The sequence below is a fragment of the Lagopus muta genome, chromosome 1 (genome assembly GCF_023343835.1).
Source record: "Lagopus muta isolate bLagMut1 chromosome 1, bLagMut1 primary, whole genome shotgun sequence".
NCBI lineage: Eukaryota > Metazoa > Chordata > Aves > Galliformes > Phasianidae > Lagopus > Lagopus muta.
This window is the reverse complement of record NC_064433.1, coordinates 34639175-34703044: the sequence shown is the minus strand read 5'-3', so window position 1 is coordinate 34703044 and position 63870 is coordinate 34639175. Positions and strand designations below refer to the sequence as shown.

Genomic DNA, 63870 nt, shown 5'->3' with positions numbered 1-63870 from the left:
ATGATTACTGACCAAAGAAGGAACTGTAAATTCCACTTTGATTTCACTCTGTATCCAAGATTCCAGGAGCACGCCCTTCCTGCTCTACCCTTCCACGTTACAGTAGCCAAAACAATTGCACAAATTAATTACAAACCACGCTGTTCTTCAAATGAAAGAATCCACCTCACACCACAGTCTCAAAGAAAATAAATTCTGGTGGCAGTGAACTTTCTTAAAACAATGAAACTGTGGAGCATGTTATGCAGAACTAGCATTTCTTGAGGCCAAAGTGAACACAGCAGAATTATGAAGACATTCCTTTCTCCATTCACAAGTCTCTCCCTAAAGAACAACTCATTGAAAACAGGAACCCACCCTTTGCCTGATGACTCAAGATCACAAAAAAATAAATGGTTTTGGAGGATATTTAAGGAAAGACAAAGCACCCACACTTCTGATTTTTCAAGTCCAGATATTGCAACACTGAGAACACAATACTGCAAAACATTTTTGCTTGTACTTCCAGACTGAGGAGAACATAAAGTTTGACAAACAAGCATTATTTCAGAGTTTTACTGTAAAGAACAGAGCATTAAAATTAAGCTTAAAGAATCTTCAAATTGTTCATAAGCCTTTCAAAGGAAAGACTAAAGTGCTTGATACTCAGAAATAAGCTTTTCTAAAGCTACCTTAGGGGACTACATACAACTACGTTTTATGATGTATTTGAGTAACTTTTTATTTGCCTTCATTCTTCTCCGCATACACAGGCAAAATAGAACAGCTATAAAGTGAAGTATAACTTAATGCTGCTGGAATAGCAGATACAAAGCTTTCTGTCTGTGCTGATGTTTGGCTGCATCTGCATATTACAATTTAAAAAATAGGAACTTTAGACACCTGTATGCAGACTGCTTTCACATTCCAAGACCAGAAATAAGTTTCTGTTGTTTCTAAGTCTAAGACAAGGCCTATCTAGTACCAGTTTGTTATTGTGGGAAGATTTCTCCCCTTTAAGCTTCCTAGGAGACTTCAGGAAATATTCATCAAGTTTGATCCACCCAAAATTTTAATTTTATAAAAGAAAATCCTCATCTTTAGTGTTTACCCATGAGGAAACAGCAACTCTAATTACAACAGTACAGGCGAAAAACACAGCTTTAATCAAAATTCCAACAATATTCTGTTCCCACCTCCTCTTTCTAGCATTGCAGTATCAGTACACATTATGAAACAAACTTAACATCTATCTCTACAACACTTTTCCAGAAGTTATGTTTTTCTTATGCAGAAGAGCAGTAGTAGTTTGAGTTTACAGTGCGTTCATTTGGGCTTCTGAAAACATCTTACAGTCTCAAAATATTCCTGTAACTTAGGCGAGTAGACATTCATTTCACAGAATAATTTGAGAATGAAGAAGGGCATAAGCAACAAGTTAGAAGAAATAAATGTAGACTGAAAAGTCCTAATAGGAAGAGTGCAATTTCATTAAGTATTTCAGGACATAAACATTACTTTTTCCCATAGAAAGCTCAGACATTTAAATACTGACATACACCAATTCCAGACAGGTAGGAAATAAAGCAGTCAACCTTTGTGCGCACTGTAAGCATAAGCTAACTTTACAGGCAGTAATACACATGTATTAATACTGAATTTGGAAAATTACTGCATTAGTTTTCTCAAATGAATTATGCAGGCTTTTATCCAAAGCTTTAAGAGAAGTGTTCTGTCCCTACACAAGTAGTTCATCTATGAACTTTTTAAGTGTGGTACAGAAAACAGTTATCCTGAAGTAAAAGTTCTCAAAAAAAACTTCAGCAGACAGGATTCTTTTCTAGAATTAAATGCTTACATAGTTCCAATTCCTGGGAGGAACTGGATGTTCACTTCCCCAGCAAGAACAGCTTTGTATACTGTAATTACTTAAGTAGGAAGAAAATAATTTCATGCTTTTTCCCCTTATGCTTCATGTCCATCACCTTGCATCACTTTGCCAGGCATCTTTCCTTTAACAAGCGGGACACCATTTCCTTTAAGGCTTTCAAGGAGAACAATAATGGTTTTTAGTTGCCACCTGGGTTAACATTCATTGATTTTGCAAGTCTAGCCTGAGTTCTAAGTGTTGATGAAAGTGTATTTTGCTTCTTCAGCAGTCTTTGAATGGAAAAGCGTAGAGTTTCTATAAATTTTTAGCTTCCCTGTGGCTTGATCAAAACAGACTACTCCTAATGCTGAGGCATTGTATGTTTACTACTCCACAGCGCAACCAAGAATGTTTCAGAACAGAGCTTTCAGTACAAAGCCTGACATTCCTTATAATCAGTACTTTTTGGTTGGACACTGAGACCAAGCAAAGGTCTCCTCTGATGTTATCAAAGAATTTTCTCTCCTTCTCACCTACTGCCACCTGTACAGCTGCCCAGAAGAGAAACACATTAAAAAACCGAGATAATGACAACTGGGACATAAAAGCATTACAAGAACTGAACAAGCAGATGTTGAACGTGAAAGAAGTGAAAGGAGGAAAAATACCTTCCTCCTTGACAAGCTAATCAGTATCAAGCTTATAAGAAAACAAACAAACAACAAAAAACACTAAAGCACCCACTGCTCAAACCTAACCTGCCCTGGGGACCAATCAGAAGGCAGAGTGCCACAATACATTTATGGGGATCAGCCACACGTTCTGGTAAAGGGGAAGAAATTTCAGTCTTAATTCCAACTCTGCACAGTGAAAGACTATACTACCTCATTAAAAAATGGCAGTGACTGACAAAAATACCAGCAGGATGGATCGTATGGCCTCTTTAATTCACTGTGGGTAGTGAAGTAGCTAAGGCTGGGAAATTTTGAGATAAAACTGAATTGATTTGATTTTGCAGGAAAGAATTAGAACAAGCTCTGATAATTCCGTGCCAGAGGAAAAAAGAAAAGAGGTACCAAGTATTTGGGCGTGACAGTTTTCAAAAGCACAGCCAAGATCAGGAGATCATCCATAGTCCATGCATTCCACTTTACATCTGTTAATACTGTTGGACTGTGAAGTCTGCAAAACTACACTTAATACTTCAAGAATGCTCTTCTGCAGATCTCCCTGAAATCAAACAAATATGGTTTAATCGTCCAGAAAAATCATGTTTTCTCCCAAGATATATATTCTTTCCTTTAATTCTAACAAAAGATTCTTCCTAGAAAGAAGGAAAAGAACAGGCAACATATCCTTAGTTTCCCAAAAAAGTCACTGCTGGTCTACTTTTGAAAACACACTTTTCGGTAAGGGAGCTAGTCTTACATTGGCATTTCAAATATCCCACGTCCAAAGCAGTAAATGAAGTTTCACTCAGAAATTCTTCCGCCCTAGTACATGTGATGCTATTACAAGAAGTATCTGTGGCATGTATTTGTCCAAAGACAAAGCGATAAGTGTTCCTTCTCATCATATGATGTATGAGTCTGCACTGTGCAAGAGGTCTAGAATCGATATTTACTAGCTCTACCAAAACACAAAACATTCAAGTAGTATATAACTGTAATGCAAGCCCTTGCATGGCAATCCAAATTTATTGAACTACTGATGCTAAGTCATACAAAATTGCACCACTTTAATTAAGGCTTTTAGTTTACATTTGGCCACCTCAAAGCAGTTGTAACATTAGGTTGGTCAATTTAAATACTGTGGCTCCCTGTTGGATATACACACAATCTTTACACCCAAACGTTAATGCATACAAAGCAACAAGGCATTGTTAAATAAATCAGCAAAAAGTTAATTACTGCAACTTAGGCCCTGTGACCAATTACACATGATTAAAATTACTTCCCACATTCACATCCACAGTACTCTTCCACCATTTAACATCTCAACCAAAACGTTACACATGTAAAACAATCACTAACAGGCAAAAGTACTAAACCTGTATATTTGGTATTGCAAATACACTTATGCATGAGCAAGCAAGGGAATTCACAGTGAGAATCTACAGCTGCAGAAGCCCGAAAATGATTTACAAAAAATTGTTAAATCATTAAAAAATCGTTTTAAAATATACACTTCTTGTTGTAGACCCCCACTGTACACACAACTATAAACATTGTTCCCTATGTAAACAAGGAAAAGGAAACATACAATAAAAGGTTGAAAAGTCTGGACATTTCCTTCCCAACAGATATTAAAGGCCATGTCTTTAGTCAGACGTTATACTGAAAGGACTCTTAAAGACTAGATCACTGTCTCCACAGGTTTTTCCTAAAATTAAAAAACTATATAGCTGTTGTGTTAATCAAAGCGCTTTTGTACAATACGATGATGATGATCCTGTATTTCTTTAAAAAAGTTACAATAAGCTACAAATACCGATGAAGCAAAGTTATCTGGAGTAGTCTATATAGGAGCTCTTTGGACTTTCTTTTATTATGCTAAAATAGTGGTGCTTTTAGGATTTACATTATTGTACTCTCCAATAGAAAGTGGGGATTGTTGAAGTATACAGTACACAGTTTTCATACATGTACAACATTGGTGGATGAACAATGTCTCTTATCAGTAATACTGGATGTAGGCTCTGGTTTTACCAGTTGCATACACTTAGAATATTTATAAGTAAAAATCTCTCGTGACACTGGAAAGTGATTAGAATGTGCAAACTGATGTAGTAGCTTTCATCCATTTCTTAAAGGGTACCACCACAGGAAAGTCCATTTAAGATGTTGGTAGGTTTAATAAAGTTGGAATGCTGGCACTGTTGAATTGGGCAACAGTTCTTCAGACCTGTAACAGCAAAATGACAAGTTAAACCATGACAAATAGTTATTACTCTCTAGTTAAGAAAAACTGAAGCAGGAACTAGCAAAGTTATTAGTGAATATGCTCAGAAAATAACCTGATTGCTTTTCCTCTACTAATATAACCTCTACTGTACATGCACAATAACAACAAATCAGCAAGTAAAACTGAGTTGGGATACACATGGTAATCCAAAATGAACTGTGGAAGCAATGTTTGATGGGCAGTACTAATTTCTTACACTAGGACAATTCCAATGGCTGTGAAATTGCACTCACACATTTGGAGAATCAAAGCTCTTAGTTTGAAAGCCCTGTTAAGGAAAGGCAGCAATAATATCTGTTACTCTCAGCTAATGCCTCTGGAATCCTCCTGGTTTGCCAGTCAAGAAAGACCTCTGCCCGAACTAGGGCTTGGAGAGGGAGAGGAGGAAACAAACTATTCAAGAGCAAGTTGTAGGAAAAAAAAAATAAATATCACAACTAACTCTTGAAAAAGCTTACTGAAGAGGCAGGCTGAAACTTGCATGAGCCTTCAACAGCATTCTTAAAACACAGCTTTAGTTGGGCAGAACATCAGCAAATTGTCAAAAAAAAGGGATATTAATTTAATAACAGTAGCTCCAGGTCAAATATTTGGAGTGTTACAATGATCCCTTCACCACCCTTTTCCCAATGCAACCACTAACCATATCACAGCCTATAATACATCCATGTAGTCCAAAGAAAACAAGGAATTTTCCTGCAACACCATGCAAATATGAGGATGAGTTTAAAGTGGGTAGTTTGTATACTAAAAACATCAATATTTTAGTGTGCATTCCTGATAATTGAGCTCTTGCAATATATTTTATCAGCCTCCAAAAAACAAAAGTTCTGTTTCCAAAAGCTAAGTGTTGGAAGTATCAGGACAAGTGTCATTAATGGGAGTTTCATCAACACCTTAAAGCTTGAAAAAACTTTTTTGTATCAGTATGAATAGTGCATCTTGCACAAATTCTGTAGTTAACACCATAAAAGCTTCAAGATATCACGAATTTTTTAATGCAGTTCTGCACGATAGAAGCTACAAGTGTACTTGTTTGCTTGCTTCGTTTTTTCAAGTCAAAACACACAAAACGGAACATTTTAAAAAGGTTTACCTGGCTCAGAGCTACAGTACAGCTATGTATTAAAGTAGCTGACATGATGACTTTTTGCGTGCTTTTCCAGGCACTGGAGTTTTTCTGTTAATTTGTCGCACAAGGTCATAAAAGATCTGTGAATATAAACACCCGTTGGTTACTGGAATTAAGAAGATTCCCTCACAACCTTAACTCTTCAATCTTATTTACTCAGATACTCAAAGATCTCTGCTAACATTTAATTATCATGAAGCTGGAAAGCTGGAAAGCTAAGCTGCACACTTAACGTATGTCTACTTTTGCTGAAGATATTTGATCTGTGGGTCAAATTTACCTGAAAATAACAATATGCCACCACGATCAACTAGCACACACTATTACTTCCAATTAATTCAGCAGCCTCTACAGAACTACAACACTACATTTCCTAGACAGGTAAAGCATAAGACTCACACTTTGAGTCTCCTTAGAATTCTAATTAGACTACAGCTTTGTGGAAAAGCTGATTTAAGACAAATCTAAGCACTGCAGTTAAATAGCAGCTGTTTTGTTCATAATTGACATTGTGCCAATTATTTCTGCATCTCGCACATCAAATCCTCACACTAAAGCTCTCCAAGCAGTTTTTTAGGGCACTGTTTGCAAAGGAGCAAACTATCCAGCAAGGGCTTTTAGTATTTGATGGAAATAAGCTCCAGTTTATTAAACACAGAACTTTACTATAGAGTTCAGCAAATACATTTTTAAGAACAACTGTGTAGTTTCCAGAAAATCCTAATTTAATATTCATTACTCATTTTAAAGTCAGCTGTGCATAAAATCACCACACTCATTTGATTACAAGTCTTGCACAGAGGGCCTTTCAACTTGACTGACACTGTCAATATTTTCCAGCAGACACAATGAACTGCAGGGTTTATAATAAAATTCAAGCCGTTCCAGAAAGTTAAATATTAAACACAGTCTTTTTCTAAATGCTTTTGGCATCAGATTCTTTATGCTGATACACCCCCACTGAATAAGAAAGCATATACTATGGCATGTCCTAAAAATGCATAAATGCATGTGCTTGATCAGATGCCTAGATCCTGCTAAATAAATAGCAAGATACAAGAGATGGTTTTTTTGCGTGTTTTATTCTATTTTTTGCAGAGCATCTATTTATTTTTTCCTCTCCAATCAGCTACTTCTGAAAACGTAAAGTTTTAATTAAAAGTGAACTGTACCCTTGATATAAATTAATCATAGATTCTTAAAATAACAGAGTATACTTTTGTCCATTACAATCAAAGTTATTTTTGATTTTTTCCTGACATATGGTAGCTTTTAGTTAACAAAATGTTGTCTCTTTCTTATCTGCCACCGTTCCATCACACAGGTATCATGCCTTACCTCATTAACATTTATCTTTGATTTTGCAGAAGACTCTAAGAATGCACAATTATTCCATTGCCTTGCTAGGTTCTGACCTTGTTCCTTTCCCACAACTCTTTCATCTTCCAAGTCACACTTATTGCCAACCAGAATCATAGGCACCTAAAAAACAATTCAGTATCAGCACAGAAATCATTAACAATGTGGAAAAGCACAATGTAAGATACCTGACTGCCAGCATAACTGAGTTCTGGTGTAACTGAAACTTAAGCTTACACTTCTGTGAAGCTTCAAAGTGACTGCATTTTCTCTTGTCTGCCATTTTGCATGGAGTTGCAAATGGTTGGATTCATACAAACCACTAATTAAGTAAATTTTACATGTACTAAGTGCTCTAATGGGATTTTACTTTCACATGCATAGACATCAACTGTTAAAATTAAAGGCATCAAAAAGTCTACTGATGACTCAGCTACAAGACTTCAACATGTTCAAAAATCCTTGGCATGTATTTGAAGATTGAGAGGAACTTTAAGCAATACAATTCCATACGATACGACCAAGGAAGGCTTATGCTAACCAGAATGAATGTAGCTCAGAAATTAAGGTTTTGAATATCCTGAGAATTATTTTGATTTTAGTTCAACTCTGTACAACATTAATACTAAAATAAAAAGGCAGTTTTTAGGTTTTGGAAAGAAGAGGTGTGAGAAAGTTAAATTCTGCCTTCTCAAGATACGCTTGTGATAATGGGTAGTAAATCACTTTGAGATAAAATACACTGAATATAGGCAAGACCTGGAGATGCACAGGCTTAATAAATTGCAAAGTGCTTTCTAAGAGTCACAGTAAGCTTCAGTGAAATTAAAAAATATGTTATGTCTGCCAAGAGCTGAAGCATACATAGATATTTGAAGGAAGGGATCATAGATTCCACCAGCCGCTTAAATAAGATCTTATTCCCCTCCTCTGCCTAGTGCCTCAGCATGCAAGGTATTTCTGATAAAAATAGTTTTATAACATTTGAAATGTTTATAATGGCTTTAGAATGTTTGAAATTTGAAATACCTTTCCTTTTATTAATGGAAAAAGTAGTCCCTTTCTACCAAGGTTTAGATTTTTTAATCAGTTATAGATTTGTTTTAGCTTCACTTCATGTTAATAATGCTAAGGGCTGCATGCTGAAACTGTGTGGAAACAGTATGACCAAACCTGCTCACAAGAATGTACAAAATGTAAGGCTACAGAACACACAAGTTTGAAGCTTTCAATACAGTCTTCTGGAAAAATTTAATTTTGTTTTCAAAATACCACAAGCAGTGAGAAACACTGTAGGCTTTTTTAAACTTTGTTGTGTAGTAATGGAAGTAAAAATACAGTTGCTTTAGACATGTTGCTGCAGTTCTAGAGAATAAAGTTATGTATAGTTTCAAGTTAAGCATTTGAAAGGTAGAAATTAAACAATTCTCTTTATGGAGTGCATGACAAGTTATGTGTTGCCTGCTCTGCCTCAAGAGTTGCATTTCTTTACTACGCATCTGCTGGTTGATTTGTTTCTTATCTAAAGCATGAAACCTATCTGACCAAAGTGTAAACACTACAACATTGCAATGAGAACTGCAGAAGACTTTAGCATTTAGAGAGATGCTTACATCATCAGTGTCTTTGACTCGAAGAATCTGTTCTCTTAGATCCTGTAAATCATTAAACGTCGACTGTGCTGTGATGGAATATACTAATGCAAAACCTTGTCCGTTTTTCATGTATAGGTCTCTCATTGCTGTAAACTGTTCCTGTAATTAAAAAAAAAGGTACAGAGCTTGCATTAAATTTGCACTTTCTTTATACAAACTGCCACATACTTCAGGTTACAAATGTTTTACAAGTACGATGCTCTCCCCTTTTTAAACTAGTATTTTACTGTTTTATTGTATGCACTAAAGTAAGTTAAGCCACTTCTAAACAAATCCCAAGCCTGGAACATTATATAGGCTGTTTGTACAATATCTAGATACTGCCAAAGGCTATAGCACTGACAAAAAAAAGTCATCACAGAAACTGAAATAATTTGAAAAGAGAGAACAAGTACATTGTAGATTACAGATGTTGCATTCCTCCTGGATCCTTTCTATTTCAGCTCTTTCCTGTCTCCTGTTTGTTCTTCGAAATACATTGCAAAGTAACTGCATCCCCAGTCAATCTCAATTTTATATTCCAGACACTTCCTACTTTCATTTTCAAGGAGACTGAATAGAGGATAGAGATGCTCAATAGACTTGTCGCATTTTCTAGACTTCGGTGAAAACAGTGCACAACACAGCAGCAGCATCAGGACTTGTCCTCGATTGAGAGCTCTCACTGGTATGACTGGAACAGCATTTGCCTTACTCACCTTGGTGACTTAGCTATCTTGTGATTCATCAGTCACTCATCAAGTCCAGGAGCTAGTTTATCAATTGAAAGTACATGATCACAAACTACAACTGTATTCCAATCCAACTATTCCAGGTCATGCAGCTCTTCCTAGTGGAGCGTAATTAAGTGTAATAGGATTTATGAGGCTAAATAATGGAAACATTTCAAAGTTCTGTCTGTTTGCATGTCTTCAGCTTTAAAATCCAGTAATATATATATATATTTTTTTTGGAGGAGTGGGACTTAATTTTATATGCAACTCCTCCAAACTTCTGGTTTCTTTTATAAGTCCACCCCTTTCATGGTTGGATGCCTGGAACACGTTAATCAAGACCTTACTATATCTCCACTTTTGTGATTAGAGGCAAGCACTAATGCAAAACAGTGACATTGTTTTCAAAATGACACAAGATATTTAGGTAATAAATCTGCAGCTGAAGTGGTGATGTCAGTTTTAGGCTTATAGGGGATACCAAATATCCACATGCTAAATACACACTGAGTTTTTGCATATTTGTACCCAAGAAGCCTATATTTTCATATACAAGCTTTTCTTCTACATCTGTACCAAATACTACACGAGAAATGAAAAGCAAAACCTATTACAAGGGAGTATCCACTCAATCTTTCTGTAGTTTTACACAACCATACTCTGCTTTGCAGTCTAAATAAACGATTATGGGGTCTGATTGCTATTAGAGTTCAAAAAACACATACTATACTCCAAGGGACGTTCACTGGAATCAATGAGAAAAATGACTGGTTTCAGTGTGTTTTGGAACAACACAGGAAAAAAATGTGAGTAGCACGCAAAGGGTAAGCATAAACCCTATGCTTTGAGTCTCCATAAGCTGACTAAAGAGACACTATTCCTACCCTTATGTTAGGATTCCGTCTCAGGCACAACAGAGAAATGAGAGAAGAAGAAAGTACGTATTTTTACAGCAACAGAAATCAAAACCAAGTAACCACACTGGGCATAAATTTGTCTCCGGGCACTGTAAATTTAAAACAGCAGCAGAATCACTTTTAAAAGCGTTCAGACTGATATTTCTCCTATTACAGAACATTAGATCACAGGAAACTTGCAATTTGTTTTCTGTTGCAACTCTCTAGCGTTAAGAACAAAACTTCTGTTGAAGAACAACTTACATCCACATTGACCGCGGTTACTCTTTTGCAAACGAGGAAGGAAACCTGTCATCATTTACACTAAACTCCTTATAGTTTTTGAAAGCTTTAACACTGTACACAACTTGGGAGAACTGGTTTTACTTACTGTTCCTGCAGTATCTAAGATTTCAAGCATACACTGTTGCGCATCTACTTCAACTTGCTGTCAAGAGAAATAGAATTGGTTAGAATGCTTCCTCTTGCAACTCTTCTCTTTAAAACTACTACAATTGTGTGACTTTATAAACAGATTCATAATGCATAAAGCAACAGTGGCTTAAGTTTATATGGATATACACTCCGAAACCAGCAGGAAACGGCCTTCTAAAGAGCCCCAGTGACATTTTCAAAAGCAGCTTCAGCAGCCAAGTACCACTCTGCAAAGTGATTAAGATTTTCTGATTATTAAAAAGGAAGGTTGCTGAATTTGCAATATCAGCAACTAGCATAACTGATTCCTATTTGTTCCAAATATCACTCACAGACTGAAAGAACAGGTGAATGTTTCAAATCTGAATTAGCACACTAATGCTCATTCAACTGCGATTGAAATCACTAAGAGAATAAGAGGTAGACAGCATAGAATACACAAAGCAAGCCACTAAGTATACTTTCACAAAATTAAGCCTTTAGAGACACTAATTAAGAAACTGAACCAACTTTAAAAAAAAACTGCATAAGTGTAAAAAGGCAGATCAATTTCTACATCCTTCTCAGAGTTCCTCTGTCAGTCTCAAATAAAAAAAAAATACAAACAAAAGGGGCTGTGAGGGCAGCAGGACATAAAAGTGCCCTCAAACTGTTTCAGGCTGGTTGCCCACATTTTTTTTCTTTGCATCTGCGCACAAAATTCCGGGTTAACTTTAAGCTTTTCTTTTGTAAGTAGATTAGAACTTCAGGGAGGAAAAAGTTATTTCCACTCATCTCACACTTCCCTCATGTTCCCCAGGGATGGAAAATTTCTTCCACAGTCACTATTTCAGCACAGACTGCTGACAAAGAAAGTCAGCTAATTAAGCACCATCTATTCTCTTCACGAAGAAATATTTGGGGAGTAGATCAAGACTGACTTTTAAGACTTCATGCTCACTTATTCTATTCATGCTCTCTTCATTTCTGCTCAGACAAACTTAAAAATACTTCAAGCCACATCCTCTCAACTTCAAATACTTTAAATTTCACATTAGCAATACAGAATTGTAACTGCACAATAAATGTATTTTAAAACTACCCATGAAGCAGGTTAGAACACTAACTGGAGTGAGGAAAATAACATCAGGAAGTGTCATCCGCACTTAAGCAAGACTTCACCTAACTGATTTGAAAAGACAGACAGACATATTCCTCTGTTTTGGGACCAAAACTGAAATGAATATTGTAAGATCACCACTAAAAAAAAAAAAAAAAAAAATCATTGTCAAAACACAAATTTTCTTGAAATAACTTCTCCAGCCTCCATGGAAACAGCCTGTAGACAAATTCATCCAGAAAACATCACAAATTTAATGTGACATGAAGACTGTGAATATATAACAAAGGAAACATTTCACTTTAATACAGCTTGTGCATATTTTCAGAGTCACTTGTTGCAAGCCTTTGCTGGGTCAGACTCAATGAACATTATGATTCCACAATTCCTGCTCATCTAACATAAAAAAAAGTTACATTTTTGGGTTTTTATTTTGCTAGCACTGTCTCTTTAATAAGACTTCTGTATGCTGAAAAAGCTCTGAGCATATGGGCTTTCAGACAGAGCTAGATTTCTGTGAGGTCAAAGAAAACAAGTGTGAAATTATTGTTTTGCTAATTCCTCTTCTGTTCAGAACAAACTCCAATAACTCCACACTGCAAAGGCTGCTAATGCAGTCTCTGTTCCACTATCAATACTGCCCTAGAGCTGAAACAGGAGGCTCTGCTCAGTCCATCCCTACCCATGGTTTGTGCATCTTGCCTTCCTTGCGTAACACCAATATTTCTGTGGCCCCCCATGGGTGAGCTACATCAGAGAATCAACACATTTGGAAAGTAATTCAGCTAAAAAATGAACAACATTAAGAAACTGACACTGATCTGCTTCATTAAACAGTTAACCATTTTGTCAGTAATCCAGATGTGAACTGTCTTAGCTGAGAATATTAATCATGGTCTCAGTGAAAAACGAGCAATGTGGAGAATTCAAGACGATGCACGCAAAGTCAGACCTTTCAGCCTGTCATGCTGAGGATGAGAAGAGAAACTAACAGATCACTGTTTGTTTATTTATGATACGTTTGTGTCAACTTATTAATAAAACAACAACCCATTTAATGGAACCATATCAAGCAGATCAGTGAAACTGTTAGGAATGTAGTACATTGCTGCTTGCATTCTGAAGGTGAGTCTGAATTTGGGTTTAGTACATTTTCTTAGTAGCAAAGAAGTTTGAAAACTCTGGAATCCAGGTCAAAGTCTACTTGCAGATCCTAACTCAGAATGTAGTTGTGCATACATATCCATGTAAACCCATATAGGTAAATAATTAAAAAAATGAAAGTGGTAGCATATTAGTAAGCATGAAATTATATATTTACGTATAAAATATATTTTTTTTAGTGCTTCAGTGTTCCTAATTCCAATAATAAAATTACCACTTTTTCCTGACTAGCTAGTAGGTATTATGCTTAAACATTAAAATACTAGCCTTGCATTACTCCTTTTAGGCACACTTTTTAAAAGCATCTTTACACTTCAAACTTTAGTTAGCAGATAGTATGTGACATTATCAAGCACACCCTTTTTAAAGTAAAAGCTCTAATGCTTCACAACATCTACAGCAGCCTGAAGCACTAAAGTTTCTTAAGCATAAGAGTTTTTACACTTACCTTTCTGTAGGAGTCTTCTATCGTAGGATCGTATTTTTCAACAAATATTCCTTGAACAAACTGTACAGTCTGCAACACAAAAGTTCTTCTAAGATCCTTCTTGTACAATGCAAAGTGCATACAAGAAGTTAAAAACTACCATTCTATGTGTATACTCAGTTATTCATTGCATTTTGGAAAGCAAACTAAGCAACAGACAAGTATAAATTAAGTGAAATGACAGGAAGTTAGAGGTATTTTCTTATGTGATTAAATATTGTCAGGTAAAGTAATACTACACCTTCTTCTAGCCACTGTCACTCAGAGCATAAGCATTGATTAAAGGTTTGTCTAACTATTGGAATCATTATTAGTTGAAGAGGATACTGTACAGCTGAATGGCTTCTACATTTGTATTCAGAACTACTGCATCTTTCATTGCTCACCTGCAAGCACAGGAACTACTCAAAAAACAAATGCCAGTATTTACTAGCTTTAAATAGACGAAGATATTCTTGTATACCTAGCATGTAGGACAATTATAGCCTGAGTGGAACTTTAAGACCGGCCAATTCAGAACAGACATGTTCAAATCCAGAAATGCTACGGTAAAATAAGAACTGTGAAGTGAAGGGAAAAGTGTGTTGAGGGACATGGTTTAGTAGGAGCTATTGGGAATAGGTGAACGGTTGGACTGGATGATCTTTTAGGTCTTTTCCAACCTTAGTGATTCTATGATTCTATGATTCTAAGTTATTTCACAATCTAAAATGATTTGTCAAGTAGGTCTTCCTTTAGGAACTCCTCTGTACAAGAGTAATTCCTTCGCACTTAAAACTACAAATGTTTAGATCTTACTTTCTGATAATGTACATAATTTGTACACAGTTAAGCGGAAAGATGTGAAGTTCTCAGGTGGGCTGAGAAGATCTCATTCTGTGAACCTCTTTAGTGCTAGTGTAGGTTGATATGACTGTAACTTCTCTGTATTAATTTAACTGAAATGCACAAGCTCTCTGGTGTACAGTCATCTACCTGCTATAGCTGTTCACTTATTTGCTAGCAAAGGTGTTGAAAACACGTTAGACAAATGGATAGAAGTATCTGCACTTAAAATAAATTAGTGCTTTAGAGACTACCGTGGAATATTACCCCAAAGAACTTTGTACAGACAGAAGTTAGCAAAGCCAGGCACACGCAAGCCAGTTCACCCTGCTGGCCTCCCAAAAGAGCTTCATTTCCCACAGACCTATGGCCAGTCTGGTAGTGAAGCCAGAGACCTCCATACTGCAGCAGCTACGCATTTCACTGCGTAGGATATGCAAAGGTCTGACCAAGCACGAACAACCAAACTCATCCAGAAATAACAGCGTGCAAACTGCACCAATGGAGGTGAATATACCAAGAAAGCACTGGCAAGCACACTGCAAAGAGTGTACTTATTGTAACCAGGAACCCTCAGCAGCCGTTACTTATGTTTATTTGTGCTTACTCACATGAAAGTAATAGGGGTTAATAGAGTCAGAGAAAGATGAAGATCTGGAAATATGCTTTAACTGCCTCACAATACTTACCAGAGCAGACTTTCCAACACCTCCAGAACCAAGAACCACCAGCTTGTATTCACGCATGGTGCAAGAGAGAAATTGCCCTCAATACCTAAAACACAGAACAAATTATTTACCAGCTTTGTTCATCAGGACTGCTACTTTAGCATTACTACAGACATTGTTCTCTCAAATGTGTAAGACACAAGCAGTTAAATACCAATATAAGCTATTAGATACCATTATAAGCAGGATGTCGTTCAGTTATTGTACAATAACGAAACTACGGACACTTAAGGACAATAATCCTCTATACTACTTTCCTTGCACTACACCAAAGAGTATCTCTAAGTTTTTCTTTTTAACAGGACTTTTAGATGTAGAAGTTTTCATCCTTTATTCGCAGAAAGGAAGAATTAGGTGTAGAAATTAATTTGCTCCTATTGACAGTTAAATGAATTCTGTCACAACACCCCAGTCAGTGATAAGTGTTCATCACACAAGCACACACAAGGTCTTCTAGAGGAACCAAGCCACAGGACCTCTCTGCAATAGTCACAACAAGCACTGAAGTATTTCACAGGGTTCTCAGGATCTTTCTTTCACTCACAAAAGTTTTCTGCACTATGCACCTTGCAGCAACAGACCTGAATCATTATATCCCAGATTCACTCAGATGCCTGAGGAGACTGCAGTTTTACAAACACATTCACAGCATTGAATTTACCAGGTGAACTGCTGCTGCTATTGCTCTATTACTGCAGAGAACGTTCATTACCTATGGTATCGACACAGACCTTCTAAAAACATTTCTTAAATTTCAGAGCTATTACACTATTACATATCCCTTCCTCATCCAACCCCCCAAATTTATGTCATGCTGCACAAGTTCTTATAATTTCATACGCACACACGTGTAAGTGATTTTACTCATATAAGCTGACATGCACAAAACAACATCTCCACTTTCCTCTGAAGAACTGCAGTAGACCACTGACATCATCAGTGCTGGCTCAAATGCTGGAAGGGAAATTTCTATCAGGAACAGCATCTTTTTATTCCTCATAAACCACAATACAAATCTCAGGCAAAGTTTCTATTGGTTCACTCAAAGTTTGTTCTATATCCAGAACGCACAATCATGACACTGCAATTCACTTCACTATGTTTGATAAAAAGGCTTCATGATTTTTAAATATACAGCAGTCATCGTCAAACCACCAACTCTTAATGAAGCTGCAATAAAATGCTGCAAACCTTCAGCTAAATAGCACATTCTCTATCACATTAGAGTTCTGTCATAAAAGGAAAATTGAGTAAACCCTGTTATAGCAGAGCTAACAGTTACCATTAGTAAGAAATAATTATCCAAGAGGAGGTAAGTGTGAATTTTCTCATTCTGAAACATTTAAAAGCTAAATTATTTGCAGAGAGACTTGTGTAAGAAAATTAAGCCTATCTCTTCCCAGGAAGCAGGCATTTTTCAGCAAAGAACAGCAGGGTCCCAAAAGTTAGTTTGAAAAAATACAAAAACCAAATCAAACACACAAAAAACAACAAAAACATCTACATGAAAACCACGTGCTTAAATCTGAGAACTGATTAATGTTCTGCTAGATACCTAAAGCAGTTACCATGGCTGTGGTTTAAAACTATCTCGAGGCAATCGAAACACCCTTTGAGACCATTCCTCTCCAGCAGGCCAGGAGTTCCACGCTGGCTGTGTGCCTGCCTATGGCTGTCCGCTGTGTCTGCTTACTCACCTTCACTGAGAACTAACCTGCAGAACCAACACAGATGCTGGGGCCTGGCTTTGGGTCTCACTGCTCAATTGAAGATCCCTCTGACAGCCCTGCAAGCAGCTGAGTTAAGAAAACTGCTCCCACTGCCTCAGGAAGAAGCTCTCTGCTCCTTCCCTGCACACACTCCAGCACTCAACAGGCTGAGTTACCTGCCTTCATACTTCCACCCTGCCATGGAAGAAAAGTTGAGGGGCGGAAGCAAGGCAGGACAGACTGCTCAACAGCAACACTCTCATACCTAACAGAACAACTTCTCATTCTACCCTTTGAAAGCACTCTTCCTATACCAAACTATTCACACCATGTTTATAATCTATTTTGCACCCTTGGAGATGTTCCATAAGACCTACCAAGCCATACGTACCAAGTCTCACTGCAAACACCAGGAACAGGCTGCCCAAGGAGGTTGTGGATGCCCCATCCCCAGAGGCATTCAAGACCAGGCTGGATGTGGCTCTGGGCAGCCTGGTCTGGTGATTGGCAACCCTGTGCATAGCAGGGGGTGTGTAACTGGATAATCATTATGGTCCTTTTCAACCCAGGCCATCCTATGATTCTATAAAAGGCATCATCTCTAATTAATGAAAAGCACCTTTCAAACTCCTGACAAATTAAGTCTGCAATTACTTTACCTGTCACTGCCTTAAAACAAACATTCATTTATGCCTTTATTTTTGGAAAGGTGTCACTGGAATGACATAAGACACAGTGAGTGTAGGGGAAATCCCAGCACTGTAATCTGAGTGAACTGCAGCAATTTCGCTGTCTTGCAAAGAATGGTTTGAGCAGAATTTCTCAGTATTCAGTCTGAAGTTAGCAACTAAAAGTAGAAACGTCAGTAACAAAGGCTGACAGTAATTCAGAAGTAATAGAACTTAAGCAGCACATACCAAATATCTGTTTTACTGACTGGTTTGAGTCATTGGTGACTTCCAGCAGAGTTTAACGCAAGCCAGGGCTTCTTCTGGCAGCCAGGTTTGGAAGCTCAGTCCTATGTATCCAGCTGCTTTACAAGACCCAGGAGCTGGTTTCACTACTTTTAGTGCGGTACGTAATTGAAGCACATATATGCGATCACAGCTTGGTCAGCCAATCCTCTTCATCCACAAAATACCTAAGCAAAAAGCTTTAACATCTCTGTACATGTGTCAACGTCTGCAGCATGCTCAACAAACGTTTCTCTGACCTTTTCTCCAAATTCAAGCAACGAGCAACCAAAGTGCTAACTTCCCCTTCCCCATGACAACCTGCCTGCCACTTGCACAACTACTCCTTGACTACCAAAAGCACACAGTAATGCTTCAGTTATATGCACCCACAGCCCCTGGACAGCACAGAGGTAGCTGCACATTCCTGCACTGCTTTACTGTCAGTCCAGCCATAACTTCTTGGAGCAAAACACAATACAACCTACTCCCCAGTACACTTTAAGATTAACACGGACATCTCTGGAGCACCGCATGAAGCAGAAGCAGCATCATCTGCTTCCACTTAGCTGTACCACCTCACAGGCTCTGAAGAGCAGCCCTGATGTCACTTCACCTTTCTATTAACTGCTAATAAAAGAAGAGCTTTCATAACAAAAGAAGTTTTTTTCTGGCTACAGAGCTTTGCCTCCTCAGCTAACAAAGTACCAGATTACAGAGCAAGAAGCTGTTGGTCTGCCAGTGGTCTTCAGTGCAAGAAAATCTTAGCACTTCATTTTCCAGTGGTCAGCTTGCTGTTGGCTACAAGCATGCTCAGCCACCTGAACTAGGACACCAGTGCTGCCTGAACTTGATTTTCCAGTGATTCCTGACCAGTCTGCCCTGACTGTACTCGAGCTCAAACTCATCCTTCTGTACCTTGTGTTGTACTAACTGCTTGCATTTGAGACCTCGTTCCTACTTTTACGTTCTTTTTCAGACTGAATCAACACTTTCTTCCAGAATTAATACTATGTTCAGCTCCATCTAGTGCTGACATGGTTTCTTATTGACTCATTTATCACATGTGATGGGAGTAGAGGAAGAAGATGGAAGATGAAGTATGAAAGAGGAGATTTAAGCCATAAAATACCCAATCATTCAGTTACCCTGATGGCATTTGAAATAACATAAGCCATTAAGCCTCACGTAAGACACTTAACGTAAGATGTTCCGCTGTTAAAAGCTATGCACACTACAAAACCTGAAACAGAAACTCAATCTCCTGGTGGACTGATAGCCATCTATGCCTGATTTTTTTTCTCCTCTAGCTTCTCTGAAACATATATGAACCATAAACAGCTTCTCCTTATGGAGTCTTTCCCTTGCATTTCCCGTGTTTTGTTCTTCCTCCTCCCACCACAAGGGGGGGTGGGGAGGGGGAGGAAGTTACTGGTGAAGAGCATGTAAATTAAGAAGCCACCTGCATTATCAAGACAGGAGCTGAGAGTAACTCTTCAAGAATAGTTGCCAGATTACACTAACCTGACATTTTGATAATACTCCTTCATTCTAAAGCTATCAGTCCTGAGAAACGGATGTACTCAGGAAGGTGCCAATAGAAAAGAAGATGGTATAATAGTTACTGAGCCATAGGTAAGCAAAAACAAGATTGGACAGAGGATCATAAGAAGCACCCATAGAATTACCCAGCAACCAGATACAAATCATTACAAACTTATTCAAACTAAATAAACCAAATAAGTTATTTGAATCCCTACCTTCCCACTTCTCTTAAGGAGAGTATTTTAATGGAAATTTACATTGCTTTGAAGGCTGGCTACCCTTAAAGCCTTTGAGAAACAGGAGCAATGCCAACTTCCCTCGCTTTTTTCTTCTTCTAACTTAGGCAGGACAGTGCTGTCAACTGTGGTCTCTATGTAGGCACTAAAGAACAGGAAGCATGCAAAAAAAAATAAAGGCCTATTTCCCAACCCTAACTGCAAAAAGCACTGGCTTTGAACAACTGAGTACTTATATGCACAGCCACTCACATAACTGAATTCTGCAGATGTCTGGTGTAAGTTTTAGCTAGAAAGGAAAACTAGGAAATCTGCTCTTTTTCAAGAAATAAGATTTTCACATGAACTGTACCCTAACACCATACTGAATCCAGGAAGAAAGCAAGCAGAACAATCAACTGAAACAGAAACATTTTAAAGGGTTCACATGTTTTAAGGATCCTCAGCATCACATAAGGAACTCACAATCAGCTTTCTACCCTGATCAGATAAAGTGGGAAAAAGTGGCTCTTGGACATTTTCTCAGACACGTCTCCAAACAAAAGCAAATCAAAGCGATGGCCTTTAAGATGGTCAAGGAATAAAAAAAATGCTATTCTAGTGGTGAATGAAGAAGTTGTACGCTTACTGTTTGTAAAGCCTTCCTAGAAAGCAACCACACAATAAAGAACTTCAAGAATTTAGGCAAGATTAAATACCATTTGGGGCATCTGAAAGGAATTTGGCTTGATACAATAGTCACAAAAGCAGGTTTGATTTTTTGGGGGGCAAGCAAGGTTACAGGGGTAGAACTTAGTTTGCTGGTCGCCCTTCATATTTGCTTTTAGGATTTGTTACATGTCTGAGGAATGGAAAAGCTAATCATTTAATCTCCCCAAGTGATATTAAGCCAAATGAAGTTGTAACTGGAGCTCAGCTCCAGGCCAAAAAAGGATCTAAATGCAGTCACTCCTTGAAGATGTCTCTGAGACAGACTTATATGAACTAGTTGTTCAAGTATGGAATTAAGCAAATAGCCCTTCACAAGAACATTATCATTCTGAGAGCTTCATAGACACCATAACTCTCATAATGTTCAGACCCTGACATTCTGGTTGCATTGTGAAGCTGCAGTATATTCAGTAAAATTTTCATGATGCCTTTGCATATTTATCTCTTTGAAAGCAGTATTTTGAATGACCTTGTGAATAGTACTCTTGAACTCCTCTTAATTGTTTCCATGAGAAAAAAGTTTCAAACATTAAAATGGCAGATCAAGAAAATTAACTTTACCTACCTGCAGTCAGCCATGGAGAAATTCACCAAGGAGAAAAGAGATCCTACATCTCAGAGAGGGGATATTGGTTCTGGAACAGTACAGGTCAGTGGTCAGACATCTGGAGGAACAGCTCTAGCTCATTCAGAAGATCAGGTCACTGACTAAGATCAGAGGATTCCATCTTCCAAGAGAAAATGCTTCTCACCTCTGGCACTGGCTAAACCTAAACCTAATTGCCTACTATTCAGATTCCACAAAATTTTGAGTCTTTGCCTGGTTTGGAACCCCTTCTCCAGGGAAAGAGCTGGTTAGAAAGAATGTGTGCTGTTCTTAACATTCCCCAAATACTTACGTGTAAGAGAAATACAGAATTCTTAGCCCTCAACTCCAAGCCAAGGAAAGATTTCTCAGAATTATTTTAGTGCATAAGCAACACCCTGACAACAGAATCCAAAATGGAAGCCAATTCATTTCCACTACTTTTAGATGTCTTAGGAATTCAAGCAATTTAATTTATTGCTTGAGAGGGTAAGTGATACCTCTAACAATAGTTAAATTAAAATACTCCAGAATTGGCTGTTACACTCATTTAAAGAAAACAGTACTCTGAAATCAATTCTAAAGACAAGATACAGCAATAAAAAAAAGTTGATAAGCTCTAATTAAACATGTTGATACCCATGACTCTGGGAAGTAGAGCTATTCTATTATTGACATGGACTCTTTGGAAGCAAGTGAGTTCAGTAAACAGTCCTAAAAATCTTTATTTCCAGTTTGTGATGGCTTCTTGTCTCAACAACAACAAAAAGTATTTCACAGAAAGAAAAGGATTGGTCAGCTAGCTCTTTTGGGCTTTAAGGCAGCAATTTTCCTCGGACAAAAATATTTCTTCAATTATCTTCAAATATTTTAACTGATGCCAGAGAATCTTGAGAGGAGTTTCAAGAAGCTGCCTGCATCCAGTAATGTGAAGTCATTCTAACTACTTAAGAAGAAAGCATGGGAACAAGTTACTACAGCATGAACAGGGCATGGAGATTTAAGTTATTCCCCAAACAACTCATGGGGATGCTTATCCTACAGAGACAGCTTAACCAAGTCTCCCTCCCATCACTGATGGCAACTACCTTGATCAATACAGAACACATGGGCAGCTTCCATAAAGAAGCTAGCATGCTAACATCTGAATAGTCCTCCTCAGCCCCCAAAGTCAGAAGTTAGCTCCTAGCTAGATCTTTGAACACAAACTTGATGCATGCTCTAAGGATGCAAACTGATGGCTGGAGACAAAGACTGAGCAACTTGCAGTGTTTTCATACAAAGAGTAAAAAGCAAGCCTGTTGCTGTTGTTTTCAAGATGAGCGAAGCAACATACAGTAAGTAATTACACTATGTTCCAACACTGAGTTCAACTAGCAGCTTTGTACAAAAATTCAAGTACGTCAATTAAATTTTGAGCCCCTTTTAAAAGTTATATTAAGTCTATTTAAGACTTAGTTAGAATTTGCAACATCAGATTTACTCTTATTTTGGTAACTATTCGCTGCGATGTGCTTTCCTCCAATTTCAGTAGCAGTCACCATCCCCCACAGAAGCTGTTTGTGCATGTTCTACCAGTCTGACTTCCAGCTACACTGATGATCTCAGAATTCCTAAAAAAAGATGAATTGCAAATGTTTTCGATGCTAAGAAAAATCCAGGCAGACAGTAAGGAAAAAGAATACTCTGATTTTTAAAAATATTACAAGCATTAAATTCAGAGAATGCATGATTATCACATTATAACACTCTGCTAGACACAAGCGAAGTATTCAACTACACAGCAAGTTTCGAGAACTCAAGACAGCAATTCACAGCTGTAAATTGTCTCTACTGTCACTACAGAGAAGAATGAGTGTTTGGCTCTAAAACTTGATTAATGGATTACTTAATCACAGCATACCTGATGCACCTCCCACTGCATCCTCCTGATTAACAGCAGATAGAAGCGTTTCTTTCTCCTTGTAACTGTCATATCTGTTACAGGAAATTTTACCTTTTGTTACAAAAGCTGATAGAAATAGCAGGACTGCAAGTATGGTGTACAGGCTTTTTCAGTTTTTAGACTTCCCTCGTTTAAAGAAGTGCCTCTGCAGTTAGAAAGTTACTTCAAAAAACAAAACAAAACAAAAAAACAACAAAACAAGCCTGTCAGTTAGCTTAAGAGACTTAGCATTGGAAAAAGGCAGCTTCACTTCTGTCCCAGAAACAGACCTGTCCTCCAATTCCACATGGTGCTCATGTTACACGAGGAGATGCCAGCTCTACTCTGTGACACTGGCTGCTGAACCTTTAAGGCCTTCTTACCTTTACATAAGGAAATGCACAGTCCAGCTGCAATTCCAGTACTTCCTGAATCTTTGCTCCCACTGCTGATTTTTCTTTATAATCTACATATAAAGTATACACTGGGCAAAGTCTGAACTAGCATTCTCATATGCCAAGGTATGACTACTTGCACTATCTTCAATATTAGACATTTGGTTTAATCTCATTTGTTCTGGGACCCCCAATACAGAAAGGACATGGAGTTGTTGGAGCAGGTCCAGAGGAGGGCCACAAAGATGATCAGAGGGCTGGAGCACCTCCCCTACAAGGACAGGCTGAGAGCTGAGGCTGTTCAGACTGTAGAGGAAAAGGCTCCAGGGAGACCTTACAATGGCCTTCCAGTACCTGAAGGGGGCCTACAGGAAAGCTGGGGAGGGGCTTTTTATAAGGGCATGTAGCAACAGGACAAGAGGAAATGACTTTACACTGGAAGAGAGTAGGTTTAGACATTGGGAAGAAATTCTTTACCGTGAGGATGGTGAGACACTGGAACAGGTTTCCCAGTGAGGTTATGGATGCCCCCTCCCAGGAAGCATTCAAGGCCAGGCTGGATGTGGCTGTGACCTACCTGGTCTAGAGGGAGGTGTCCCTGCCTGCAGCAGGGAGTTGGAACTAGAGGATCTTAAAGGTCCCTTCCAACCCAAACCATTCTATGATTCCATACACAGATCTTCTTCTTCATTACATCATTTTGTTACTAGCCTCTTAAGACTGGCTGCTATAGTTCCTTTACATTCAAATCTTCAATAACCACCTGAAAATGTCATAATCCCTTGATAAGCTAACAATGTCGTAAGATCCTGGAAAACTAATATATTTCAAAATACAATTTATGACCAGTTGCATGATTTACAGTGTCTGTCTCTACTGCATGATTTACAGTCACTCTATTACAAACCAGGTTAGTAGCCCAAGATATCTTTCAATTCTTGTACATCATTTTAATTATGGTTAAAAGTTTTAGCAATTGAAAGGACACTAATCCTATGTCAATTGAGAATATTAGGTACTAGCAATCATTATCAGGAACAAAATTAGTTCTTCTATGATAAATGAACCATATCAAAAAAGTCTCTAGTAATTGTAACTCATGTCCATTTAGAACTTCCCATCAGTGCGTCCTTAATAGAAGTACGGTATTTGAATATGAGCAAGCACCACTCACACTTACTCAAGTTATACATAATTCCCTAAGCAGTTCCTTTTTTGAAGCTTGAGACTTCTGTCTTGAGGCTGGGGAGTAATGAAAAAGGTTAGGAAAAAAAAAAACATGGCATCCACCAATAGCTACTACCTTCTGCCACATAGTGGTTCTGCTTCTGCAGTAATGAAGGTGTGCCTTAACTGCTTATCTTCACAGTTACATTTTTTAGCTGAATCCACTAATGAAGGTGAGTTTGTGCAAGAAATAAACACTTAAAGGAGGAAGTGGTTGAAACTTGGACAGAAGGCATGTCCTGTGAGGAGAGGCTGAGGGCACCGGGCTGCCCAAGTTGGAGGAAAGGAGGCTGAGACTGCTATCTGCAGCTCCTGAGGAGGGAAAGCAGAGGGAGGTGTCAACCTCTCACACACACCTTGACTGGAAGAAGACAACTGCTGAAGTTCACTCCCACCATTCTCGCTCATATATAGATGCACATTATCAGAGTTGAGTTGCTCTGGAGGCAACTGCTAAGTTGTTGCAATACAAGGGTATTTTAAAAACCAGTGAAATAAAGGGTGGCTTATCTTCACATGCCAGGCTATAGTTCTGCATGTGCTCTGTGAGCAGCTGATGCATCTCAAGACAGTCCCCCAAAAATCTCATTTAACGGATCAGAAGTTTCCAAGAGAGGAAAAAACATCAGACAGTTACAAGCAGAAACCCAAAGGTAAGCAATTCATGTTTGGAAGCCTGAGCTTCAAGACAGAATGACACCTACACACAAAGCTGAATAATGTTAACCAAATGAATTTGAATCACACTCATCCCCACACCACTCTTACATGGAGCAGATCTTTAGTGAGTTACCAAATTAGTAAGGGTTGCATTTGTTTAATCAAGTCTCCACAAGAGTCTATTTGAATCTTCTTAAGAGGAGTCTACCTCTTGTTTAGACCACAGTTACGGTTTCTCTGCACCTTCAAAGCTTGTCATTTACTGGAGAAACCTGTAGTACCTTTAGATTTGCTATGCTGCCGAGTTAAATCAAACCTACACTTTCACAGGCTAGCAAAAGATGTCCAAAGCATACTGGAAATTTAAATCTGCTTCGGAGGTTTGGATGCAAAGATCTTTTTAGATACAGACCCGCATGTCTGGTCATCTAAGAATCATTCACTAGTCATACTATGACAGTCGCCACGCTATTTGAGCAAGTATTACTGCTACATTCTAAACCTGTTATTGAAAGAGTTCCACTTCAGCAAATTAAAGATATGCATCACAAAACAACCTATCTTTTGGGAAAAGCCTGAGTGGAAGAACAACTTCTCAGTCTTCCCAGAGTGTTCCAGTGAAGCCAGTTTACCCTCCATGAAACCACACTCTCGTATTTCCACATCACTCAGGGTGTTCCCAGTACACCCAGTGCATCCTCTCTGGTTCTCAAGATCTATGACTTCAGCTGTCTGGAGATAAGGCTGTGAATGGTCCCTTAGCTTCACTCCTATTATCGTAGCCAACTGGGCATTCAGTTCAGAAAAGAGGCTTTGAGTTTCCTTCCTGAGAAGTCCACCAAAGAATTTCATTTTAAAAAAGTACTTCACAGCAAGGCTAACCAAGGCAGAATTACATTAGCTGAAATTACAAACAGTTTAAACTTGACAAATTTGAAAAGAATTGTAAAATGCATCTCATGATCTTGCCTCTGGCTAGGAGCAGGATGTATTTCTAGTGAGCAAGACTGTACTTGGTTCAAAATATTGGCTGTTGTACCTAAGCGAGGGCAAATTACTGAAGAATCAACACAACATGCACGTTAACTCACTGGACAGAACTCACATTCCTAACAGAAAAGGAAAAGGCAGCTTCAGGAGTTTCATCTACGCCAGGAATAAAATTGTACAACCTACTTATTCTTTTTCCCATGTACTGTTCCATTTATTCACTTTAATCCCTACTCACAGTTACAGTATTTCTTGCCTGAGTCTTAAGAAACTAATGGAAAGCAAAGATGCCAAACACTACCACATACAGTAGCCTAAAGCACTTCACTTTGAAACTGCTATCAGTTACTCAGTTTTTGCAGAACTTCAGCTCTTACACAAGTTTTCTACACAAGATCTCTGGCAGAACTCCAATACAGCTCAGGTCATTTCCTGAAACAAAAAGCTTAGGGAGATCAGAAAAGAAAAGAGAATCATAGAAAAGCAGTGGGCATGCTCAAATGCAAGAAAGGTGAAAAGATAAATTGAAAGAGCATACAATGAACAAAAATAACAATTTCAAGTTGTGTGTGGCCCCTGGGCAGCCTGGTCTAATGGTTAGCAATCCTGCCTTGGCAGGGGGGGGTTGAAACTAGATGATCATTGTGGTCTTTTTCTACCCAGGCCATTCTATGATTCTACAAAAACAAAGATTCAGAAATGCTCAATACTCATATTTTTATATAAAAAGCAAGTAGAAAAATATACATCAAAACTAAGAGCATTTGAAGATCAAGGATCTAGTAAAAAAATTAAAAGTTATAAGCACCTGGATTTACTGGGGGATTGCAAGCTTCCCACTGCTGGGCTGCAAACTTCTTCAACACCTGCATGAATTTCTACAAATTTGTTGTATTCTCAAGTAACTAAAGTCAACAGAAGTTGGATTTTTAGCAAAGTATTTCACAGCACATTAGGAACACAAGGCGGCTCACATTGTGCACTTATATTCCACGAATACTGCTCATGTTAAACTTTTTTGGAAATTCATCCATGGACTGCTATAATTTGGGCAAGAACTATCAAGATGAATTCAAGCTAGCAAAAAACTCAAGTTTCTGATGCTGCTCATCATAAAATCCACAAAAGCACATAGCGTTTCCCATACATCTGCATGAGTAGAATAACAAGCATAAATAGATGGACCACTCCCCCAACAGGGATAAGAACATCACATTCACCAACAATTCTCAATTTTAAACAAGTCAGAATGGTGTAGATACAACTGCAGAAGCATAAGAATCAAGATAGCACAAGCCATATTAATTTACATACTTCTCCAATCCTAACAAAACCCTTCAACAATACTACATGCAATAAGCAATCACGAGAAACTAGGCAGGCTGTGTTTTATGGGTCATCTTTTTTAAGGACATGAAGCTTTTGGAACGTTATGTTGTAAGCAGTTTCATAATGAAAGATCAGAGGAGGGTTACTGACTGCATCTTAAAATGTCTTGACGATTCACCATACCTATTTAACAGTTCTAAGATTAATAAGCAAAAGATTCCTGTCCAGTATGCCACTGGGCAGCCCTTGCACTTAACCATGTAACCTAGACACACAGACACGCAGCTCAGTCCCAGCTATGTCATCTTGTAAACAAATAAATCCTGTCCTAAATACTGTATTGTGGAAAGTAAAATTCCACTTACTGGACTGCTTCCATTCTACATTCAGGTTTGCCCTTCTCAAAATTAAAAAAAAAAAGCAACAAAACAAGATAAGTTGCAACTTTCTACTAGTTTTCCCATGACTTACTTTTAGGGAAAGTATTAGACCAGGCAATACCAAAGTTTAACTGCAAGCAAGAAGTGCACAACTATATGATGTAGCTACCAGTATCATCCAGGTTCTGAGGCAGCCCGCGTAGCAGACAGCACATCAGCTTAATCTTAACTAAAACATGATTGCACACAATGTCTTTATAAAAAAAGACAGCTGGTCTGATCCTACAACTGCTGAAGGCTCTGAATCCAGTAGTGCTCAAGTACCACACCTAGTACCGTTCTGGTCCTCCTTCTGCCTCCTGGACATCCCCTCTCATGCTCCATGTTAATAACAAACACATCTGCTGCTCATCTTCCAGACAGATATGGTCACACCCCTTTTGTTTCTTCTTGATATATGAAGACTGCTTCAAGAAATTCCCCTTCATTGCAGGCATGGGAAATACCACGGCACGAGTAACTAGGTTCCAGAAGATGACTGAGTGGGAAAAAAAAATACAACCTGAAAAGCTAAGACATTAATATAGAGCAACAAAAAGGAACACCTGCAGAGACTGTCTGCTTTTGGAAGTTAGGATAGATTAAGCAAAGAGAAGGCTAGCCAACAATCATTATTTTGGTGTTACAGAGCACATCCATTTAAGAAAAAGTTTTGACCAACTGATTTCATATAAAGCTACGAAAAAAGCCACGCTAAAGAAAACAACATTGTTCAACTACATCTCTACCTCTAATCCAGACTACCTGCTGAAAACAAAGATTAATGAAAGCTTACAGTTAAAGCAAGTTAATGTTCAGTGTCTACAAATCTTGATGCAAAGAACACATTTTCTTCAGAGTTTCTATGAGGAAACAAAATGTAATTACAGGTGCTTGCTTGAAGGTTTCTCCTTAGTTATGAAAATAAACGGTTCCCCTGTTCCAGTTCCTCAATATTGTCCAGAAAATTAATGATATAAAGTTTCATATGGGTCTAAGATTAGGGTTACACTGAAAGGTATTTCATGAATTATCAACACTGGCATGCAATATCCTTTTTGCAGAAGGACTGGTCAAATAATTAAGGTGTGGAACACCTTCCTGTGTTGTAACAGCTGCAGGAATGATACCCAGTGATCCCTAAAGACAATCTTAGTCTGCAGAGAAACACGAGATGCTGTTTCTTTGCACAGGACACAAATGTCCATTAGAAGGGATGGGCTTTCCCACTTCTGCACTATTCTCCGGCCTTCCTCTCTTGGCCAAGAATGAACTAACCATGTGTACTGTAATTGGCAGTCTCTCTTCATAGCTGCATAGCAGGGACTTACTTCAAACGACATAAACTCCTCAGATTAATAACTAGAAAGCTGAATGGAACAATACAGTAGATACTGCCAAGCGCCTCTTCTTCTTCCTGGTTCAACTCTAAGAAAGTTCCTTTAACTCCGCTACACACTTTTCTGTAGGCTCCAGAGCACCTTCACTCTGCTGCTTCAGCAATGAAAACTACTGCTAAAAACACTGCCTATGGAAATGGAGCATTCTGAATAGGTAGAGGGCCCCCAAATCATTTTGAGGGTTGCCTAAGAGGCAGATTGCCAACCTGGTGCATACAGCCTTCTTCCCCTTCCTTGCCGCCAGAAGACCATGCAGAATGTCAAAAGTTCACAACCGCATTCACAAAGAGGTGCACACAGTTTAAAAAAGAAAGAAAAAGGCCTTTGAGTTCCCCAGTGTTCTTTGGGTATTCTAAAGCAAGGGAGATGTGGGCTTCAGGCCAGTGCTCACTGCCACTACTTCAGGCAGCCTCATTCAGCTGTTCCATCAAGAAATGACTTGTGCCACCAAAGTGTTTGACTTCCTCCAAACTCTGCTTGCCTACAACAAGCAAAGTATCACACACTTTTAAGTCTAATTTTTAATATGCCCATCCCCCCCAGTTTTCTTATGTTTGACAGGCCCTGAGACAAAAGACATACATTAGACACATCCAGTGAGATACTCAAGCTCTTCTGCACTCAATCACTGAACAATTTTGAGAGCTGCCACTTACTAAGCAGGTCCCTTATTAAATCCATAAAAAAAAAAAAAAAAAAAGAGAGACCTTCCCTTTTCCCTGCTTTACATAAAAAGAATGGAAACAGACCACCATACCCATGTATGAAGAGGAAAACGAAGTCTGCCTTCAAATGGGATTGTGTAGTTTCTGTAGATACTCCCTCAATCTCTTCAAAGGAAGAGGCTGACTAAAAAATCCCTCCACCTGACCTAGATGCAACAAAGCACAGCAGAAACCTGCCCCAACTCAGCAGGGACTCAACACACCAATAATACACGGACTACTTCAGTCTGCTTTGGCACTTGTTCTGAGGCAGAAGAGTGGCACTGCTTGCAACCACAAGCTAAATATAAACTTTTGTTGCATGGGGTATACTTAGCGTTCTGTTTACTGAAAAAGCAATCTTGATTAAAACTCACAAAAGCTTGAGAGAAATTGCTGAGTGTGCCTTTAAGAGTTAGAGCACTCTGAAAAGTCAGTAAGGTATCTGAAGGTCACCTCGGCATTACTGGGCAATTCACAGAGCACCCACTCACCCCTCTTACCATATATCCCAGAAGTGCTTTTACCTATATGACATCCTTGCCCCCAGGAGCACCTCTCTGAGCAGCCAGCAGCACTCTATGACGACAGGGTTCACACCACAGCAGTTAAGTGCTGAGCACCCAAGTACTGCAGTGACTCCTGCACTTCCCATGTTCCAGATGATAGGTGGACAGCCGCTTATTTTAGCTCCCACATTTACTGACTGCTAGATCACAAGCTAAGTCATCTTCAGCACACTTTCCTCAGGAATTTCTTCCTCCTTTTGTAGGCTCTCACCTAGATTCCCATCTGCTTGCTTCTGTTCCAGAAAGGCGCTCAATTAAAAAGTCAGTCAGTTTCATTCTGCAAAACTAGCACAGCACAAAGAAAGCTGTCATGGCTCACCTGAGATTTATTTCTGATGAACTGCCCTGCACAAGAATCACAAAGTTTTAATAATGCTCAGAAAATTAATCTGGGGAAGGTATATAGTAACAGAAGGGAGACAACCAATTACAAACAGCACAAAAGACCATTTGTCTTTTTCATATGTGAGCTCTGTTTTTAAGCTTATAGTCTTTCAACTCTGTTTTGCAGATTACACCACCACCCCCAGGCAGACAGGTGCTTCAAGTACGATTCAGCTTTGCTAAAAAAAAAAAAAAAGAAAAAAAAAGAAAAAGAAAAAAAAAGAAAACCCACAAAAAATTGAATATATTACGTGACCTTTATAGCACATGGAGCAACTCAGAAGTCAGATAATCACAAAGTCTTACACTACAGTTGCCAGCTAAACTTGAAGTAGCTCATACCACTAAGCAGAACATCTCTGAAACGCACAGGTAACAGGGAAAGAACACTGCACGTCATTATTTAGGAAGTTTATTTGCAAAGCCTTTGATGTGAGCAACCAAGGCAGCCTTCACTACACACTCAGCCCATTTTTAGCCAGAGTGAAGACTGCAGTACTGACTTTGAGATGGGAGGGAAAAAATAAAGTAAATGAATAAAGAAAAACCTCTTGAGCGTTCCACAAATTAAGTTTTAAGCTTGAGATTTTAGCACAGATAGAAGGCCAAAAGCAGATCACTGGACTGCTTTTTCAAGTCTTCTGTAGAGGAGAAAAGCAGCACTTTCAAAAGGGAAATAAATTTATCTCTGAATGATTACTAATATAAAATGAGGTGATTGCTTCTTTGCCTTTTAATTTACTAGAAAAAAAAAGAAAGCATTTCATCCCTTCTTTTCTATAACAGTGATTTCAATATACATTTTGCCACAAAAGAGTACTGAAAAGTCGCTGTCATTCTCCATCTCCTTACTTCATATTAGGATAAAATATAGCTGCTATGTGCTGGAAATAACAAGTCCCACTAATGAAAACATCTAAATGCAGGCACACATGCAGAAACTACAATTTTCAAGCTGCGCATCTCTGAAATATCCTCTTTATTGGAACTGCACCACCTCACCATCACACCCCCAAGGATGACTTTTTCCCCCTTAGAGCAGCACAACCTCCAGACAGAAGGGCAGTAAGGGCAAAGAGCACGCTGATGGCTTCTGCAGGAACCTCGCTGCTCTAGATCCTCTTTTTGTTATCCGAGGCCAGCGCAAAACACCCCAATTTCATTTCATCCCTCTGAAAACTTTGCTTTCGCTTCTAGTGGATATATATTTCGATGGAAGGGTATTTTTTTGGGGGGGGGGGGGGGGGGGGGGGGAGGAGGGGGAGGAGGTAAAGAGGGGGAACGCGGGGGTGGGGGTATGCGTTCCGCTGGCTTGGTGCAGGAAGCATCCCTCGAGCTCTTCCATTTGCGTCGCCGCCGGAGTTCAGACGTGACGAGGAACACCGCCGTCCCTTCCGGCCTCCGGCTCCGCGAATCCCCGCCACCCTTCGGGCTGTTGTTCCGCGGGGCAGGACCCGCTGACCGCCGGCGGCGCCGCTCCGCGCAGGGCCGGGAGCTGTAGCCGCACCCCCCGCCGCCGGGCGGGCCCCCCCCCGGGCACAGCGGCCGGAAGCGGCGGCGGGCGGCCGGACTAGGTGGGGCCCGGCTCGGACTTCCCGCTGACAACGGCGGCGGCGACCCGTCCCCGGCCGGGCGGCACCCGCCCCTCCCTCTCTCTCTCTTCTCTTCCTTCTCTCCCTTCCTCCCCGGCGGCCGCGAGCCGCGGGGTTACAACTTTCCGCTTCCGCTCCAACTTCTGCGGCGGGCGGCGGCGGCAGGGCCGGGCCCCGCACTGCCCCGCGCCTCAGGCCGGGGGGCGGCGGCGGCGGCGGCGGCAGCGGCAGCTCCTCCTCCGCCATGTTCCAGGCTCCTGCCCCTTCCCCCGCAGCGCGCCGCTCCTCGCCTCGCGCTCCCCCTCCCCTTTCCTTCCCCTCGATCGCCACCCCCCGTGGGCCCGGACAGCGCCCTCGTTCCTACCGGACAGCGCCTCCGCTCCCCGCCGCCGCCTCGCCGGCCGAGCCCGCTGCGCTCCGCCCGCTGCCTCTCGCCGCTGTGCCGGGGCGCGGCTTGGGGCCGTCGCCGTGACGCCGCACGCCCAGCCTCGCTCTGGCGCGGCGGGGGCGGGGGCGGTGCGGAGGGGTGGGCTGACCCCGTCGCCGCGCCCCCACTGCGCAGGCGCGGAGCCCTCCCCAACCCCCTTCCCGCCGGCCCCTCCCCCCGCCGGGCCCCGCGCGATGCCCTGAGGGGCGGCCCGGCCTCGGGCGCCGGGCGTGTGTCGGCCTCGGGGCGGGGAGGGGTCGGGTGGCGCTGGGCCGACTGGAAACCGCCGCGGGGCGGCTGCGCGGCGTGTCCCCGCGGCGTGAAGGGAAGGAGGGGGGCTGGGGAGGCCGGCCTGGGTGTGGCGGGCTGGGAGCTCGCATCCCCTAGGAGGGGAGGTCGGTACCCGGGGATGGAGAGCCCGGGACAGAACGAGCCTTGAGGAGGGAGCGTGGGCCTCTCAGTCGTATCGGGGGAGGTTCCGGAGCTTCGCGCTCGTGGCAGCGCGTAGCGGTCCCTTGTCAGCCGGGAGCCGTGGGGGAAGGAACGCTGAGGCAGTGTTTCTGACCTCTCCGAGAGGGCTTTTGAGACCCGCGGACGGGGGGTGCTTCGGAGATGTGTCACGCTGCTATAGGCTGCTGCTCCATGGGCTGTTACACCTCTGGGTGCCCTTGTCAGCCCCGCACGTACAACGTGGGACGTCCGTCGCTTGCAAATACACTGCTCGACCCTAGTTTTCTTTCACTATTATATAAGGCGCTTTTTACTCTCCCTGAGCGCCACTTACATTTTTCTAGCCAGAAAGGGTTTAACTGGCGAATGTTAGAAATACCCATTTCTGTGTGTGGGAAGCAAACAGTTAACGCGGTGCAGGCAGATAAAACTTTTGCCAGAGGAAGCGGCGTGGTGTGCGGGGCTGACAGGAAGCTGCAGCGAGGCTGCTGGCGAGGGGAGTGGGTGTGGAGGAAGCACGGCCGCTCCGTTTGTGACACAGAGATAGAAAAGGGAAAAAGCGATGACATTTTCCCCCGTTGCGAGGTGGAGAGGGCCCGGCTAAAATGGGAGATGCACAGCGTGGGGGTGGGTGTGTGGGAGAGGCTGGAGGTCGGAGCCAAAGGAGCCAGAGCAGCCACTGGGATGTGCAGCCTAAGTTGGAGCAGCTTTTCGAGGCTCACGGCACCAAGAAAGTGACACGATTTTAAAAAGAGTGTTGCTTTTAAATCCCAGACGTCATAAAATCTCTTCCAGAGTCCAGACAAATCTCTTGGTGCTGTGCAGCTTAAACTCTCATGCGGTACTTTGATAATGAATCCCTGTAAGTGATGGATAATGCTCAAGAGCTGACGTGAGAAGCCGAGTGTGCAGAAATGCAGTCAGTTTTCAGCAGGGCATCCATTGTGGGGCAGAGCTGTTGAAATAGATGGTGTCTGTCTTACGTATGAACCAGAAGAACATCTCTTGCCTCTGTTAGCTGGGAAGTTTATATACTCGCCAAACAGAAGCAGCATTGGTTTCTTCAGACTTCTCTGTAAGTAGGTATTATTATCAGTTCCCAGCAATAATCATGACACCAATAAAAAGAACAAACAGGAAGATGTATCCTCTGCCCTCCCAACTTTTGTCGGTGACCTAGATTAATCCCAAATAACAATCAGTGTTCAGAGAGCAGATGAGTGCCACTGCCAGATTAATACTTTGCAGTGTGCCTTTAATTGCCCTGTGCCTTACAGGCAGCGTGATGAGTATTGTTCTTTGCCGTACAACAAGAAAACAGGAAGGGGCCTCTGGGAGTTTGGATGAGTCTCCTGCAAGCAGGTCTTGGTGTCTGAGTTTCACAGGGGAATCTAAAACTCAATATATTAAAAGAAGTGTACATACGCATATATATACATATGGATTACTTAATGCAGACACACTTGAAAACTGAATACTGTAACTAGAAGAAATAGGCAGTTAGGATCCATTCTGAGTGAGAGGGACTAAACATTCCCTTTTCCAAACTCTCTCGACCATGTATTTTGCATGTAAATCAGGCTCTTAAGTTTGGATTTTCCTATGAATCATTTGGAGGTTAATACTCAGCACAACTCTTAAACTAGCTTTGCTCACCTTAGTGTGGCTGGTGAATAGAAACTTGGTATGCAGCTCGTGGTGCTTCAGGTGTGCCTGAGCCACTCACTAGTGTTAGTCCAGTGGCTGCAGCAGTGTGAGGTGCCCGTGTGGCACAGCAGGTCCCCAAAGCATCATCAGCTTTCCTTCTTGGCTGGCCTACTTGTTCCCGACAACATTCTGTGATTTTTCAAAGATGTATGGCAAATGCTTAGGTTGCCTACTCTCCAAACAGCAACAAAACAGTAGAGAACCTGCTTATGCCCATTAACCTTAAGTGACAAGTCGACCCTTACAGCACACTGCACCACTTGACCTCTGGGTTGTAACTTTGCCTCTCAGTTTGCCAGTTGCCTGCCTGTACTTCGTAAACCTCTTGTGTCAATGACCGGCGCTTAGCTGGAGCTTACAGGATGTCGATATTGCATATCACCAGCACAGAGAGCTGTCTGGTAATGTCATGGCTGCTGGGAGAACGGCTGCAAGGGAGCACAGGAGAATCTCTCTGCTGGAAGAAGAATATGAAAATACATCTTGTTAAAAATCCTGTGGAATTACTGTGGGGGAGAGTTCATAAATTGCTCAAGTGAAATGAAAGACTGTTTTTTAAGTGATGCTTTAATAAAGGTTGGACGGAATGGCCTTTGGTCACCTCCTTGTAGTTCTTCTAACTTTGCCTGCATTGTTTTTGCTGGAGCTGCATGGGTGTTGGAGCAAAGAATGTGGCTGTGTGAGTACTGCAGTTTCATTACTGCTGAAATGCAGCCATCTCTAGGACAGAATGCAGAGCACACTCGTGCCAGCAAACTCTGGGGCTTAATGGGCATGTGGTGCCAGAGAATGTTACCCTGGCTGCATGCCAATTAGCTGTGAACTCTTCTAGAAATTTGTCCTAAAGGGAAAGAAATGTCATCTGGTTAATCTAGGAGGATGCTTTGCTTTCTAAGAGGAAGCAAAGTTCTTGTCTGTTCTGCTGCATGGACTGAAAGGGTTCAGTTTGTAGCTTGAAGGCTCCATTGTTCCAACAAGAGATTGTTTACCAGGTCAGAATGTGCTTTGGATCGTGAGAGCAGCAAGGAGACAACATCTCCGACACTAAAGAAAAATGTCTGTTATCTCTGAGACATAGCTGTGTGAGACATCTTTATCGTTCTTTATCCTTCAGTGTTATTTTTGCTTAGAATTTCTCCACGCTCAGAGATGTAGTAATGTTGAGTGGGAATCCTTGCCTGCCAGAATAGCTCCTTCAGACATTGCATAAATGTTTCTTCCCCTTCAAACTGTGCAATTTCTGTGTCTCCTCGTCTATTCAAACAACTCAGCCCGAGATTTTTACGCTGATAATTATCAGTTTATCATCTTTACTTGTGACGTAGCTTCCTTGCAGTGCTGCATCTGAGCCTCTCTCCATTTCACCTTCTTGTTGTATTGCTATTTACTAATCAAAGCTGTTTAATTTGAGCTTTAATCACAAAGTTCTGTGGAACTTAATTCCAGATTTTGTTCCCCCATGTTTTCTTCATCGTTGAGGAAAACTCTAAATCACTTTTCTGCTCCTCTTCCTCTTCCAGCTTATGCTGAATTACTGCATTTTCCTATCATATAAGGATGTTCTTTGACTCTCTTCTCATTTGTCTGCCACTATCTCATACTGGTCTATCTCTCTTCCATGCTGTTGGCCCAAATCCTTTCATTTGTTTATAAAATGTGGCCCTTCCTTTATCTTTCTGTCCGTTTTTTTTTCCTTTTTTTTTTTTTTCTTTTTTTTTTTTTTCCCCTTTGATAACTGCTTTGCGGGCCAAAATCTGCCTTTGTTTTTCTAAGCTGAGACTAATGCAATCTAAAGCAATGGATGCAACCGCAATCTAAATTGTAAGTGTCAACATTTACTTTTTGGGGCATCATTTTTTACATCTGTTTTCTCCTGCCTTTGAGAGACTGCTTTTTATATCACCACAGCTTCTCCAGATAAAGCACAGAATGGCTGTTTCACAACATGGCTTTCATGTTGTGAAAGCACGGTGCTCACAATTGCAGAGAGATTGTAGAAAATGCCTCTGGCTTTGGGATTTAAACTCTTAAAAATAAGGATTAATTTGGTAAAAGGAAAAGCCTACTTTATTTTATTCAGTGTTGAAAAAGATCTTTCAAATTGCTTTGGACAACCAGCTGATCAGATAAGGAACAAGATGATCACAGTAACAGAAGTGTTTTAAAAGAGAAAATGAAGAATAATGTCTAGGAACTAGGGAATAATAATTACCTGGAGCAGAAAGTGGCCAAGGTACGGGCAAGCACTTCTCTTAAAGAAAAAAAAAAAAAAAAAAGAAAAGAAAAATTCACACATTTTTTAACTATTATCAAGCTTCAGAAGTTTTGCTTCCCTCTTTCTCCAGAGGACACTTAGTGGCACATGGTGCAAACAGGAGGTTACCGCCTTCTGAATCACTGCCTCCTGTGATACCAGGATGGTTCTTCAAAGTCTGCCATAAAAGGGCTGGGTGCAGTGACAATGAACTGATGATGACTGATTGAATCACACGTCAGATAACATGGCAGCATGACGTTCGGAACTAATACTCAGTTTCCTCTGTTTGTACATATATGTTCTTGCTCAGAATGACCTCCTTCACCCTGTCTGCTGAGTTTTCAGAGTAATGCACGGAGCAGCAAATCTGAATAGCTCAAACAAGGACACCATAAGAGCCACAGCGATAGTACCAACCTCATAAATGGGAAGTGGGCTCTCTTGGTCCTCTTTCACCAGAAAATGAAAGTGCAGAATTTTACCCTGAGAAAGCTGTGTTTAGAATTATTATGAATGTCAGTGCCAACATTTTGACTATAATTACCTTTCTCTGATTTTTCTCTGATTTTTCTTCCTCATTGTTACGCTTTTTAAGAATACTCATTTGTATCCAGATTCGGGTTGTACTGAAAACAGAGGAAAAGTTACTGTTGATTTCAATGAACTTTATAGCAGGACTTAAATTCAGCTCTTGCGGGATGTGCGGCATTTAGCAATACTTGCATTTAAAATGTATATTCACTTCTGGTTTACATCAATATTAAGACAGGAGCAAGTATATTTAACAATGACAGCTCTAAAAATACTCAATTATTTTTTTTCCTGCTTCCCCCAGCTGCAGAATTATGTCCCAATTAACATAACGGTTTACACTGAAATATAGATATGATTTTTCTTTGCTTCTTTTCATTTCTGTTCACTTCAGAATCAAGCCCTAATTAACACAGTGGGCCAGAAGCATTCAGAAGAATCTCTTGAAATCATTAGTTACATTAGCAATTCATTAGTTTTGGTACTCAGTTTGGCTAGAAGAACAAAATGTACGGCATAGAAAGCAGAATGTATTTCATAACCTCATTAGATCATTTTCTCCTTAGCTTGCTCTGTGGACATGGCCTTGTTCTGCCATATCTTTCCCCTGGCCATGGAAGCTGCTGCTGAAGCTGCAGCCCAGGAGGGAGGCTTAAGTAAGGACCGAGCATTTACGTCAAGGAATATGTGTATTCCTTACTTTTCAGCACTAGCCAAAAAGCAGGGTACTTTTCCTCCTCTATTTTCATGAATGTTTTTGCGAAAAGAATACTGTTTATTTAGCAGATAGAACTTTCAATTTTTTTCACATCTTTTTTAACAAGATCATAAGTAACTAACCCCTCAAGCAGCTGCAACACGTTTACCATTAATCCAAGAGCTTATTTTAGCGGAAAGTTTTTAGTGAATTTTTTATCACAGTGAAAAAAAAGCAGAAATGTTTCGACAAGCTTGCTGGTTTTGGAGGAGTGTGTCTATTTGGGATGCCTTAAACACAGCATAGCCAGCTGATCGACAGGAGTAATTCTCCTGCTATATTTTGTGTTGGTGTGGCATTGAGTACTGCATGGAGTTCTGGGCTCCACAATATAACAGGGATGTTAAGGTCCTTGAAAGCCTCCAGAGAAAGACAGCAAAGCAGGTAATGGGGCTGGAGGGCATTTGCAGTGAGGAGAGGCTGAGGGCACTGTGCTGCCCAGCCTGGAGGAGAGGAAGTTGAAAGGCAACCTCACTGCTCTGTGCAGCTCTGAGGAGGGGAAGCAGAGGGAGGTGCTGGGCTTTGCTCCTGGGAACCGATGGCAGAATGGGAACAGCACAGAGGTGCAAAGGGAGGGTTGGTCAATTGGAAAGAATTCTGTGCCATGAGGATGGTCAGACACTGGAACACCATTTCTAGTGAGGTAGTAGATGCCTGTCAGTGCTCAAGAGGCATTTGGACACTGCCCTCATTAATGTGCTTTAAATTCTGATCAGTCCTGAAGTAGTTAAGTAGTTGGACTAGGTGATCTCTGAAGGTCCTTTCCAACAGAACCACTCAATTGCATTGTACTGCATTCCATCCCCTCCCCTCCCCTCCCCTCCCCTCCTCTCCCCTCCCCTCCCCTCATGTGCCTTCCCCTCCCCTCCCCTCTGCTCACTCCTCTCTCTGTACTCTGCTGCTTTCTTGGTTTGTTTCAGGGTAGCTTACCAGCTTGTAGGCCTACAACCTATTTGGCGCTTTCTGATATTACATTTGGAAGGATGCAGAGTCAAATTCCTTCTTGCTTCTTCCCCTACCTGGTATTCCGAATAGGCAATTTATGTAATAGATTTATTTTATGAAGCCTTTCATTTTACTGCTGCTACACTAAGTGGTTCTGTTGAATTTTGAATGCAAGGTTTGCTAATATCCCACTCCCACGAGATGTCTATTTGGTTATATTCCTTCAATTTTTATCAATAGAAATACTCCTTTGAAATATAAATGCTGTCTCCTCCAAACCATTCTAACAAATTCAGAATTGCTTCAAGGTCCCAAGCCTTTTAACTGCCTCTGCACTAAGCCAGATGTTCTATTACAACCTGAAACTGCGTAAAATCTATTCTAATTTGAGCCCTAGACAGTGTCCTAGTGTTCAGAGATGGCTGTGTGAGAGAGCCCTGAATCTCATCCAGAGGCAGGGATGGAGCAGAGGCTGTTGCCTTGGTGTTGGCTGTCCTTGGGTGGAGGTGATGCCGTGTTGCCCTGGTGCAGGGTTTCATATGCGAAGGTGATACTTCACAGTGGCGCAACTGGTTTGTAAGCACAGGATGGCATTTTGGATTCAGCTCAAGTGAAAGAAGACACAGGGACATGATTTTAATGATGCAAAATAAAATAAAACGTCCAGTTTTTAAAATGGTATAATGACCTGCATTGTTAGTTCTGCTTCCTGCACTCCCAGCCTTTTTTTTACATTCTCCCTTTTCCTTCTAATCTTCCTTTTCCTTAAAAAATGAGAAAATTATGGGAGCTTTAGACTCCAGTGAGGCCCCAATGAATTGCAGTGATGGATTTCATGCAGTCTTCCTAACTCATATAATTTAGTCTAAGCTTTGTTATATATATAGTTCCATTGCTCTGTATGACAGAGCTTTCCCCATCCCCCTTTTCTTCTCTGTATCTTTTATCTCATCTGCTTTTTTGCTTGAACACAGCAGTTTAAAGACTTCAAGTTAGTGTTGGGGAGGGGCTGTGTGATATAATCAACTTCAAGATAGCCTTTACATTTCCTTTCTGCCACTACAACAGTGAAACTTATGCTCAAGGATGAGCATTTACTATGATGATATTTCTCTACGCTCCTTCAATGACACACAAATACAGGAGTAGAGTTTTTTTCCTGAAAGCAGTCTGAGATTAATACCATGTTATTTAACAATTTTGGTACATAACAGTGAGTTCAGAGAAAGAGCAGTGCCTGTTTTATACCCAGTTCTTGGGAGTAGCTTTTTAATGTTTAACTGATTTATATGCCTGTCTATGGGCATGCAGTAATGGAGGAAAAGCCCTCAGGATGGAATCCTTCCTTTTATAGAATAAGTCCTGAGGTACCTCACACTCTCCCAGGCTGGCCCACATCCTGATCACAGTCTGCTCTACTGCAGGCACAGCATCATCCTCCAGCTCCAGGAATGTTCTGTCCGTGGCTTCAGGATGTGGAGACTGCAGTGTATGGGCACACGTGCTTGAGAAAGTGAGAGAGCTGCCCACATTATTTAGTGTACAGAGAACACTGAGTGTTGTCGACTCACTGGACCAGCAGTTCCCAGTGTTTTCCATGCTCAGATGTCTCTCTCCAGCATTTGCTCTTGAATCTTTGTTGCACACCCACATTCATGACACCGCTGTGGAAAAGCTGTGCAGGTGCTTGTCCAAGTTACTCAGGAGATATAATTGTTAAATGTTCTGTATTAACCTACCTACTGTTCATCACAGAGTCGTGAACTGTTCTGTTATATGGATGCTTATTAGATAATTTGGGGTTTCTTAGTGTATTCTTAGTGTATTTACCAATACAAGGAGGATTGGCCCATAATTAGGAAACCTGAACACCACTAATAAATCCCAACCCTTTTATTTTTCAGAGAATATCAGTGGTGAAGAGCTTGCCAGCAGAATGTATATGGAAACTATCACTCCTCCAAAGGGTAGTTTATCTTACGTACTCAGTGTCATAGAAGCATAGAATCATAAAATGCCCTAGGTTGAAAGGGAACAAAAAGATCATTTAGTTCTGACCTTCTGCCATGGGCAGGGCTGTCACTCACCATATATCAGGCTGCCCAGGGCCAACCTGGCCTTGAACACCTCCAGGGACAGGGCATCCACAACCTCTCTGGGCAGACTGTGCCAGCACCTCACAGCTCTCTGGGTGAGGAATTCCTTCCTAATATCTAAACTAAATGTCTCCCTTCTTTTAGTTTAAATCCATTTCCCCCTTGTACTATCACTATCAGAACATGTAAAAAGTCAGTCTTATAAGCTCCCTTTAAGAACTGGAAAGCCACAATGAGGTTTATCTGGAACCTTTTCTTCTTCAAACTAAACAAGCCCAGCTCCCTCCCAACCTTTCTTCATAGGAGAGGTGCCCCAGCCCTTTGATTATCCTTGTGGCCCTCCTCTGGACTCACTCCAACAGCTCCACCTCTTTCTTGTGCTGGGGGCCCCAGGCCTGTATGCAGTAATCCAGATGGGGCCTCATGATGGCAGAAGAGAGAACGATCACCTCCCTTGCACTGCTGGCCACCCCTCTTCTGATGCAGCACAGGATACTGTTGGCCTTTTAGTCTGCAATTGCATACTGTTGCTTCATGTCCAGGTTTTCATCCACCAGAATTCCCAAGCCCTTCTCTACAGGGCTGCTTTCAGTGAATTCTTCTCCCAGTCTCCACACATATCTGGGATTGCCCTGACACAAGTGCAACACCCTGTGCTTGGTCTTGTTGAACCTCATTAGATTTGCGTGGGTACTTTTCATGTCTGCCCAGGTCCATTTGTATGGCATCCCTCCCTTCTGCTGTGTCAACTGCAGCAGTCAAGTATGTGTCATCTGCAGGCTTGCTGAGGGTGCACTCAATCCCACTGTGTCATTGATAAAGATATTAAAAGCATTGGTCCCAAGGCTGACCCCTGGGGGATACTACTTGTGAATGGCCTCCACCTGGACATAGATTTGTTTACCACAGCCACAACCCCCTGGCTGCAAGCATCCAACCAAGTCTTTGATACACTGAATAGTCCAGCCTTCATATCAGCCTCAAATAGTCCAGGCTCAAATTCAGAAATAAGGATGTGGTGCGGGACCATGTCAAAGACCTTGCACGAGTCCATCAGCTACCCTTCCTTTGTCCACTAATGCCATCGCTCCATCCTAGAAGGCCAGCAGATTGGGCAGGCACGATCTGCCCTTGGTGAAGCCATGCTGGCTGTCTAAGATCACCTCATCTTGCGTGTGCCTTAACGTAGCTTCTAGGAGGATCTGCTCCATGATCTTGCCAGGCACTGAGATGAGCCTGCAGTTCCCCAGGTCTTCCTTTCTCCCTTTCTTAAAAATGGGAGTGATGATTTTCTTTTTCCAGTCACTGGAGTCATTGCCTGACACCCACAACTTTTCAAACACGATGGAGAGCAGCTCAGCAACCACATCAGCCAGCTCCCTCAGGATCCCGGGACGCCTGTTGTCTGGCCCCATAGACACACACACATTCAGTCTCATGAGGCAGTCTCTGACTTGCTCTTCTCTTGCACTGGAAGGGCTGTTCTGTCCTCTGCCTAGAGGCATCCCGTGCTTTGCTACCATTATCACATGTAATAGATTTAATGTAGTTTCATATATTTACTGTTCCGTTCTAAGATCAACCATAATTCCACTCTCTTCTATATACAATCACATAATATATAAACAAACAAAAAAATAATCAAGGAATGTATATATAAATATGTAAAATGTATATAAATAAATGTATATCCAAAGTGAAATTGAACTAATTGGTTGTCCATTTACCCAAAGACTTCATAAACACATACATAAGTAAATGAACAAATAAGCTATTTTTGTGACATAAGTTACCTAATATTTTCAACTTTTCAAGTAGGTTTTGAGTGCCAGCAGCAATAATATTTGGGAAAATCCCCTGTACATATATACATGTAAACATACAGTTGGAACTGCTTTGCTAATTCCATTTTTGAATTTCCACACTTCTTCACAATGAAATGTTTGACCTTCATGATGTATTAACATACAGATATTTTTTTTAGTTTAATACACCGATGAAATTGGGGCACGGAACACAGATGACTGCCTCTGGGCCCTTAGGCTCCTGATTATCTCAGGATAACTGTGCCTTCCTGGAGTTGCTCAACTGCTGTATTAACAGTCTTTACTGTGAAGAAAGCTGCATTAGATAAACATCATTCAGAAGGGTATCTCTAATTGTCCCAGGCTACAGAAATAATTTTCCTCGAGCATCAGCAGTAGATAGGTGCAGTTTTCAGATCATCAAGAAATATCTTTGGCTAGCATCAGTGCTGTGTCATCCTCTTTTAATTGACACTGAGTGTATCACTTACTCATTTTAACCTATTTACAAATCTCGATTAAGTCACACTAGTTAAATGTCAGTATATTCTTAGAGGTTTTATGGGCTGGGGCTTGCCTATCTATATGTGTTTGGAAACTCACCCAGAGTTGATAAAGGGCATTCACTGATACCTAAGCTTTGGATAGTGCCAGCAGCAGCTGCCAGCAGCAGAGGTATAGCAGTAAGAGGGTGCAGTGCTCATCAGTGGCACCCCAGTAGGTATCTTCACCCCCTGATCAAGAAAAATCTGGAAACAGGATGCTATTCCTCCCTCTGCAGCCCTGATGGAGACCAGATCCTGGGACCGAGGATCAAGGCCTTGCAGATCCACAACGCAGATCCAACCACTGCTGGAGCAGCCCTGCAGCTGCCCTCTAAGCATGTAGTTGGCAGGACATGATAGAGGATCACCAAAGGGTGATTGGAAGATGGCTCCTTTTTCCACTCAGCCTCATATTTTTTATTGTCTGCTCTTCTCCCCTGATTTTGTCTTCCCACATATATCACACAAATCTTGCTGTTTTTCCCCTGGTCAAATACAGAGACTGTGCAGTATCACCACATCTAGAAGTCATAGCTCATGTAACTGCCAGCACAGAAAAAGTGTGTCCCCTGCTAAGAAGCTTGCCAGAGGTCTCAGAAATTCCATCTGAAAGGATTGTCCCTCATAGGAGAGACTATTCTGGTAAGTGACATCTATCTCTGCTGCATCATCCTGAGGAAATGTTGATTTCCTGGGACCTTACTGTACTTCCAAGTCAATTGCTTCCAAGTGAAATAGGTTGAAGGCATTGATATTATATTGGCAATGTCAGATGTCCATATTTCATGTACTAAAAGACAAATTCTGTTGTATTTCCCCATGAATAACAAGTGGCCTAATGGAAGTGTCAGAGTGTTGGGATGTATTTCAATATGGTAAAAATCAGAGCTATTTTATGAAGGAAAGAAAATTCAATTGAATTATTAATTACTTTTTCCTTTTTCCTTTTTCCTTTTCCTTTTCCTTTTCCTTTTCCTTTTCCTTTTCCTTTTCCTTTTCCTTTTCCTTTTCCTTTTCCTTTTCCTTTTCCTTTTCCTTTTCCTTTTCCTTTTCCTTTTCCTTTTCCTTTTCCTTTTCCTTTTCCTTTTTCTTTTTTTCCTTTTCCTTTTCCTTTTTCTTTCTTCCTTTTTTTTTTTTTTTTAAGAGGGTAATGTTAATCTGTCTTCAAAAATATTATATCAGTAACAATTTGGATATTGATAGAATATCCACAGCGCTGACCTCCCATCAGAATCTATTTCTAGGCTATGTTTTAAATACTGCTTTTGTTTGGATTTTCTTTCCCTATTGTCTGCAGGGAATTTAGTAAGAATTACATAGTTCCTTTTTTTCCCCTCAAATTTGTACTCACATATGACTCAAAATATAATACCTTATGCTCAATGAGCCATTTTTCCTTTGTGCATATGTGTATGCTAGTATTTACCGTTTACGTATACAGCACACATTATTTCCATAACATAGTACATACACATAAAAACCTCATACATAGTTATTAAATGGGGTTATGTAGCAATAATAGTTGCAATTATATCTATGAATGTAATGTACATGATGGGAACAACTGTAACAGCATACTAAGAAATGCTATTACTTGTAGCACTTATTGCAGAGAGAAAATAAACCAAAATAACTAGTGGATTATGAGAACCTGAAAAAGCAACTCTTCTAGAACTGTCATTCTAATTAAAATATGTATCATTAATCCATAGAAACTTTACAAGGTACAGAAACCCTGCTGTTATTAGTTAAGTTCTGAGGTGCATGTTAGAAACGTCTGTAGGCAGAAGTGATGCTGCGTTATGAGGGTAAGGTGTGGCTGCAGAAACACATCAACACTTCTGCTTTAACATTGTGGCTTGTCAGCATCGACAGCTTCTGACACCTCTCCTCTTCCCGCAGCAAGCACACCCGGCTCTGCTGCAGGGGGAGGTAAGCAGCTGGCCTTCAACCCAGCTCTGTGCGCTTGAGCAGCTCATCCTGAAGCACTCAGCTTTGCTGACATTTTATCCTGGGGCTTTTATCACTGAAAAGAAGTGGGGACATTGAGTGCCTCACTCCCACCTCTGGCTCCCCAGGATGTGAGAAGATCTGCTGCCACAACAGCCTGAGTTCTGTTCCAGTGGCAAACGACCAGGACATCAGGGGAGAAAGGAAAAATAACGATTGCTTCTCTTGGGCTGAGATCCATGAAGTGACACTAGTTTTTCAGTTGCAAGATGATGATATGTGAACTTGTTTAAATGATACAAAGCAATCCAATATAATTATACTAATTAAAAAGGGAAGGATGGCAGACCAAGTACTTTTGCATCTTAGATACTGGCTGTGAGGTTTTAAAGTCTGAAAGTCATCTGTACAGTCTTCAAAGAAAAATGCTTATATCAATACAGAGTTTATCAGTTTAATGATACCTAAATTCAGTGCAGCACATATTCCTACATACAGGCAAACTGGGGGTCTGATATTGGATTTATGACTGTGCTAAAAACTTTCAGAGTTCCGCGTGCACAAGGAATGCATAATCAGATTTTAAGAGATTCAGAACTTCAGTTCACAGCTGCCTTGAAATATCCCTTAACAACGTCTTTTCCTACTGCTTCCTCCCAGCTCTGAGGGAGAGGAAAAGATATTAATTAAGGGTGCTACACCAGTTCATACCAGCCAGAGATCCAACCTGGTAGTTACAGTCCACAACAGAAAGAAGAATCTTGATAGAGATCTCCAAGAGACATATGTTAATTATTGCAAAGATAATTACTGGGTACAATATAGGAGTTGATGAGTGCTCTTTACTCACACTGGATCCTGTGGGCCAAGTGTGAAACTGTGCTGTTCTTTTCATAAAAGAGGGTAAAGTATTAACAAGAGACTCAAGGATATTCAGTAATTCTAAGGAAAAAACACAAATGAAAACTGACTATTTATTAACTAGCAACTCTTCTGAGCAGGGCAGGAGTTTTCAAATTTGTCTTGATGTGCTAGAAGAGGTGTAAGAACCTGGATGTTGGATTTCAAGAAACAAAACTTTATGTTGTTTTATCCTATCCTATCACAGTAATCTAATGTCCCTTTTGGATTCCTCCAGCCTACGTCTCTGCTCTTGCGCCCACAAGGTTTTCCCTACAGTCTGCCCTGAATGTTGATCTGCTGGAAGGGCTCCCCTGCACCAGCAAACCACTTGACAGTGTAGTCCATTAGGGCCATCCTGGAAATGTTCTGCCTTAGTGTGACAGAAGCTTTCACAAAAGCCCTCCGAATATTTACAACATAGGACACTACAAAAGAAAGGGATGGGTGGTGAACTGTCAAATGCAGCATTTCAGAAAGGAAAGAGCATGAGCACATAAGAAATACCATACACAATCAGATCAATCACCTTTTGTCCGCTGTTCTCCCTTTGACACACACACGAGACATTGTCCACGTAAAAGAGCACGCAAACCCTGATGCTTGATGGGGTCCATCAAGCACTGTTATACTGAGGATGATGGGGGGTATCTGATCGTTCTCTGTGAATGTGTTGGAAGTTGCTCAGCTTTTTTCCAGCTGGGCTCTGACTGCATGTCTGAGAATATCTGAAAGCCCAGAGTAAGCATGGTGCTAGGCACTAGATAGTTGCAGTTTTATCAGCATGAAGACAAATTGTAGGAAAAGACAAACCAATTTTTCTCTCTTCTCAGGTTACAGCTTTTCTGTTTTCATTCTTTGGCTCCATCTCTTATTTGTAGCATTTTGTCATCTTACTTCTGCTATTTGGTCCCTGCAAGACTTCCAGTCTACCTCTTTGTATACATTTCCTCCTTTTCAGTTCCTGAATGCTTTTTGCATATTGCTTTTTTCAGTACTTTCTTTCTGTTCTTTCTAGTCCTTGCATTCGTATTTCCTTTCATGCCACAAATCCATCATGTAAAGCTAACAGCCTAATACCACCATGTAAGATAGAGTTATGGGGAGAGGCTTGGCGGAAAGTCAGAGGCAATCTATTTACTCCCTTCTGTCACTCTTTTGGACTTTTAAATGCTGTCAGGGCTCGGTGGCCAAGTGAGGAGGAATAAGACTGGGCCCAAGACTGACCTGTTGCTTTAAGCAGTCCCAAGGTCTAGAGCCACAGGTCCACTCCCTCACTCCTACACAAACAGTCCTTGCTGTGGGCTCATGAGAGATGCACTTGTGCTGTCCTGCTGGAGTCAAGACCTCTCCAGGGCACCTGCAGAATCTGTTGTAGCATCATTCTCCCAACCTGTTTTGCACTCTTATTGAACAGAGCTCACATGCAGCTAGCTGCATTGCTTCCAGAGTGCTACGTGTGAAAATAAAGGCCCTTCTAGGTCTGGTGCCTGCCATTCTGTTCTTGTTGAACTTCATCCTCCAGGGACCTCAGTAGATTTGTCATTGAGCAGACAGACTGTAAGGTGGTATCAGTACAACTGCATGAAAAATGAATACATCTGCATTGTGAGAGAAATGAAGCTTTTAATTTTTCAAAATTCATCACCTGCTTGGGGCAATGTAGCTTTGTGGTTGATAAAGAGATTCATTTTATTTTGATTTTTTTTTTCCGACTTTGTACAGTTATATCAACCTTCCTTACATGCCTTTCAAAACCACCATCTATAAGCAACTGCCCTGCAGACAGTTTTAGGAAAAGCCACAATCCTTTTATAAGCTAGGCATTATTCAAAGGCAAGGTTATACTTTGGGCTCTGTTCTGCTCTTCTTTTCTGTGTGGTGGAAATATGCCAGCTGTCTCACCTTTTCAGAACATTCTCCAGTGCAGTGGCAAGTTAGACCTGAGCCCTTGTTTACTCCTCAGTGACAGAGCAGCCCTGGTGTTTCACACAATAAAAAGAGATGTGCCTACTCTCTGCACAAGACCTCCCTTTAATTTTTTACTCGGGTAGCACTGGAAGGTCAGGTGAAATCTGGCCTCAGAGCATTTCATCTGACTCATTTATTGTACAGCTTCTTTCATGTAAAACAGTAGAGTAAAGCACTTCTCAGAACAAAGGAGTATTGGAGAAGCCTGCTAAAGATGTTGGGTTCATTAGATTCGCACAAGTCCAAATCCTGTCCTTCAGGACACACCTTTCATCAGGAGTTAGATCGTGGAGCTGGGGAATGGAAATTATCCTTTAATACAGTTGTATCAAAGGGATTCCACTTGACAGTTTTCTCACTTCTTTCCACAATTGGAAATGCTAGCAAAAGCCCTAGAACTCTAGTTAGTTTCTCCTTTGATTTATTCCATGTCTCAAGCCTGTTGCCTCAATTTTTTTAAAGCTCTGTATGACCATAGGAGAGCCCCATTTTTGTTGGTAAGTCACAAAGAGCCAACCTTCCTCTCCAGCCTTTGCTATCACACAGAAATGAGTTCTTCAGGTTTCAAGCTATTTTGTGGCCTCTGTAGAATGAGAAAGGAAACGCTCTTCTGGGAAAAGACCCACCTGCTGGTGTTTGTGCCATGAGGTCTGTCCCTCTGACTCTGATGGCTTTTCCTTGCGAAGACACAGATCAGGGTGGGAGGGTTTGTTTGTTTTCCCAGTGGTGGTGGCAGCTGTGAAGGAGGCAGATGGAGTCATCAGGACCAAGAAGAGATGAGACTGGTTTGCAGGCAAAAGGTCAGTAAGTGTGCTAACAGCATAAAGCCCAGCATCCTGAAGGCAGCAGTTCTGCTTGCTGGGAGACCGGGCGGAATGGACCACAGTGTCTAGACACACATGCTCTCAGTAAACATCATCTTCTACAGCCAGCATTGAAGACAGACTACTGGATGATGTGAATCATTAAATTGACCTAGTAGGACATTTCTGCTGCTCTTATAATTAGGACCTGATATTTGAAATTACTGTTGTTCCTCAGTGAAATTTTCATAGCGTTTGGATTGCAACAGCAATCATGAATTAAATTAAATAATCAGAAGTTATGTCTGGCCTGCTTTTTATTGCCATAGGACACTTTTCTATCTCATATGTATTCTTCCTTATGGTGTACTTGCAGCAGGTCTTGCATCTGTTAGTGTCTCAATCTGTTTCTGAGGGGGTATATTTAAAAGCTTGAAGGGAGAAAAGAATGAAGAGTGAGCTGGAATGGGTAATGGATCAGATGTGGGCTCATTCTTTTTAGATCCAAAATTGCTATTCTAATTAAATAGAAATAGTTTTGGATTTTTTTCGAGATAGAAGGGTGAACAAGTCCGACAGCAAATTTTATCAGACTCCAATTCCATTATCAATCTGATTTACTTCACTTAATCTCTCTGGAAATTGTATCTGACCTAATTTTTTCAGCAGTGACTCTTACAGCAAGAGCAAATAATAGGGGTGACCCTGTGCATTCCTGCCATATCTCTTTCTCTGTAATGTTGATTATTGTAGCTTCAGCCCGCTTTTGCCTGTGAGGAGACAAAGACAAAGATCGGTTGAAAACAGCCAACACATTCTTGCAAACTCACATTTGGCAGTACTGAATGTGGATAAATATTGCCAACACATATCGATTGCTTTCTGCGCTTCAACCAGCTTCAACAGACCCAAAGTTATCTGCCAAGTATTTGTTATTTGTAAATGACACTTCATACTGCTGGTGTTGTGTGAGCTGTATCAATTCATGGTGTACCTCACCTGCTTGGAGCATTACTGGCTTTATAGGGGACTCTGCTGTTTTTAGCAACAGATTTTGTGATTCCTCCTTTAATTCAAATTTAGCTCAGAACCAGACTGCTAATAGCAAGACTTCCAGTGATGGCCACTTGCCACGTTTCTGGGAGCTGTCTGTCTCTTAGCTCATTGCTGCACTGTGAGGTGGATGCTTTGCAAATGGCTTTTCTCTGTCTTCGTCCATTATTATTTCAGCATGCATGTGCATCTGCACTTGCACGTGAGGGTTTGTGTAACCTGATAAGATGCCTTACAGTCTATTCCTTTAATAAGTCTTCTGTATTGCTTGTTCTGCAGACAGCAGCTGAGCTGCCTGTGCCGCGCATGGTGGGTGATGGAGAATGTTCAGAATTCAACAAGTGTCCACTGGCTCAGCTACTTTTTCTCCCTCACAAAGGCAGGCTGCAGTGCAGAGGGAAGCACTCTGTCCTCCCAGCAGCCATGCCCTGGGTGGCTGGTGGTCCCGAGGGAGGCATGGTCTGGGATTCAAGGACAAATTGAAGGAAATTGTTTTCCAAAAGAGATTCTATCCCTTTGCCAGAAACAGGCCTATTTTATGAAAGGAATGGTGGAGCTGAATGCAGCTGTATTGTGTAAATATAGAAGCTGATAGAAAGAAATCGTTTATTGGGTTAAATTGTTATTCCAGCATTTGGACAATAATACTCCTACTAAGACAAGCTTTAATTGGTCCAATACCAATGTCATAGGCATTACAGAAACATGGCACAGAGACATACTGTGCATTAAGATATAGGCTATTTCAAGAAGGTGTGGAAACCCATTACTGATGCTTCTTACATGATGTCGGTATCTATGAATACACAAAATCAATAACATAACAGGAATGCCTGCTTTTAACAGCAACTGCTACATGTATCAGGTTGTTTGGAATCCCTTCCTGGACTGGAAGGTGTACAGTGGCTTATAAATGGTGTCACTGTTTGTCTTTCTCTGTGGTGGTCATTAATCAGCTCATAGCTTACTGTTACAAAGGAAATCACGCCTTTTGTACTGCACAGTTGCTGTGTGATGGGGAAGCTTCAGGACCTTCCTCTTCTCACCGAACTCCTCCTCACTGCATCGGTGTAGTGGCAGCATAGGAAATAAATGGAATCACTTCCAGCTTCACTAGCACTGCCTCAACTTGCTGCTGGTACTGAGGAAGGCCCAGCTGGGAGAGAGCAGTTGGAGGAGGCTTGAACATCAGCCCATCAATGTACCTCAAAGATCTTCTGTTCCCTGGTCTCCAAAAAGGCCTTGAAGTGGGAGTGACTTAACTCCATAATGAGATCCTATCGTTTTAATTGGTCCCTCACATAGAAGAGATAACGTCTTTAGTTTCAAAGTATTTGTGATACTAGAAGTTTCTGCTTCATCCCTTCTTCCCTTCCTCTCTCCCTCCCTTCAGGGTTTCAGCAGAGCGTTCCCCTTTTTGTGCAGAGAGGTATGCAGGTCCTTGTGTGCAGCCCTTGTGATGGGATGGATGGTGCATGCTGCTGAAGAACTGCTTTGAATGAGTGTACAGTTCTGTAGTTGGAGAGCTAATGGGTAAGGAATTATTACCAGCTCCTGGATCTCAATTATGCAATCTTTGTCTCTAGTCTTCTATGAAGAAAGAAAATTGAACCAGAAACGAAATTTATTAGCAGGATCAGTTGCCTTATGAATGTGGTAAATGCTAATGTCATATTGCAAATGGGGTATTTGCTAAATAGAAATGCTTTTAAAACAGCATAATCCTTCACTGTCCCTTCAGGACAAACAACTGGAGAGCGGTGATTGCAGAAATCATTTAGGTCATGCAAATCAAGCTCCAGCAGCAGTGTTTTCTGCAGTCTGAAGGGAAGGCTGGACTGTCCTATTAAGAAGCCTTGTAATGATACAACGTGATTAAAATGACTTAGAAGAAATTAGTAAGTGGGGGTCAAGAAGGGCTGAGAAGGGCAGGCTGATCGTGGAACTGTGCTTTTAAATGGACTAATTCCAAGGGAGTATGTTTATCATAGTCACACATAAATGGCTGAATAGTAATCACACCAAAATTATGTGAAAACTGTAGCCTTTCCAGGGGCTGAAGGTAATTTAGTGGCTTTTTACGTACAGAGCTGATTTATATCAAATGACACGGGTCTGAAATTCTCACATAATGTTTTTGCAGAAAATGACGATCAGCTTTCTTCTTGGCTTAAATTTGAATGTCACTCAGAGAAATATCAAGTTACACAATATTACACGACGTAAGCAGAATGTAGCCAAAGGTACTGCAGCTAATGCTGCTGCAGTAAGCTTTATCGTACCGAGAAGCCAGCTCTGCCGTTTGTGGATCTTGGAGATGCATATCCTGTACAGTGACACTGGTCTGCTGCTCCAGCTGAATGAGGAGGGTGTAATTGCTTTCTTTAATGGAACTAAAATATCTAGGATGTATTTATGTGTGGCAATACCTGGTGGAAAAATATCAGCCAACTGGTTTGGTTACTACAAGCTGTGTACCGGCCCTCACAGCTCGCAGAGCACTGACTCTTCAGTGTTATTGCACAGCAGAGCTGAGAAGTACCTCTTTATAAGCTAATGGTTATAAACCAGATTGAACTGCAAGCTGTCTCTTGGCAAACACTGAGAAGCATGTCTGCTCCTCCCCCTCCTTCCCAGCCACTTCTTGCTTTAATTCTCAGAATTATTTCTATTTCTATCCTCCAGAGATTTTAGTGCTGAGGGACCAAGGGCAGTATTAGTGCAAACAGCTCCCCAAAGTCCTTAAAGCCAGCCTGAAATCTTGTGCTCACCTGACTGCTAGCTAGCTCTAAATTAGGTTTTGAAAAATGCAGATTTTTGATGTGCTACCAAAGTGAGTAGCTGGTTGCCTCTAGGGCTCCACCAGCTGCTTCCCAGCCTTCCTCACAAAAGGCAAATAGTTGATGGGGGTGAGGAAGGGCTCAGGAGGGCAATGGTGATTGCTGGTGAGAAGTGGAAGAGACAAAAAGGGCTGTCTTTGTCCTGGCCATAGAGTTGGGAAAAATCAAAGGCCAATTAGATCTCTACCTGACAGTGTGCTGAGGAATACACAAGCTAATTATGTACGAGGTGTTACTGTGACAACCCAAGAGGCAGTGGCACACTGAAAACAAAACATGGAAATGTAAAGTAGAAACTAGAGGAGGAAAAAAAGAGAAAATAAAAAACATGGAAGAAAGAGGAAAGAAAGTGCAACAGAAGCAAGAGAAAGAAAAAGGTCAAAATACTGTTTGAAAGGATGAGGGGAAAATAAAACAGTAGGTAGCAAGGTGGCATCAGGACTGATTCATGATCACAAAGTGCCTGACAGCCAGAAGAATGGTTAGAAGACAAGATATCACAATGTGGTGCTTCTACATGATAGACGAAGAGATGTTTTGAGTGGGGGGTTTTATTCTGACTTTAGCTAAAAATTAGGCATTCAGTTCTTCAAGGCTCTGTTTGTAGTTAACAGAGAGATGTGTACCAGTGCGGACTCAGCTGTTCTGTGGTCAGTGTCAGGTGGTGGCTCCACAGATGTTTCCTTTGCTATCAGTGGTGAATTTAGTTAAATTCCAGCTCTTTTTGCCTCATTGCCTTGTTGTTCTTCTCTGCTGTCCTAGGAATGGTGCTGGTGAACTTCCTGTGTATGTGCTAGGAAATCCAGGAGAACTCCTGTTAGCCCGTGTTGATCTCTTGATTGTCAGAGTGACCATGCAGGGTTTCACTGTCCTGATTCAGGGATACTCAGGGGAGTAAAAACAGGTGGCTGAAAGAAGAGGGAGACCTGCTTAAGCTGTCTCTGTCTGAGAAAAAAACTGCTGTGCTGTGAGACCAGGAGTGCCTTGCTCTTTGGAGGTTCTCACCGGGGCAGAAAGCCTAGAACAGCAGCCTCTTGTCTTCATGGCAACCACTGAGTGAGACTCTTTCTACCCAGCATTTCGTGTGAGCTACTCATCACGACCAATGGCACATTAAGGCTGCTAAAAGCGAGGCAGCAGACTTAGTTTTGTGACACAGCAGCCCAGGAGAGTGAGGAAGCTGCTTGGAAGGAGTGCTGCTTGTGGTGGGCTGTGTGGGGTGTTGCACGCCGCGTGATCACCGAGTGGCTCCGAGACGTTTCACTGCGTGAAATGACATCCCATATGGCAGGAACTTACTTCCGTAATGTGTCCCACATTCTCCCTGCTATACTCGTTTTCCCGCTGGGCTAATCGCTTTGGCAGTGTAAACAGCACCCGTGTCAGTTACCTTTTGCATTTAAAAGCTGCTCATATAGAAAAATTTGCAACAACTAATTACAGAAAGGAAGTTCTGATACAGCAGCTGTCAGAGGGCAGTGAAAATTAATAGAAACCAGTTAAATGAAAACAGACTTTGTTTGAAATAGCTAAAATGCATGGTTGATTTAAATGTCTGGCCAGCTTGGATTAAGAAGTAATCTATGCTGGGCACAGACCTCCAGCAGTAACTGCGCCACTAATGAGTGAACAATTCTCTTATTATAAAATCATTATCAGCCAATAAAACGAGCTCAAACCACAAAATAGGAGCAAAGTTCAGGGATCTGAGAATTTATAGTTTAGTTCCAACACTGAAAATGTCAGGAAATTAAAAGAAGCTCTATATAAGTCACTACACAGTGGAACCCATTGCACAAAAACAATCCCTAAGTGCCATGGCAACATTCTTGGGCCCTTTTGAAATGAAATGCTGTTTCTAAGGTGAAAGAATAAGACCTCAGTGTTTGCTCTCAGCTCTCCATGTCCACCTTCATCCCGTAAGTATGGTTCACACAGCTCTAATTATCTAGGAAAGTGCAGGCAGGGAAGACAGGGGTGAATGTTTGACTTAAATAAAAAAAATGAGTAACACAAAACGTATCTAAATTAGGCTACAATGACATACAAGAAAAAAGAGTGAGCCAGCACTGTGCCTACCCAGGCAGGTGCAGCTCCCTACAAAGGGCCCATACTGCTTCTGGACCCAACCTAGGCTTGTGCAGAGCTGTCCTAGGACCTACCAAAAGCAGGGTGAACAATCAGTGAAGGCCAATGGGCAGCTGACTGTTGCCAAAATTGTGAACCTAACAGGGGATTTTTCTCAACCAAGGTTGAGAGCGAGAGTTTATGACATTACCCTCTCATTTGGCTGGGTTCTGCTCCTAAGGTCTTGCAGCCTGCACACATGACTTTCTGCCTGAAGAGCTGCAGAGTGGATCTGTAGCACCCTACTCCCCTTGGTAATGGTTAAGGGGGAGTTGCTTCATCTAATCCAATTAATTTGCTCCCAGAGATCTGAATAAAGGCAGATTCAGAGAGTTCATGGCAGGGCAGGAGAAGAAAGTACTGCAGAGAAGAGGTTAAATGTTTTATGTAAAACAGCACTGCTTGTTTCTTCTTAGGTAAATTTTGTACCCTAGTCACAGGATCACAGTGTATGTGTGGTCACCTGGAATATGAACAGGCAGTTTATTGTGCTAATTTTGGGTTGTTTGTAGCTTCAGGAAGACATTGCTGCACTGGTTGATGACACTGGCACAGTTTCAAGGTTACCTTCGCACAACCATAAGGGAGAGGAGCAGACACTGTGGCAATTTAGGTTCTGGACCAGAGTCCCAAAGAAAGTGAATCCTTGCAAATTCCAGACCATGAAATCAGAAAACATTGGGGGGGGGGGGGGGGGAAAAAAGTATTAGAAATATCTATAAACTACTACAGAAAAGATTAGCAATGACTCATAGAATACAGACATACCAATTTAGGACGCAGCAACAAAATTACTAAGTAGAATGGCAGTTAGTTCTGTTATACAATGCTTTAATTTGTAGGTTTTAAAATTCTAGGTAGAAATGAAGGAAATATCCCCATTTTCCAAATGAAAGACAGCAAGTGGACTATGTCATGATGATTGAAACACTGGGTCGTTGTTGGTCCCGGTCTCGCCTGGACTTTCTGCATGCCAAAAATGATTTTAATGTGGAGGCTGTGTTGGAAACTGATGCATATCAGTCTCCTGTAAGAGATCTTTGATTTCTGGTACGTTGCCAAATCTGTAGTTTCAGGCCTAACTTATTTAAGATACCTCACAAATGGACTAACCTTGTAGTATATGATTTACAAACTGTGTAACTAGGCAACTAAAAAAAGAAAAAACCTCCATGGCAGTTATCTAATCTGTCTTAGGAAACCTTTGTCCTGCTGGGCAACTTTAACCAAGAGATGGTTTTGAAAGAGATTAATATTCTCTCTGTTGTCTCAATTTGTAGTATAAGGAAGAGTTTTATATAATTTATGCAACCATATTATCCTATCTGTATTCTGAACCACCAGTCTGCAGCATATCTTCTACATCAGAGAGGCAAAATATCAATTTTTATAGAATTATACCTCTTGTTATTAAAAAATGTTAGTAACTAAACAGTAAAGCATTCTTGTCTAAGTACACAAATTTTATTTTGCTACATCTGGCTTCTCTATTGTTAATCAATAAAAAATAAGGAGGAAGTATAGCTCTGGGCTTTTTCTGTTTCTTTTTATCTCTTCTAGTTTGTAGTTCCTGTACTACAGAACCACTTGGGACTCATGATTTTGAATATCTGTGGAAATATGCAGATCACTTGCAGTGACCCCAGTGTTTGTCAGAAGGATCCTGCAGATGAACCCTCATTTACCCCCATCATCCAAGCCAACCCCTAGGAGCTACTTGTTGCGCTGCATCCCAGTGAACTGCAGGGAGATGACATGAAGCAGATGTTGTGGAGCAATGGAGTGGCTTAGCTTTCTCAGAAGAGTCAGGAAATCTGAAGCCAACTTTCTTACAGAACTTTATAAATATGCCACAGTTAGACACAAAGAAATAAGTTATCCTGATTAATACCCATGCATATCCCAATGTTAGGGAATGATAAAGGAGACGACTCTGCTGTTGGAACAATGACTTTGATAATTGTACAGAAAAGTGAGTTATTCCTGAAGTATAATTTATTACTAAGAACTAAGCTGATGATGATGAAGACTATAAATACCATGATTATCTAACACAGCAGATTATCTGTTTTGGTAACAACAGTAAAACCTCTAATAAAAAAAAAAAAGCCAAAATAGGGTAAAAACCCCCTTCCCAAACATTATCAGGAAATGCAGCAGCTTTACGTAGACTCATCTGTTTCTGCAGAGGATTCAATGCCTCCTCAGGGAGCAGAGGTTCCTAGGCAGAAGTTCCAGTGCAAAACACATTGTGTGATTGGGCCAGGAAGACGAATCAGGCCTTTCTCTCCGGATGTAGCTGAAGTCATCTGTGAACCGTTCAGAAATCTATATGAGCTTCCAGAAAGAGATTAATGATTGCCCACTTTCCAGTCATCTGCTTGCAGCAGCCGGGCTGTGCAGAGCTCCTCTTGCACACCACTTCCTGAAAGGTTTGCTGTTTGCAAAACATTTTATCATTTTCCACTTTAGAATCTTCTAAATTTAGTAATGGTACATAGCTCTGCCTCCCCAAGGACCTCTGGTTCAAAAGTCTTGCTCTGTTTTGAATGCAAGTTTATAGCAAACAGCACTGCACAACTTTTTATTGGCTGAAAAACAACCCACATCTGTTCTTCAGGCCCAAATCTTTAGCTGGGCTATCTGAGGGTGCAGGAGTGGCTGGGGTGTTTCAGAGTGCAGAAACTGAAGGCATTTTCTCTCAGTCCCCTCTCAGCAGAGGTTCCAGCAGTCCCTGCTGCCCAAAGCCCTGTGGCTGCTCGCAGGCCCCTCCTCGTGCTGCCATGCTGGGATGCAGTCATCAGTTGGACTGGAGCCTGCTTGCCCATCCTTCCTCAGAGTTCTCCTTGCTGGAGCCATGTTGATGCTTACACCACCGCTATTCACCAGCCCTCCCACTGGTTCTGGGCCCTTGGTGTCCTCAGAGGGAAGCAGATCTCACCTTCCCTGAACTGTGTAAGTTTATTTACAAGAGCAATACACTTAGAAGGCAGACTTCATACAGGGAAAGATGTCTTTCAAAGCGTGAGTCACTGAGCCTTTAATTTACCCACATCTTCAGAGAAGGTATTTTGGAGCTTTGATTCCTTTCCAACACCCTCTCTGTTCAGTTAGTCCCATGCTGGGTCATATCATACCGAATGTCTTCCAGCACACTAATTTATTCTTCGCCACAACTCCTCCTCCATCAAGTCTGTTGAAGTTCTTCCTTTCCTATTCCTATTCTAAGTTTCTGTACAGGTCCAGCAGCAAGTTCTTCCTGGTCTTCTCCTTGCCTACCTTGGGCCCAGCGTAATCTCATCCACAGAATCATAGGATGTCACCAAGTGGCTAACCAGAACTTCCACCCCTCTGCCACAACATTTGTCAGCACCCCTGTCAGTGACAAGTTCTGAGCTCTAGGATCAGATTAGAAACACTTATATTGCCTGGAAAAGAGAAGGCCTTCAAGAAGAACAAACCAGGTATGAAGCAAATACAGACGTACGCTTGGCCAAATTTTTCAGTTTCTGTCAATAAGCTGCCAGTAACAGAATAGAATACGTCTTGCTGAGCTTAATACTCATGCAGTATTATTTTAGATATTCTCCATTACCTCATGGCACAAAGGATGTGTTTTTTCTCAGTATGTGCTAGACTTTACACTTCTCTTGTGAATTCATTTGAACGGTACCAGGAGTTGCACAGGGAATTCTCTCCTGCAGATGTTCAGTAAGAAGGAATGGTGGAAAACAGAAGATGCTGATTATGAAACTACCTGGGAGTGAGTCCATCTAACCACACTGCACCATATGCATATATATACATTTATATACATATTAAAAAACAAAAAAACAAACACAAAAAACAGTAAATATGCATAGTTCCACTATGCAGCCAATTTTAGATTAGTTCTTGAGAACCTTTCTAATAGATTTACCTATGCATGACAAAAGGCTTGTAGCTCAAACCAGATTCAAGTACTTCCACTGTATAAAGTCATATATTTCTGTTTTGCTTTCTTTTTTTCCCTCCCAGCCCTCCCTCCCCCCCATTTAAAGGTCAGGTTACATTTATCTGATGTTTTGAAAGAGAACCTCATGTCCTCTCTTCATCTCAAGGTCAGAGATCAAACTTAGTTTGTCAGTTCTCTAAACACTTCCTGAATTATCTCCTTCAGATATCAATATGAAGAATCTTAAGCAATAACACGGAAGACAGAATACTGAAGATGTGAACTTGTCACCACAAAGTGCTGTTGATGATTAAAATTATCATAGATTCCAAAGTGACTAGACAACTTAGTGAAAGATGGATCCATTGAGGGCCACTAAATGCAAAATCACCATGTCTGGTTTAGGAATTCTCTGAACCACAAATTGCTGTGTACTCAATAGATATTCTGGGAATAACATCATGCACTTGCTCTCTTCCTAAATTATTTTCTAGAGATTTACTACTGCCTGCTGTTAGAGTCAGGGTACTGGGATGCTGGGATGTGCTGACATTTTCTGGCTCGTTTCTATGTTTTTAAAGATTTCTGTGGGATATTTCACATTTTGTCATGGGAGAAGTTGGAGGAAGGGAGGATTCAAATGACAACTGATAGAGGAGCAGGAATAGAGGTCACCAAGGGAAAAATTAAGAGAGGAAAGTTCCAAATATTGCCATTTCTCTGTGTATTTGCTGTCTTTCTTTCTTTCTTTCCATAGCATATTTATGATCTGAAGAGAGGCTAAGTCACTTTTTGGATACATAGTATGTAACCTGATGAGTCTTTAAAGAGTAAAGAGCTTGTTACTAGTTCTGATCCACTGCCAGTCCAAACAGTCTGCCTCTGAGTTGAAAGGAAACATGTGGTCATTCTTCTCTGCTCTCTTCACATCCCTAGAGCTGCCAAATGTGTAATTTAAAAAGTCACGTGTAATTCTAGTCAGTCATGCTTTAACTAATCCATTCAGCTACAGAGTACCTGGCTCTTTCCAACTTCCAAATAGATTTGTTTTCTTGACTTGTCTGATGGCATCTCTCTGTGGTCCTGAATGCTGAATCTTTCAGTTTTCCTTAGCTCAGTCCTGTTATTTCCATTCTCCATCTGCAGAATGATCAGGTTTGCAGTTACCATTTTGCAAGCTAGGAATTCCTCACCCTGCCATTCCCGTGGGTGTGGAATGTAAGGACATGGACTCCAGCCTTGTTTTCATAGAGTAGTCTGGGCTAAGACCTAAAGTTTGGGAAATGGTTCGGATAGTCAGCAGCTGTGGACTTCTTACTGGCATGAGATTTGAGTGAATGTTTTATCTTCTGTGTGTCTCAGATTCTCTTTCTTTAAAGACATCTATTCTCAGTGCTGTGTGGTTTCAAGCTTAACTGTAATATGAATACAGAGTTTGGATCTGGAAAGGCTTGGTGGTTTAGGCAGTGTTGCATAGACAGCTATGCTATATCTAGAGCAAATTTGTATCTGTGGCAACTCAGCCACTTCTGTATGCCACAGACTGAACTGTTTAATCGTGCCAGACTGAAGCTGGCTGTGCACAGATGGACTTTGGTTGTACAGGTACCTGATGGTTCAAGGTGTCTTTGCACAAAACCAGCCTCAGTTTATTAAGTCTGGCACTGACCTTGACACATGAAGCCCAGATGGACCTGAACTGACTTCTGCAGAGCCCTTTCACAGACCCTGTGCTGTGTCCTCAGCCAGTCCTGAGCTATAGTGTTCAGCATGGACACAAAAACACAGCTGTGTGGTTCTGAAGGAATCAATGTGCTCTAGAAGGGCTTATTAGCACTAATGTGGCACCAGCCATCTTGTCTGACTTCACAACAAACCATTCAAATGCTTTGGCACCAGCTTGGTGCTGTACTGCCTGCAGTTTTCCATTAGGTTGGTAATTTCGAGGCCATTATTCCTCTCCTCTTCCACAAAGCTCCTGATAATGGTAAGTTGGCTATATATATTGAAAGCAGTGATCTTGCCGTAGCTGTGTGTATTATCAGACCCTGTAACTTTTATGGTTATTTAATGCGGTGTTGCAAGTTTTGTCCACTTTTTTAGCTAGGCAGCCTGCACTTTCAGATCCTAGCCACAGAGCATAGTGAAATTACTGGTTAACTCATCCCTGTGCTAAGTGGCACTTAAGAGTCCTGTCTGTGGGATATGTGGAAGGGATGGGCCAGAGAGCTGGAAATAGGACTTCCTTACATATGAAGAAGCACAAGAACAAGTACAGTGTCACTGCTTAGATGGTTAAAACAGTAGCATGCACACAGAAAAAAAGACAGAAGTCACCAGTTTTGGTAGAACTGGTTGCTACCAAAACATGAAGTGAATTATCAGTGTTTTGTTTTGTTTAATTTTTTCCCCAAGAAGGAATACCAAAACTAAGCATGAAGGTATTTTCAGATGAAAGATATAATTGTGAAGTATTGTGCTAGAAGTAAAAGCAGTGAAAGGAATAAAGAGACCTCTGAAAATTTGTCTTCCTTTGTCTACTTTCCATCAGATTTGAACAGTTTCCAGCACTGTGTTCTTCCTTTCTGATGGTACAGTACCTTGGCAGCCATTCCTGAAGGCTTTTCATAACCTACTGTAATTACTCTGAAAATACAGTGATATCTGTAGAGCCTTCTGAAAAGAATATTACAAAAATTAGTAGTGCAACTATTTTCCCATTGATGTGAAAATGGAAGGATCACCTTTTCTGATGGTTTGACTGTCAGAGATCTGCTTTTTAGATCTACTATCATTTCCTTTAATCTCTTTTTTTTTTCTTTTCAATTCTTGCTTAAAACTATAATAGATGCAGCAGCTTGCATAACTGTATCAATATTTTAGAAACTACCAAATCTCACTCACACACACACACACTCACAAGAAGAAAAAGAAAAAAGAAAAAAAAAGAAAAAGGAAGCTGAACAATCTTTGCTAATCTCTTATGCAAGATATATCAATTATTTATGAAGGTAGCAGACAAAGGGAGGACTGATCTTGAACAGAATCCTAAATACTACACAGGAGAAGCCCTGGGCTGGCATGCAGCTCTAATAGCAATGTTTCTTATTGTTGAATCTACTAACCAGTCTGTCGGGAGATAAACTGCAAGTTAGTCTCTGGCAAACTTTATACTTATTGGCTGTGAGCTGGATTGTCTTTTGAAAAGCAGGAAAGAATGAAGATAGGATCCTGCTGCCCAAGCACCGTTTTGTTCCAGCGCTGATCAAGTTACAGCAGGTCAGCACTTTCTCCCTCTCATCTCAGTTTTTGCTCACCTCTTTTTTTCACTTGTGTGGACGGCAAATGACCTTTAGTAGTGGGATGGGATGCTGTGGTGGAGGTCTCTATGTGGCAGTTAGGGAAACCCAGGGTCTGCATCCAACAGAACCTGTAGCTTTCCTTCCCTTCTGGATGAATATCCACTTATTCTGCTGTATGTGGTAGTGGCCTTAATGCCTGTAAATGCTTGTGACTGACATAGTGAGACCTAATTGCAATTTCCTGAAGCTGAGCTTCATAGACTCTTAAGTACTATGTGTTCCTACTACATCTAATGAAGGTTTTCCATATTGATACTGCATACTGAGTTGCAGAGGCAAGGTCTGAGGAGGGCAGGCTCTTTTTCTCATCCATACAGTGTCAATTTCTGGATATCCCACTTCAGAAGAGTGGGGGGGGACTAGTGGCAAAATTTCATGAGGAAAGCAAAAAGAATCGTCAGAGCTCAAGAAATAATCATGAGAGCACAGGCTCTGAGGAAAGGCAGCAGGAACTGAGGTTACTTTGTGTGCAGAAATAGAGAGAGAAGAGTGACAGGTTGTCAGCCTTCAAATGTGTCTTTGTCAGATACATCAAGGCCTGCCAGAGACGGGATAGGAAATAGTCTGACCTCCATATTCATGTCAAGTAAGACCAAAAGAAAACTGTTGAGGGGGATAATGCAAGTACAACACGCATTTTGGGTATCAGAAGAGATGTCTAATAGCAGGGACAGTGAAGCACTGGCATGGTCCTGGGAAGCAGCTCTCGATGTTCTGGAGATCTCTAAAAGAAAGCTGGAGAAGCATCTGTGAGAAATGCCAGAAGTTGTG

The 63870-nt window shown here is 41.1% G+C and overlaps 1 protein-coding gene across 1 annotated transcript; it reads right to left on the bottom strand.

Annotated features, from left to right (window-relative positions):
- Nucleotides 1-3502: 3502 nt before the first annotated feature.
- On the bottom strand, nt 3503-33134 carry RAP1B (RAP1B, member of RAS oncogene family). The gene is made up of 8 exons (XM_048933609.1): nt 33004-33134; nt 15268-15352; nt 13715-13783; nt 10960-11016; nt 8918-9058; nt 7284-7427; nt 5910-6025; nt 3503-4753 (listed from the first exon to the last, which is right to left on the bottom strand). The coding sequence occupies exons 2-7, from the start codon at nt 15322-15324 to the stop codon at nt 5939-5941; spliced, it is 555 nt and encodes a 184-aa protein (XP_048789566.1). The 5' UTR covers nt 15325-15352; nt 33004-33134; the 3' UTR covers nt 3503-4753; nt 5910-5938.
- Nucleotides 33135-63870: the final 30736 nt, after the last annotated feature.

What these genes read in the sequence shown, in the direction of transcription:
- RAP1B (XM_048933609.1), bottom strand. Translation starts at nt 15,324, where the DNA reads ATGCGTGAATACAAGCTGGTGGTTCTTGGTTCTGGAGGTGTTGGAAAG. An exon ending in TAGAAGACTCCTACAGAAAG is followed by an intron (nt 11,017 to 13,714) that starts GTAAGTGTAAAA and finishes TTCTCTTGACAG; the next exon opens with CAAGTTGAAGTAGATGCGCA. An exon ending in TCTTAGATACTGCAGGAACA is followed by an intron (nt 9,059 to 10,959) that starts GTAAGTAAAACC and finishes TTTTAATTACAG; the next exon opens with GAACAGTTTACAGCAATGAG.